General features: G+C 34.6%; 4 protein-coding genes across 13 annotated transcripts; all 4 read left to right on the top strand.

Annotated features, from left to right (window-relative positions):
* Positions 1-19473: 19473 nt before the first annotated feature.
* On the top strand, positions 19474-26251 carry LOC132622183 (protein STRUBBELIG-RECEPTOR FAMILY 1-like). Of its 7 annotated transcripts, none has more exons than XM_060336741.1 (17): positions 19474-19705; positions 20072-20255; positions 20375-20504; positions 20596-20667; positions 20786-20851; positions 20962-21033; positions 21121-21192; positions 21290-21361; positions 21826-21891; positions 21999-22064; positions 23191-23570; positions 23719-24068; positions 24200-24471; positions 24622-24760; positions 25220-25341; positions 25456-25612; positions 25777-26251. In XM_060336741.1, exons 2-17 carry the CDS (start codon positions 20156-20158, stop codon positions 25837-25839), a joined length of 2199 nt encoding a protein of 732 aa, XP_060192724.1. In that variant the 5' UTR covers positions 19474-19705; positions 20072-20155; the 3' UTR covers positions 25840-26251. The 7 variants fall into 7 exon arrangements, with proteins under 7 accessions (XP_060192724.1, XP_060192723.1, XP_060192721.1 ...); XM_060336740.1 differs by having other exon boundaries at positions 20090-20255; XM_060336738.1 differs by having other exon boundaries at positions 20095-20255.
* Positions 26252-27172: 921 nt separating this feature from the next.
* Positions 27173-34784, top strand: LOC132622182 (E3 ubiquitin-protein ligase JMJ24). Of its 3 annotated transcripts, XR_009575835.1 has the most exons (15): positions 27173-27313; positions 28477-29072; positions 29409-29548; positions 29626-29725; positions 29836-29968; positions 30056-30110; positions 30233-30911; positions 31101-31430; positions 31708-32133; positions 32227-32299; positions 32935-33020; positions 33649-33768; positions 33852-33922; positions 34338-34579; positions 34617-34784. XR_009575835.1 is itself a non-coding variant. In XM_060336732.1 (14 exons), exons 2-14 carry the CDS (start codon positions 28539-28541, stop codon positions 34435-34437), a joined length of 2847 nt encoding a protein of 948 aa, XP_060192715.1. In that variant the 5' UTR covers positions 27173-27313; positions 28477-28538; the 3' UTR covers positions 34438-34784. The 3 variants fall into 3 exon arrangements, 2 of the variants coding, with proteins under 2 accessions (XP_060192715.1, XP_060192716.1); XM_060336732.1 differs by having other exon boundaries at positions 34338-34784; XM_060336733.1 differs by lacking the exon at positions 27173-27313 and adding an exon at positions 27341-27498 and having other exon boundaries at positions 34338-34784.
* A 5979-nt stretch (positions 34785-40763) lies between these two features.
* On the top strand, positions 40764-52333 carry LOC132621242 (katanin p80 WD40 repeat-containing subunit B1 homolog KTN80.4-like). 2 transcript variants are annotated; one of them, XM_060335427.1, is made up of 18 exons: positions 40764-41000; positions 41524-41654; positions 42281-42398; positions 42993-43219; positions 43298-43400; positions 44237-44307; positions 45438-45512; positions 45598-45741; positions 45883-46060; positions 46634-47149; positions 47657-47713; positions 47834-48717; positions 49699-49824; positions 50081-50155; positions 50256-50368; positions 51099-51215; positions 51327-51395; positions 51858-52333. In XM_060335427.1, exons 1-18 carry the CDS (start codon positions 40976-40978, stop codon positions 51916-51918), a joined length of 3090 nt encoding a protein of 1029 aa, XP_060191410.1. In that variant the 5' UTR covers positions 40764-40975; the 3' UTR covers positions 51919-52333. The 2 variants fall into 2 exon arrangements, with proteins under 2 accessions (XP_060191410.1, XP_060191411.1); XM_060335428.1 differs by lacking the exon at positions 40764-41000 and having other exon boundaries at positions 42988-43219.
* Positions 52334-54110: 1777 nt separating this feature from the next.
* Positions 54111-59477, top strand: LOC132622176 (uncharacterized). Its single transcript, XM_060336725.1, has 4 exons — positions 54111-54995; positions 57128-57177; positions 57501-57578; positions 58063-59477. The coding sequence occupies exons 1-4, from the start codon at positions 54849-54851 to the stop codon at positions 59279-59281; spliced, it is 1494 nt and encodes a 497-aa protein (XP_060192708.1). The 5' UTR covers positions 54111-54848; the 3' UTR covers positions 59282-59477.
* Positions 59478-71622: the final 12145 nt, after the last annotated feature.

Here is a 71622-nt window from a genome sequence, read left to right on the forward strand (position 1 = left end):
TCCCCTTGCACCGTCGTCGCTCGACATAGATTCAGTCAAATGATTGATTGATAATCTTTTTAGATCAAAGTTATTTTATTTATTTTTCCATTTTTAATATTTTCTGCGCTAAAATTAGTTTAAAATAAATTCGCAGATTTTTTTTCTTTCCCCAACAAACATTTCTATCTTCTGAAAAGGTATGGCTTTTTCCGAACAGACACCACACCTGTTTTGAACAGGTATTTCGTGGCTATAAATACAGAGGCAATGCCTCATTTTTTTGCATTCTGAAAATACTCTCTGCATATTTTTACAAACAAAAACTGAGTCAGTGTCGTGTGTGATTTGTTGCCATCTTTGAGTTCGCGTCAAGTCAAAGGCATTTGAGGTACCGCTACATCTTTGACAGGTTTATCCGTTTTATCCTGGGAGGAAGTAATCCTTAACCTCGGGTACTTGAGGGGATTAAATTCTGTAAGGACACACAGTGAATTCTGTGGACTCGGATATTTAGTTTCTAAATATTTTTATCGTTTGCAGTTTCTGGTTCACTGTTTTCGTCATTTTCTTTTCTCGTTATGGTGAGATATTGTTTCGTTGTTTGAACCTTCTTTTACTAACGTCGTTTGTTGTTTTGAGCACAGTCTGGATAACAAGTACTTGTTCTGCAAATGTTACATAAATTTACAATTACCACTTTACCGGCCATTGGAGGTAGCATTTTTCGTCTTATGCCCTCAATTGACACTAGAAAAAGGAGATCAGAATTAGTTTAAAAATTATACTCCTAGTACTCGCATTTTCTTTTAAATTTATCCAGCCCCAACTCGAAAAAAGAATGTAACCAAAAGAAGAAATGAGCTTGCACATCATGAAGCACGCAATTCAACTTTTTGCTACCTAATAGCTGGTATTTGCAATCTTCCAAAGTATATAATTGAAATTGATAATAATGATAATGTAGACTTGTTTATATCAAGGGTCCCTTTCTGTCTAGAAATAGTTGAGCCTAGATTCCAGTAGCTATGAGCCTATGACAGCCAAGTTTTTAGGAGTTTAAGACTGATAATTATCTAGAATTGAGAGAAATTATTCTTTTCTTTTTGGATTTTCACTCGCATTTAATACCTACTTTGAAATTTAACTAATTTGAATTCGCGCCTAAAAGTTCACTTTGAAGGATGAAGCCTCCAATTCTTACCATAGGTAATTCCATTTTAGCGTTCGAATTTCAGAAATCTGACAAAAGATGGAGGGATATATACTTACCACCTCATTATGACCTTTGAAATTTTTTCTTGTTCTACTTTTGTTCGTTTACTTGCTAGGTTAAACTTTAGGGATTCTATATAAGTACATTATTAGCATGTCATCTTGATTCTTTTGTATAATCACATCTAGTTTACCCCAGTAATTAGTTATAATTTGAAGAGTTGATTAAATGCAAAGTGATAAAAGCGACTAAGCGAGTAACAGGAATTTAAGATGTAATCTAGCAATTTTACTTAATTCCACCTCCCATCGCTTACCTAAAAAAATAATTTATTATCTATTTAATAGGTGTAAGAGTAGTTTGTGACACTCGTATAGGTACAACTCAAAAAACGCAACCTAGAACGGACCAGACTTTTTAGTCATGTGATTGAAAAATTATCGCTATCTTAAAGTTTCAGCTTTTATTAGAACCAGTGAATTTGTCCGCGCTTCGCGCGGTCCTAAAGGCTGACTTCTTAAATTTGTATAGTATAATTTTTCTACTACTAAGTCACAAAGTATTTTTCCAAAACCTAAAGTAAATTAATCGTTAGTTTGTAAAGTATACTACTAAGTATAAGTAATAAGGTGACATGACATGTGTGAACCATTATATAAAATAAATAAATCCATGTTCGTCCCAAAATTTTTGACACTTCTTTTTCCAATATCATTTTCACGGAAAAGCCTAAAATAGAAGTCTTGAGCATGCCATGACAAAAGTTGAAAGACATGTGAGTTACGGAGGTGAGATTTTTAAAATAGAAGGAAGAAATAAAATAATAAGAATAATAATAAGAAGAAGAAAAATAAAGATAAATGTGAATTCTAGGCTAAAGAGATGTGCCAAGCTATCTAGCCTGTGACCAATCATAAAATATATGAACTACATATAGGTAATGACGAATATCTAACATTTCAAAGCCACAACTAAGACACGCGAGAATGATAGCGTACACATCATCTACTTTGTACAGTAAAATGTGTGTTCTTTATGAATTAATTTCATATTTTCTGAAAATAATATAATTTCGCTCCCCATATCTAATGAACTACAACATTTAAACAACTTTATGGTCTCTAATGAACTACACCATAGTCGTCTATTATATATCCTAGTAAGTTACTCAACTTAAGCTTTAATTTGATTTATGCAATTTTCCTAGAAAACTTGGCACAAAAAAAACCCAAATATCTTTTTATACCTTAAAATAGAATTTTTTTTAAAACCGAGTAAAAAAAAAATAGTTTAGTTCTCATGGCTAAAGTAAAAATACCTTTGCGCACTAAGAATTCTTCGACGTATAATTCCAGACATTCGATTCTTAATTCTCGGGTGAACAAAACCCTTACAACAACCCAACAAACATACAATATAATCATATGATTAACAACAAATAATTGAAATAGAATCATACATTCATAAGACAAATGATATTTCTATCGTCATTAACAAACACAATGAAAATTGGTTATACGAGAGAAAGGGAAGCAAAGGTCAGTGCATCTGTTTTCCTATTTCTTTCATTATTTATACTACTACTACACCAGGGAGTCAACATTTCTTTAATATTGACCTTTGGAGAAGTTTTAGATAAAGACTTTGGAATTCTAGCACAATACATATTTTGAGGCTTTTGGGATTTAATAACCGAAAGAAAACGGTTGTTTCAGTTGGGTTCTCTATAATGGAAGAATTGCCACTACCAACGGTTATAAAGGAGGAAATGTGTAATTAAGATGATTAAGAGGTGTAATTAATAGACTAAGAGAGTGATTTTTGAGTATTAATTTTAAATAAGAAAAAATTATAAAAAAAAAAAGAAAGATAAATAGTATTCTAGCTAGGCCATAGAGAGGTGTCACATCACCTAATCTATGCCTAGCTTTATATTATATATAGATATAGATGTTTCTAATTTGATCAAGAACAAAATATATTGTAAAAGCCGTCATTGAATAATTCTGTCTTCTTTGTTATCAAATTATCCATTTAAAATATGATTCAAAACATAACAAAATGAGTTATTTCGAGCAAATTACATAAACATAATGTTTCACGCTTTCTCATTGCGACTAAATCTCAGACTCCTAAATTAGATACAATTAAGGTTAGTTTTTATTCTCAACATATAATTATTATAATTATGTCTTGATCAAATATAATTTTACTGATTTATTTTTCAAAAAAAGAAATTAAACATCCAGTGTGTAAAAATAATGGGAATGAAGAATCAACTAATTACATACGATGAGACAATTCCTTCTCGGCATTCATATTTTTTGAGAACTTATCAAATCACCGTAACCACCCACCAAGACAAAAAAAAAACAATTAACTCCTTACATAAAATAATAAATAAACAAAGAAAGAAATCAAAGCCCGAAAAATAGAAGGAGCAAAAACACTATCAAATTAAATTAAAATCAAGCCATCTAAATATCAAAATGATAAATTAGTAGGACAACTCCCTGTCAGAATGTGGCAAAAGTTGTATTGGAGCCTGATACCAAAGGAAAGATGGGAAAGAAAATCAAACATGTAGGGATATTTTATATCAGATTGCTCCAAAATTCATATTTAAGGTGCCACTTTAAAACCCATGCATGTTGCCCCTTAATAAATACTACATAAGTAATTACACACACGTCTCTTAAGCATGATGGTGAAAGCAAATAGTTAAGAACTATTTTGTAACTGAAGTATTTATAATGAGATGCAATAAATTAATTAGAATAGATAATGATCAATTTCTAATTACTTAAACAAATTGAATAAAAAAAAGGGAGAAAAAAGATAAATAGAATCCTTGCCCATAGAGAGGTGTCACATCATCTTATCTATGCCTATTTTTATATTATATATAGATAGATACATATTTTAAATAGTAACTACTCGTTAATTATAGGGGTTGAAAATACTTTCGTGACATTTCTCATAAGTACATAAATGAAGGAGAGCTCTAGCCAATATGGCCATGGCACAAGCAATAATGATGAGTATCATGGCTTTGCCATTTGCGGTTTAATATATTCATATCATAATTGAATCCGTTTTCAAGCGCTAGCTAATACTTATAAGATCTAGGAATTATATCTTGTTTGGTCAAGCTTCTAAAATCTGAAAGTGCTTTTCAAAAAAATATTTTTGGTGAAAAACAGTTTATGTTTGGCCTAATCAACTAAAAAACACTTTTGTACAATAATTTGTGTTTGATCGAGATTTTCATAAAGTACTTTTAAATGTCAAATTGCGATAAGGACATGAATATATTTACTTAATAATAATAATAATAATAATAATAATAATAATAATAGTGTTATTAAGTTGATAAATACGTTAAAAAATATTTATGAAAGACTATGATTAAACTTTCATTTTAAGTAAGATATGAAAATAAAATTGAAAATTACTTGATTCATTCAACGTAATTAAATATATCAAACGTCAGTCCACAAATATATGGGAAAAAAAAATCACCCCAAAAATCACATATTATAAGTCTACCCTAAAATAAGAAAAAATACTTATACATGAGAAGAGTTGTTAATGATATCATCCTTAATTTTATCACGCAACAACTCCATAGCATTAGTAGACGTGCCAATTAACTATAATCTGAAAAGAAAAGCTTTTGGTTTACCAATTACTAAAATCTGAGGAGATATATAATTAACTAAAATTAGTTAAAGTTTTTCGTTTACCAAAACATAGCAGGAGATAGAGATAAACAAAGAAAACAGCGCAGATAAACAAAAACTCGAAGGAGATAGAAGAACAAAGACGTAGGGGTATTTATAATAACGATAGTACACTATACAATGCGTAACAACGATCCAAGCAAAAAAAAGTTAAGAAATTGGGAAAAACACAAAGCACAAAAAACCTTTATATGCAGAATAAATTAAAAAGAACATATTCAAGAAATCATACCTTGTGAAGAATGAGTTGTTGTTCACGTTCAAGGCTTGGTGGCTATTGTCGTAGAACTGTTGGGTAACGAATAAGATGTACTATCGTATTTATTACTAGGTTTGATTAAGTACGGTTATTGTGGTATATAACTTCATTTACAAAGGGAAATTATTGCCAAGACAGAAATTTAAAACTGCTTCTTCTTTTGGAGAAAAACTATTTTTTAGCTTCTGAAAAACTGTTTCTGTTACTCCCTAAAAATATTTATTTTTCTACAACAGCTTGCCCAAACACCTCATGTTTTTTAAAATAAGCACTTATTGAAAAAAATAAGTAATTTTGGGAGAAAATAAACTTGACCAAAGGCTACTAATCATTTATATTAAATGATGTAGTAGTTCCAAAAGCAACTCATGAATGAGATCTAACGGACAAATAATATAATGTACTTACATTTTAACTATATAGAAGAGTGACTTGCTCACTTTTTCGTCGTCCGTCATTAAAAAAATTAAAAAAATAAGGTGGGCTCCAATCTTCTTTAATAGTAGAAAAATTATAAAAAAAAAAGGCGGGATCCAATCTTCTATAATGGTAGGAATAAAAAAAACAAATTTAAGGTGGGTCCACTCTTCTATAATAGTAGAGATTAAAAAAAATTAAGGTGAGGTCCTCGTGGAGAATTAGGAGATAATTACAAAAAAATAAAAATAAAGGTGGGATCCGCGTGAAGAAGTAGGAGACAATTGCTAGGAAAAAAAATTAAGGTGGGGTCTACGTGAAGAAGTAGAAGACCATTGCAACAGAAAAAAATAGGATATTTAAATAATGATAATAAGTTCAGAAAATGGTAAAGATACGCTTAGAGGAAATATAAAGAAGAGAAGTTCGGAAAAAAAAAATAACGATTTAAATTGAATACAAAAACCGCTAAAGAAGTCATAAAACCAAAAGATTTAAAACTTATACCTTTAGGTATAAGTTTAGACACGTACGTCTCACACAAATAATGAGGAATAACATCAAGAAGACGAAATATAAACGGTCAACAAACGTATACACATATTTTCTTAAAATGATGAAGTTGGTCTATACTTAAAAAATTAAGACTACAGCAAAAATATAAACAGTCAAGAAACGTATACACATATTTTCTTAAAATGATAAAGTTGGTCTATACTTAAAAATTTAAGACTACAGCAGATGCCGACACATGAAAGCGCTTTTCAGTATTGTTGAGTAGAAAGAGATGATGGCATGAAACTCGGTAAGAAAAGGTGAATTTCAAATCTTTCAACAGAGAACCAAACTAGGAAATTCATATATGGGAGAACCGGACTAAGTAAAATAATTTATTGATATTCTCAATTAATTGAATTATAATATTTTTTGTAATAAAAATTTCATAATTATATTACTAAAAGGTACTCTCTCTGTCCTAATTTGTAGTCTAAAACAAGTCATAGATATTTGTATGAATTTAAATAATTTCATTAAAGGTAAAAGGAAAATTTTCAAGTTAAATGATTTCAAAATATAAAAATATATCATTTTTTTTAGATAGTCTAAAAAAAATGTGATACTATTTTTTACCTCCAACTTGTGCTGGAGAAAAAAACATGGACCCATATTTTAAAAAATCAAGCAATATAAAAAAAAACGTGGACCCCGTATTAAAAAATCAAGCAATATCCATGTAATTGTCAAAATATCCTCCATTAAGTCAATAATGATGGATTTGTTCAGTTGGATTTCTATACCACGCGCTGCATTTGCAGCATTTTTGCTAGCCCATTTGAAGGACAATTCGTGCAGTTTCTTCTATTTTTTTAGTTTTTAATTTGTAATAGACAAATTCCTTTTTTTAAACCTAAACTATATAAAAGCATGAGTTGAAGAAGTGAATCGTCGACCAAGGGCAACCAAGGGCAATTTGGTCAAAGCACTTGCCATTGAATAATTCCATTAGTTAAAAGTAGAATTTTACTGCAGCTTAGTATTAAATATATATTCATACTTTTCCTATTTTGCCCCTGCTCATAAAAATTGCATCACAACAGATGATGTCATTTCAAGTGGCAGGTATTAATTATGTTTTTGGCCATGTCACTTTTACACTCTTTTTACTTTTCACTATTTTATCATACTTACATAATTCCACTTAATAGACAAATAACATTTGTGTATATGTATTAATGTTCATCTATATATATGCATCGACAGTGCAAATTTAGTTATGTTTATTAGCAATATAAAATATATATACTATCACTACCCAATACATAAATCTTTACAATTGTGTAGACAACATGACAAGTAAAATGAGCTAAACTGAGAATATTTACCAAAAATTAAAAAATAGCAGTTCTTCGTTTAAATAGAAAATCAAATTTCTACTTTGTTTCATTTTAAACATGTAAAATTAATTTAATAATTTGAATTAGAATTATCCAAATCAAAATTTGATAAAAAGTAATAAGTTTACACCTTTAAATTAATCGAATTAAAATTAAAGTATCAACTGATGCTTAAATATTGCTATTATTTTATTTCAAAGAGAGGGGAATAGTTTCCTGTTAAACATGTCTTCTCTTTTAAAAAAAATTAATAAATTTTTACAGACTTTGTATTCATAGCAAACACTAATATAATAAAGTTTTAGATACGGAGCACAAACTACAATGTTATATTAATCGTGTTTTGAACATATTTTATATATATATAATATCACTATCCAAATACAACTACATACATATAGATACACTATAATTTAAAGTGTTGGACCGCGCACGGATTATAATACTATATTTATCCCACATCAATGTTTGACCTCAAAGACCAATAAAACTTCATAACATGGTTAGCTGATAACATTTCCCTTCCTTTTTCCCTCTTGATCCCCCAACTTTAATCAAGTCAATGGACAATGTCTTTTTAAGAGTTGACCCAAAAGTTGATTTGATCTTAACAGTCTTTTCGTTTTCATCTTAAGTGTCGTTTTAACCGATTTTATATATATATACATATCAGCCATTTTATCCTGGCTATTAAAAGTGTCAAAAGTGATTAAAAATACTCACTTTCCAATAAGAGTTATAAATTTAGAGGAAATAAGAAATAAATATGAGTAATTTATTAGATTATACGTTAGACTTAATTTTTTTTAAATGAACATACTAATAGAATTTTAAATGACACTTACAATTAATTATGGTAATTGGCGTAGGTGCATCCCATCTTCATGACAATATGTCTTTTTGGAGGTCACATAGCTCTGCAAAAATAGAGGTGGAGTACAATGATTCCCTTGTATTTTGAATGGAGGTGGAGTACAATGATTCCCTTGTACAAGAACAAGGGCGACATTCAAAGCTGCAACAACTATAGAGGTATCAAGCTGCTAAGTCACACTATGAAAGTGTGGAAAAGAGTGGTGGAGATGAGGGTGAGGAGAGGTGTGTCTATTTCAGAGAACCAGTTTGGATTCATGCCGGGGCGCTCGACTACAGAAGCCATTCATATTGTAAGGAGATTGGTGGAGCAGTATAGGGAGCGGAAGAGAGACTTGCACATGGTGTTCATTGACCTAGAAAAGGCTTACGACAAAGTGCCAAGAGAGGTCCTATGGAGATGCTTGGAGGCTAAAGGTGTACTTGTGGTGTACATTAGAGCGATAAAGGACATGTATGATGGAGCTAAGACCAGGGTAAGGACTGTAGGAGGAGACTCAGAGCACTTATCTGTTCTGATGGAGTTGCATCTGGGATCAACTCTTAGCCCATTTTTATTCGCCTCGGTGATGGATGAATTGACGCGACAAATACAAGGTGAGGTGCCTTGGTGTATGTTGTTCGCGGATGACATAGTCTTGATTGACTAGACTCGTAGCGGAGTTAACGATAAGCTGGAGGGCTGGAGACAGACGTTGGAGTCTAAAGGATTTAAATTGAGTGGGACCAAGACAGAATACTTGGAGTGCAGGTTCAGTGGCGTACCACATGAGGCTGACGACGAAGTGAGGCTTGGTACCCAGGCCATTCAAAAGAAAGAAAGTTTCAAGTATCTTGGGTCTATTATACATGGAGATGGGGATATCGACGATGATGTTTCACTTCGTATTGGTGCAGGGTGGATGAAATGGAGGCTCGCTTCCGGAGTGCTCTGTGACAAGAAAGTGCCACCAAAACATAAAGGCAAGTTCTACAAAGTGGTGGTTAGACCGACTTTATTGTACGGGTCGAAGTGTTGGCCAACCAAGAACTCTCACGTTCAGAAGATGAAAGTCGCGGAAATGCTAATGCTGCGATGGATGTGTGGGCACACTAGGAGGGATAGAATTAGGAATGAAGATATCCGGGACAAGACGGGAGTGGCATCGGTGGAGAACAAGATGCAGGAAGCGAGGCTGAGATGGTTTGGGCATGTGAAGAGGAGAGACACAGATGCTCCAGTGCGGAGGTGTGAGAGGTTGGCTATGGACGGTTTCAGGAGAGATAAAGGGAGGCCGAAAAAGTATTGGGGAGAGGTGATTAGATAGGACATGGCGCAGTTTCAGCTTACCGAGGACATGACCTTAGATAGGAGGTTGTGGAGAACTCAGATTAGGATAGAAGGCTAGATTGCTTATCCTTTCATCCCAGTAGTTGTAGTTTTGTTCATTCGTTTATTGCCATTTGATTTCTGCTTATATTTGTTGGGCCTTGTACTTTGATTATCTGATTTATCTATGGTAGCTAATGCTCTTTTCTTTTCAGATTGTTCTATCATGACTTTCTCGCTTTTGTTATTCCTCGTTTTCATATTGTTTTTGATATGCTTGTCCCTATCTGACTTTTTGTCTTGTTTTCTCTCTTGAGCCGAGGGTCTTTCGGAAATAGCCGTCCTACCTTTCAAGGTGGGGGTAAGGTCTACGTACACTCTACCCTCCCCAGACCTCACATTATGGGATTCTACCGAGCATGTTGTTGTTGTATAGCTCTGCAAAAATATAACTTCAATTAATAGCCGTGTAAAATCAAGGGCGTGTTTCTTGTTTTGAAGATAAAACCAATTTTATTTATTTTTAAAATTGACTGCTAGATAATTGATTTAAAAATATTTAGTTTTAGAATAATGGAACAATATTGTTTTAAAATTAATTATTTTATACTTTGAGCAAAATGTGCCTCTAATTATCGAACCTGATTTAGTAAAACATTGATTAATAACGCTGTAGTATTTTCAAAGAAGGCTAACCCTACATAATATTCAAAAATGAAGAACAAGTACGCAACTTAAAATTCAAATATCTAATGAGGTACCATGAAACGTTATCTTTAAAAATTACACATTCTACAATGGGTAACAATTTTGCACAAATATGGGCTAAAATGAGTAATATTTTTGCACAAATAGACAAACACTGTTATTTTCCCATATAACAACGCTTTAGTTAAGAAAAAAGGAAAATTATTTGTGAAATATTTAAGATCTATATCCCCGTATTAGCTCATAATTTCTAGATCCATACGAGTTACGACCACTTTATAAGGCCCAGCCCATCAGTTTCTACTTTGAAGAAATTACACGGTGGTTGGCTGGTCTTTAATTTTTGCTCATCAAATGGGCTGGTCTTTAATTTTTGTCCTTCAAAATTGAATTTATGCCTGGCGGGGCATAAGTTATTTAAAATTACCGGCATAATTTGTGGATATTGCGATGAAAAAATATTACCTTGTGCCCCACGAAAAAATTATTTGTCTTGAGGGACAAAAATTAAGGACCAGCACAAAATAGGAACAAAACTGCAAATGATCCTTCTACTTTTGAGTTTTGACCCATTAAATTTCCTTTTGGGTAGTCCATGTTTATGGGCTCAAATGAAGTGGACATACTGCGTGACATTTTTATCTTTTTTTTTTGAGCGGATTGACCTTCATTTGGGGTGGTCTTTAAATTTTGTCCTTCGAATTGGTGGTCTTTAAGTTTTACCCTTCAAATTAGTGGTCTTTAATTTTTGCCCTCTGCCTTTGCCTGCCTTAAGGCAGAATTTGCAAAGGCAAGAGGGCAAAATTAAAGACCACAATTTGAGGGACGAAAATTAAAAGATCACACCAGCTAAGCACAGTCCTGCAAATTGCCCCATTTTTATCATTGGCAGGCCCGAAATCTGGCTAAGCCTTGTGAATTAGCAATTGAAGTCTTATGACTATTTGACTAAAGTGTGTATGTTTGTCTAATATTTGATGAAATTAACAGACAATTGGTCCTAATTTTTAGTTCAGTGACATTAGTGATGTCGATAATTAAAGCAACAATACTACAATCTCTTCAGAATTGGTGCCACCGATTGAAATTCTGAGGCAATTGTGTAATTGTTGTTGTTGGTGTCACCGAGTGAATTCTAAGCCACTAGTATAAAATAAAATTTTCATGATTAAAAATCAACGTATTTCCGAACTCAATAGAAGCAAGAGAGATAAATTGGCCATCAATATTGTAACTGGTTAGCCCTAACGAAAGCTGTGAATTGTACACCGTGTTTGATATCATATAAGATGTTAAAAGAAATTCTTCCATGTTTGATTATTTCATTTTAAATAAACTTATTTAAGGTAATTTTATATTAGTGATATATAGAATGTGTCCTTTGATAAATTGTATGTAGTCTAGCAAATAGAGATACGAAACATATTTGCTATAGTCTAGCAACTGTTACAATGTCGCAGTGTCCTTATAGCATTGATCATATTTGACCCCTTCTCCGATAAATATTAATTTCACAAACAAAACAGAATTGTGCATATTTAAGAAAGTGGGGCTGGGGGGGGGGGGGGGGGGGCAGTGGATAAAGTGGTGGTGGTGCTGACGGCGGCATTGGTGGTGGAGATGGAGGAGGGAGGGAGCGGTAAGTGAGGGGAAGGAGAGGAGAGGAGAGGCCGGATATAGAGAAAAGGAGGGAGAGAGGCGGCAGTGAGAGGGAAGGAGAGGAGAGGATAGAGTTTTTTTTTAGGGTTTGGGGAAGATGAAAAATCTTAAATGTATAGCGATGGAGAATAAAGAGAGGTATATGTATTTTGAAAGTTACCGGACCAGTTATGGAATGTAATTTTGAAAAAATAAAGCTACGAAAATTAAATAAAAAATAAGATAATTATTCTTCATAAATAAGTCTTAGAGATAGCTATGACGAGTAAATTAACATTAAACATTTTTCAATGAGATCTATAGAGTAATTCTTACTCGTAAAATGATTACAATTTCTTGTTAAACAAAGTAGACTTTTCTCTTCTTGGTCCTTCTACTGCACAAGATATTGTGGTTGTTGCAAAGACAAAAGTCACAAAGTGCAACTTTTCGGAATTTCTAGCGATAATTTATTTACCAGCCACCCCAATGTATGTTTACCAAATACCACTAGCTGTAATTATTATAAATGCATATAAAGTTAATAATATTTTGAGGATGACAAGTACTTTAATTGTTATTTTTTCCCTTTAAATATCTGGTATAGATGGAGTGATATAATTATGCGGAATGAGTAGGGGGAGTTGGGAAAAAAACGCATGCCCCATATTTTCAGCAACACTGCTATCATTAGTCTTTCTTCACTCATCACACTCTTCCAAATTAATAAAATTCTTTCTATTTTTTCCCTAGTTGCAGATTCAATGGGGTTTGCTTTTCCAAGTATATTGGCCTTTTCTTTTGCCACGATGTTTACTTGTAATATTCATACAATTTGGTTACGTGAAGGTAAGATGAACAATAATCGGTTGTTATATGAACCGAATAATTGAACAAACAATAGTAATTTAAATTGTGAAATATTGTCTTACACGACTTTTGTCAAAAATTTTGAAAGAGGAGGAACACACATGAAGATGAATGGAAGACTATCAAGCTTTTCTATCGAAAGAGCTGTATATGAACTGTAACATTTTGTTTGAGAATTTAGTTTTGTGGATTTAACTGATAATCATTGATGTGATTAAAAAAAAAAAAGTGTTTACACTGTCAAAGTATTTTAACTTATCACAGCATGTAACTCGCTTTATTTTAAAGTTTTCAATCCTACTTTTACAATTACCTGTAAAATTATTTTTTTAGATAACCTAATATTGTAAAAGTTCTTTTATACCGCCGGTTATTAGAAGGTAAAATGTTACACTCAACCAATAATTATTAGAAGGATTCAGTTATTAGAAGTTAAAGTGTTACACTCCTTAACCAATAATTATTAGAAGGATAGAGGAGATAATGACTACTTAACCGTAGTTATCTTTCTGGGTTATATTTCTAGGAGTATTTCTAGATATTTTACTCTTCTTACTTCCAGTTGGAAGAAAAAGGAAAACTTTACTACATATTTTATTTTCCCTCTTATGGTCCTAATAACCATTTTTCGCTGATGTTATACGTGATTGACGGAAAAGTGGTAGTTGTTATTACTTAACTTTACTTTATTACTTACTACTATTTAGAAGGGTGAGTTGTTACTCACTCTTCGTCGTCCGTAGTCCGTCGTCCGTCGTCCGTCTTCCGTCGTCATCCCAAAAAAAATAAAAAAATATTGGACTCCATATTAAACAGGCCTATAAAAATTAAAAAAAAATTATAAAAAAAAAATTGTGGGCCCCATATTAAACACCAATATTAAAAAAAAAAAAAAAAACTGGTGGAACCCACCACATCCAAACTCACAGAAAAAAAAATTGGATCACATATTAACAAAATCAAGCAATATTAAAAAAAAAAGTGAATCTCATATTAAAAAAAATATTACTACTATTTAGAAGAGTGAGTTGTTACTCACTCTTCTTCGTCCGTCGTCGTCCCATATTAAAAAAAAAAAAAATTGGGCCCCATATTAAACAGGCCCATAACCAAAAAAAAAATTGTAAGACTCATATATATTAAACAACAACTAATATTAAAAAAAAAATGGACCCCATATTAACAAAATCATGCAATATTAAAACAAAAGTGAATCCCATATTTAAAAAAAAAACAATGTTAAAAAAAATTGAACTAGTATTAAAAAAAAAAAAAGAGAAGAAAAAAAAGTGAAACCCACCACATCCAAACTCACGGGAAAAAAAAAACTGAACCCCATATTAACAGAATCAAACAAAAAAAAATGTGGGCCCCATATATATTTTAAACAGGCCCATAATAAAAAAAAATTGTGGGACCCATATATATTAAACAACAACTAATATTAAAAAAAAAAGTGAACCCTATATTAACAAAATCAAGCAATATTAAAAAAAAAAAAAGTGAATCCCATATTAAAAAAAAAACAATGTTAAAAAAATTGAACCAGTATTAAAAAAAAAAGGAGAAGAAAAAAAAGTGAAACCCACCACATCCAAACTCACGGGAAAAAAAAAACTGAACCCTATATTAACAGAATCAAGCAAAAAAAATTGTGGGTCCCATATATATTAAACAACAATTAATATTTAAAAAAAAATTATGGGCCCCATATTAAACACCAACCAGTACTGAAAAAAAAAAGGAAAAAAAAAGTGAAACCCACCACATCTAAACTCACGGGAAAAAAAATGGACCCCATATTAACAAAATCAAGTAATATTAAAAAAAAAGTGAATCTCATATTAAAAAAACAAACAATGTTAAAAAAAAAATTATGGGCCCCATATTACTACTATATTATATAGAAGAGCTGATTTATAGAAGCAAGATCGCCGTCCGTGTTCGGTCCTACTTTTTTATTTAAGAGTAAAAATATCCTTTGTGGTCCCATCCACTTTTTTATTTAAGGGCAAAAAAATATCGTTTTATACTTTATATTACTAACTCTTCTAAAAAGTAAATAGAAATACTTTATTATATTTCTATTTTTCTACTATATAAAAGCATCGGTTTACCCATGCTTCGTCGACAGTCACTCTTAAAAAAAAAAAAAAACTACACCCACCCTCCCCAAACTTATGAAAAAAAAAGATGGACCCAATATTAAAAAAAAAAAAAAACGTGCACCTCATATACTAAAAAATCAAACAATATTCATGTAATTCCCAAAGTATCCCCATCAAGTCATTAATAGTGGATTCATTGCCACATGCATATTAACCCATTAGTGAGAGCAAATGAAATTATTACACAGCAAAAAACATGGACCTCATATTATTACTTTTCTTCAAAATATTTAATTGCTGTATTTGCTATTCCGCCATATCATTTATTTGCTATGTTTACTAAAATAAATATACTTAAAATATATATATTTAAAAAATAAGATACAATTTAATTACTTTTTTATTTTTATTCTTACTCTAATAAATGTGAAAAGAGATTAATATCAAATGAAGATCAAATAATGAATAAGGTAAATTAGTCAAATTCTAATTCACGTTTCCTTAAAAAACCATGCAAAAGACAACATGACAAGTAAAATGAGTTAAACCGAGAATATTTACCAAAAATTAAAAAATAACATTTCTTCGTTTAAATAGAAAATTAATTTCTACTTTGTTTCGTTTCAAACATGTAAAATTAATTTAATAATTTGAATTACAATTATCCAAATCAAAATTTGATAAAAAATAATAAGTATTTTACACTTTTAAATTAATCGAATTAAAATTGAAAGTATCAACTGATGCTTAAATATTGCTATTATTTTATCTCAAAGAGAGGAAAATAGTTTTCTTTTAAACAAGTCTTCTCTTTTAACACGAATAAAATAAAGTTTTAGATGCGGAGCACAAACTACAATGTTATATTAATTGTATTTTGAACATAGTACATATATATATATATTATCACTATCTAAACACAACTACATATACATAGATACACTATAATCCGAAATATTGAGCGCACGGGCATAAACCATCTAGTATTATATAGAAGCATGGGTTTGCACCCCATGCTTTGTCGTAACTTTTTCGTCGTCCGTTTGTGGGCCCAAAAAAAAATTATGGGCCCTCATATTTTAAACAACTACTAATATTTTTAAGAAAAAATAATTTGTGAGCCCCGTATTAAACACCAACCAGTAATAAAAAAAAAAAAAAAAAAAAGTGGAACTCACCACATCCAAACTCACGGGAAAAAAAAGTGGATCCCATATTAACAAAATCAAGCAATATTAAAAAAAAAGTGAATCCTATATTAAAAAAACAAACAATGTTAAAAAAAGTGCTTAGAAAATCAAACAATTAAATCAATAATGATGGATTCTTGCCACATGCGTATCAACTCATTAGAGGGAGCAAATAGAATTATTGTACAGCAACATACTTAAAATACAAAAGTGCTTAGAAAATCAAACAATTAAATTAATAATGATGGATTTATTGCCACATGTGTATCAACCCATTAGTGGGAGCAAATGAAATTATTGTGCAGTAACATACTTAAAATAATTTTTTAAAAAAAGTGTGGTCCCCATATTAAACACCAACCAATATTAAAAAATTCAAAAAAACACCAACCAATTAAGCATTTTTTTTAAAAAAAGTGTGGTCTCCATATTAAACACCAACCAATATTAAAAAATAAAAAAAACACCTACCAATATTAAAAAAAAAAAAAAGTAAATAAAGTGGAACCCATCATCTCCAAACTCACGGAAAACAAAGGCGCACTCCATATTAACAAAATCAAGCAATATAAAAAAAAAAGTGAATCCCATATTAAAAAAATAAACAATGTAAAAAAAAAGAGTGCAAACTTTGTATTCGTAGCAAACACTAATATAATAAAGTTTTAGATACGGAGCACAAACTACAATGTTATATTAATCGTGTTTTGAGCATAGTATCCCATATTGACAAAATCAAGCAATATATATAAAAAAAGTGAATCCCATATTAAAAAAATAAACAATGTAAAAAAAATGCAAACTTTGTATTCATAGCAAACACTAATATAATAAAGTTTTAGATACGGAGCACGAACTATAATGTTATATTAATCGTGTTTTGAACATAGTATATATATATATTAATAATGTCCAAAAGGGTGGACCCCATACTAAACAATACCAAGCAATATAAAAGAAAAAATAAAAAAAAAGAAACTATATAAAGCATGGGTTTAGACCCATGCTTCGTCGTCCGTTGTCCCTTTAAAAAAAAAAAGGGGTGGGCCCCATACTAAATAACACTGAGCAATAAAAAAAAGGAAGAAAAAAAATGGAACTCACCATATCCAAACTCATGGGAAAAAAAAAGTGGACCACATATTATCAAAATCAAGCAATATTAAAAAAAAAAAAAGGTGAACCCCATATTAAAAAAAATATAATGTTAAAAAAAAAGTGCAGACTTTATATTCGTAGCAAACACTAATATAATAAAGTTTTAAATACGGAGCACAAATTACAATGTTATATTAATCGTGTTTTGAACATAGTATATGTATATATATTATATGCATAAAAATACTACAAACTAATAATGTCCAAAAAAAAGTGCACCCCATAAAGGGTGGACCCCATACTAAACGACATCAAGCAATATAAAACAAAAATGGATCCCACCATCTCCAAACTCACGGTAAAAAAAAAAAAAGTGAACCCCATATTAACAAAATCAAGTAATATATAAAAAAAAGTGAACCCCATATTAAAAAAAAATAATGTAAAAAAAATGTAGACTTTGTATTCGTAGTAAATACTAATATAATAAAGTTTTAGATACGGAGTACAAACTACAATGTTATATTAATCGTGTTTTGAACATAGTATATCTATATATTATCACTATTAAAAAATAATAATATACACATAAATGCACTATAATCTAAAGTGTTAGACCCGTGCATAGCACGGGCATAGGCCGTCTAGTATACTTATATGATTACGCTTGAGGTGTTTGGGTTAAAACCGAAAAATTTTAAAAAGTAAAAATCTTCCATGCCTATTGAAAGTGACATGACTTCACGTTACTCGTCACTTTTCACCATTTTTAATTGACCACAATCGACCTTAAAGTTTTCTTTAGCTGAAAATGAGATAAGGCTCTTATTAAAAAATAATCAAGGGGATAGCTCAACGATCAAGAAAGTATAATGCAGTAACTAAAATTTCGGTGCTCTATTAGTCATTGCTGACCAGCTGGACATTTTCCTTTCACTTACCAATTATTATGCGATTAAAATTATCTTTTAAACAAAGTAAAAATTTGACTCTCAAAATTGATAGCATAGATAACTATAGATCATATAGAGTTTTCAATAATTGTCAGAGTTCTAAAATTTTCTTTATCTCTCTGTCCCCCCCCTCCCCGCCGCACACAGACCCTTTTTTTTTTTTTGTTGGTGCTGCTGGCGTATATGAAGCCCTTTAGACTAGAAAGACTAAAAAGGAAAAGAGTAAATTGTATTGAATTTATTTTTTTGATTATGTCCACTAACAATATAGTAATTCTTTTAACATGTTTAATGCAATCTGATTGCAGCATGTTATATATAATCTTTTGCAGCATGTTATATATAATCTTTTATATTTTTATATCAATGTCTCCTACTACTTATATTACTTATAATAAGCTTTTACATAATTTGATAGTGTGACTATTTTTAATTACTGTACAAGAGATTCATTTAATATTGAGTTCTTAACAACAAATTAGTGTAATTGTGTTTCTAAAATAATATTAGATAATTTCTTTTCATTTTTATAATACTTGAGTAAAATTCAGTATTTTATATTTGAGTGAAAACGAGAGGCATCCGATACCAATGGTGGTAAAAAAGTATAGTAATAGTATTCAGTGAATAAATTAAAATATGCAGGCTCGAACACAATTTTTATTTTTTTAAAATACGTACTTTTGTTCTCCTTCTTTCCTTGCACCAAAGCTTCTATTCAAATGATAATGTATCGGAAGCCTTTGTTAAGAGTTCCTTATAATTTTCCGATGTGAATTTAGATTTATAACCTGTTTGATCAATCTTTTAAAATTAGCTTATTAAAAAATATTTTTGGTGAGAATCAATTTGTATTTGATCAATTAATTTAAAAAGTATTTTTGAGTAATAATTAGTGTTTGGCCAAGCTTAACCAAACACCCTCACTTTTTTAAAATAAGCACTTTTAACTTTTCAAAAGTTTGACTAAATAAGCTGTTAATCAGATTTCAAGGTGAATACCGACTATCGAATGGAGAAAAAAAATAATGTTAGGGGAAAAAGACAATTTTTATGCTTACGAAATGTCACTACCTAATAGTTACTCCAAATTATTGAAATTTTTTGTTTCCGATTAAGCATAGATAGTCAGAAGTGGGGCCATGTGCACTAGTATGAGTAGTACCACTGATTATGTTATTTTCTACACAGCGCCAACGGTCACTCGGTATATATTCAAATCAAATTATGGAAATTCTTCTTAAACTTTTAACGTTCTCCTAGGAAAATTTTGTATATATGGTTCCCTAAATTAAAGGGAGTTAATTAAAGTAAGTACTCTACTACATTATTGTACCAAAGGATTTTGTTCATCAATTGAAAAGGTAGAAGAAAGAGAAGATATGCTTAAACCTTGAAGCAAGTGTTTATCTTTTGTGTTTGTCTGGTTTGGAGACACAAAAAGAAAAGGTTAGCACATATCCCAACATTCTTGTATCTAATCAACTGTTTTGCACTACTCTTTCTGTCTTGTGGGTTCTTCACTTATCACTTTACTACAGTTCATTTTTTTTGTCCTTCATAAAGTTTGAATCTTTATGTTGTTTGTGCATTGAAAGATGTGTTCTTTTTATGCTTTTTGAACTTCTCTATGATGGGTCTTCAGTATTAGACCATGTTGCTTTTGTCAGAGTACTCTTTTTGCAGGTTCTTGTTTGATATGTTCTTTTTCCTGTTCTCAGCATTTTTTTTGAAAATCCATAGTTTTGAGGCCTTGGTTGTTGCATATTTGTCTATTGTTTCTTTTGAAGTGAAGATCTTTATGGTGTTTTACAGAGCTTTTTTTTTGTGAAGCAAAGATTTGAAGGAAAAAAGGACAGAGGAAGAAGAAAATTTGAGTTCTTGGAGTTTCTATTACTGATGATTGGTCAAAGGATGAGTGGAATATTTATGAAGATTTTGTTGGTATTTGCAATTATTGCTGTTCAAAATTGCCAGGGGTTTACTGATCCTCGTGATGGTATTAATAATTTCTCAGTGGTTTGAATTTATTACAATAACTTTAGTAACTTTACAGTTGGATTTTTTGTGTAAAAGAAAGGTGAAGTTGATGACTTTGTTTGTTTTCTTGCTCTCCAGTTTTTGCCATAAATAGTTTATATACTAGTCTGGGCTACCCCTTGCTTCCTGGATGGGTGCCATATGGATTAGACCCTTGTGGTGATAAGTGGCATGGTGTACTTTGTGTCAACTCCAATGTTACTGGAATGTAAGGATTTCTCTTTTTTCACTTGTGGCTCTCACATGGTTAGATGACCAGTTTATAATAGATTCCTTTTTTTTTTTTTTTTTTTTTGCAGAGTTCTAAATGATTCAAATTTGGGAGGTGAATTAAGTGAAGGCATAGGAAGCTTTGCTTCAATCATACAATTGTTGGTGCCATCTTTATCTTTACGAATGCATTGATTTAATTTCATGAGTTTCACCTAGTCATTCTATTATTAAATATTATGTGTTGAATGTCTACACTTTGTGTTTTGATGAAATTAGAGATCTCAGCAACAACCATATTGGAGGCAGCATACCATCCAATTTGCCTGTTACCCTCAAAACCTTGTAAGCTGTTAATCTTTTGTCTTTACCGAGCTTCTTCATCAGTTTATAGGTTATTTGCTCAGCCTAGATCCGTATTTTTCTAATCATTTTATGGTTTTGTGTATATACAGGTTTCTCGCCGGTAACCAGCTTACTGGGAGCATTCCAGACACCATATCCTTGTTAGGGCAATTATCAGACTTGTGAGTTCTATTTACTTGACTTATCTTGATATTCCTTTTTTTATGACCAAACTTTCGTTTTCATTACATTTATTTCTTTCCTTGCAGGTCGTTGAGCAACAATCACCTTAATGGAGTCATTCCAGATGCCTTTCTGCAGCTTAAGACTTTGATTAATATGTACCCATACTACTTTAAGCTTTTATTTTTTTTGCTAGCGATGAAGTTTCATTTTTGGTGTTGTTTATATTTATGCCTTCCTGTTCTTATTTTGCAGGGACTTATCTGGGAACAGTTTAAGTGGTCAGCTGCCTCCTTCAATGGGAAGTTTGTCGTCACTTACTACCTTGTATGTATTTCTCCTTGTTGGTATGATAATTAAGGAAATATACTGAGATGAAACTACTTTTCCGGATTTGAGGAATGAGTGCTTTCCTCTCTCGAGACACTGAATAGAAGTTCAATTAAGTCCTTAATTCCTTCAGAAGTTTAACAAAAGTTTTGCTCATACATAATTTTAAATGAAAGTTATATAAAGGTAAATATAGTTTTTGACTTTTTGGTGGTTCTGCTTCATGTTTGTTCGTCAAGACGTGTTTCCTGTGAACAAGCCAGAGGATTGATATTGAAGGATAATACATCACAAAGCTGATTGATTTTGTCTAGTATCTCAATTTGCAACCACTGAAATTAATATACTTGGATGGTATCGGGGTGTTAACATAATTGCTGAACTGAAATTGTGAATATACTAGTATTTATGAATTGTTGTACTCCAGTTTTGAATATATACTTTTGGCTATTTGCTTGCAGACACTTGCAGAATAATAAGCTTTCTGGGATCCTTGACGTTTTGCAAGATCTTGCTCTAACGGATTTGTAATCTTCTGGACTAATAAATTTTCCATCATTATAGATAGTGATTTCAACTATATCATCATCTGCTCAATGTTGTTGTGACAATTTGGTCACTTTTTGTTCTGCAGAAACATAGAGAATAATTTGTTCTCTGGGCCTATTCCAGCAAAATTGTTGAGTATCCCGGCCTTCAGGTAAAACCTAGAAATTTTGGCCTTTTTATTTTGAGTTTTCTTTTAAAGTGATGAAATCCATTTCATTCTGTCTTCAAGTTCCTATGAATCGGAGTATCTTATTTCTCTTTTTTTTTTTTAATTTGGCTTCATCTCTCTGTGTACTCCTATCATTTAACATTGGATAAGCATTGATCACTTATGTAATGGAATGATGTGATTTTATAAAAAAGGGGGAAGTTTCTTGGGCTAGAGATTGCACTATTTAGATCTGAGGAGATTTGATTGCCAGCTCTGCTTGCAATGAATTTTTATGGGAACCCAGCGTACCTATTGTTTCTCATAAACTGACAATTAGACCAAGAGTAGATTAAGTTAGCCAAGAGTAAATGTCCTTTCAAGGATATCTGCAACTCCGTGTACATCTGTTACAATTTGTTGTATTTGTATAGAAGGAGTGAGACACAATCATTCTTGCACGTCTTCGTTTTTATGTGAGGAACTTCACCATCCCATGAGCTGACCATGGAAATGTTGGTTGTAGAAGTTTTAGTTTCTATTACTTCAGGCATCAATCCGATAAATAAATTGGTACGCTGGCTGAAAAATGGGTAAAGTAGCAGCAAACCTGAAGCTATGACATGTAACGGCGATACTAGTAGTATGGTCTTTTTTTGTGAAGACTGCATATGTTCCACCTTATGAATCACTCTTTACTCTATCAATCAACTGTCCTCAATCCCAAATTAATTGTGTACGGCTCTATGAATCCTCTTTACCCATTCTACTTTATGCAGCCTCCTATATATAGCTAAATTCTATTTTTTGCAAGAATGCTCATAGATATTCTATTTTCAGGAAAATTTCTTCATCAATGAAAAAGGGGGTTTATCCCCAAAAGAAGATACAAATGTATATTAAAATTAAATTGTCTGGAACCATTTGATTGGTTAAAATTAAATTACAATGGATAAACAATCAACATGACGCATTCCTTCATAGACTAGCCTTAATCATGGCCTTAATTGTTAGTTGATACACTTTGGGAGAATCCAATTAGGTTAGCCATTTCTTGTTTCATGAAAGGGTCATTTGCATACTTATAAATGTTGCTAATTCACATGGTGAAATCTATATATTTTGTCAGACGTGCAGGGAACCCGTTTAACACTACTATCATCCCTTCACCGCCCGCGATATCGCCTTCTCCAGCACCATTTGCTGTGCTTTCTCCAGATTTAGCCCCATCACTTCCATCTACTGTACCATCAGGAGAAGGATTACAACACTCTGGAAGGCAAGAGAGTAGTAATTCAAGCAAACACGTCAAATTGATTGCTATAGCCGGATTAGTATCCCTTGTCATACTTGGATTGGCTGTTTGCCTTTTGATGTCACTATTCTTCAAAAGAAGAAGAGAGGCCCAAAAAGAAGCCAAGAGACATGACACATATGCATATAGTTTGCCCAAGGGTAACCCTAAACATGATCAATCTGTGCAGAAACCTTATTATGATGCAGAAAAAGGTAAATAGTTCATTTGTATACTTTCTTCTTATGAATTTCTGTTTAGAATCAGTTAGAGATTGTTCTTAAAGGCAGTACCACTTTCTCAAAAGAAAGAAAGATATTGTTCTTAATGGCACTCTGATGACAAAATGGATATGTCCAAAAGAAGCAGGTTTGAGGCCAGTGGCTGGAAATGGGAAAGCTCAGGGTAGGAACATCTCAATGAATACTTCAGAGGCTATGCAACAGAAAGATATGAATAGCACAATATCAAATACAGACGATGATCTGGATTCAGAGATGGAGTCAATGATATCGGATATTCTTCCACCACCGCCACCACCTTTTCTTCAAGCTCTTTCTGCTACCTCAGTCACACATGCTAAGAAGAATGTAAACTCTGCAGAGTTATTCACCATTGCCTCCCTTCAGCAGTATACACATAGCTTTTCTCAAGATAATCTTATCGGAGGGGGCATACTTGGAACAGTCTACAGAGCTGAGTCTCCCAAAAGCGTAAGCATCTTTATGTTTCACCAGCTTCATATCCCATTTAGCCTACTTGTATTTGTCATGTTTGGATAACCTATTGAGTTGCCGTACAAGTGTAGAAGGTGCTGAGACTTGGCTATTTCTTGTTTTGTTAGTTATTGGCAGTCAAGAAACTCGATACTGCTACAACCAGGCGTCAAAGTGATCACCAATTTGTTGAAATGGTGTCCAATATCTCTAGACTTCAGCATGAAAACATTGTCAAACTTGTGGGTTACTGTTCCGAGCATGGGCAACGGGTACTAGTCTACGAGTATTGTAGAAATGGTACTCTCCACGAAGCATTGCACTTAGATGATGAGATCCACAGAAAACTTTCCTGGAGTACTCGTGTACACATTGTACTTCAAGCAGCAAGAGCACTAGAGTAAGTATGAAATAGTAACTCCCAATTGTGAAGGTTAAATGGCTGTAAAGTCCACTCTGCTTGTTTCCAGGGCTTAAATCTTTGTTATTTCTGTAGCACAATCTTTTGCTTGTAATTATTTAGAGATTGAGTTGCTTCTTTCACTGATAGGTACTTGCACGAAGTTTGTGACCCACCTATTGTCCACCTGAACTTCAAGTCTGCTAATGTTCTCCTCGATGATGAACTTGCTGTGCGTATGTCAGATTGTGGTTTGGCACCTCTGATGTCAGCTGATTCCATAAGACAGGCAATCCCTAAGCTAATGTTTTTGATGATTAGTTGATTATTTGAAGAAAGAATCTGGAATCCAATTTCCCTTCTTCCCTCAAAATAGAAACAAGAATAATAGGAGATTTGTCTTGCATACTTGGTGCTTGTTCTGAATTCTTAAAGGGCATTTTAGCCTTTTGGACTGTGATCTTCTTTTAACTTGTAAGCACTTCTTTTTTAACTTTTAGAAACTTCATTCTTCACTTGTTTTGCATCATTAATATAAAAAGTAGGTGCCATTATGCCAAAGCATGAATTAGCTGCTAAAAGATGGTGCAATCTGTTAAGAAATGGTTCTTTGTTGCTATTTCGAGGGGATAAAAAGAAAGGACAAGTGCTGGTGTTTCTGCTAATTTGTGTTTGCAACAAAAGCTATCCATCTTATATTGCATTTATTGGATGAATAAAGTGTTGATGACTTTAGTGTAACTTTCAGTTGCAAGGATGCGGCTATGGTGCTCCTGAACTTGAATTGGGAAGCTATACTTGTCATAGTGATGTTTATAGCTTTGGAGTTGTTATGCTGGAACTTCTTACGGGAAGAAAATCTTACGACAGGTTAATTCATTCTGACAGATATATTTTGACTCCTTGTTAGTTATTGTTGCAACTGCATACGTTTGTATTATAATACTTCTATTGACTTTGAGCCCATTAAAATATGATTTCCAGGTCGCGCCCTAGAGGGGAGCAGATGCTGGTTCGATGGGCTATTCCACGGCTACATGATATAGATGCATTATCGAGAATGGTTGATCCATCCCTAAATGGTTGTTATCCATCCAAGTCTTTGTCTCGGTTTGCTGACATAATTTCCTTGTGTATTCAGGTTAGTATCTTCTTTTACAGGTTTCTATTGGTTCTTTAATGAAGTATAAAGTTCCACTTACAGTTTTGAGTTTTTACGTGTGAGAATCTTTACTGGTTATCGAAGCTTTTCAAGCTGTCAGCTTTTATTCTTCTTCTCATATCCTACTTCTCTTTGTTGGGCAGTCGGAACCTGAATTCAGGCCACCAATGTCCGAAATCGTGCAGAATCTCCTGCATATGATCTAAAAATATCAACTTGCACCAAAAAAAAAAAAGGATATCATCAACTGCTCTAGTAGAGAAAACTTGCAAAATGCTGTATTGGGCTAGTATCTTTTAGCATAGAGGGACCTCAAGTAATTTCCCAGAGGAGAAGAAATCGTTACACAGCATTTCATTGCCCAAATATTGTGTGCTAACATCAGTTAAGTAATGTAAATATAACATTATTGTGTAGTTGTTAAGTTTGCTTGATGTGTGATTCTTTTTGACACATCGATGAGAAAGAAGATAATTTTGGTCATTCTTTTAAACTCGCCTTGGTATAATCTTGGAGTTTGTAATCAAAAATATTGGTTTGTAGTTCTTAGATGGTGATATGTTATATATTTCCTGCCAATTCTTTCCTTAATATATGCAAATTTTGTAACCATTCTAAGCACTTGTATGTTTATTACATATTCCATCTTTTGCTTAATTTTCTGCTTTATGCATTTATCATTATTCTTTTATACTTTTCTGGAAAAGATATAATGTATACGCTACTACGAGTGTAAAATTTATCCAATCCTGAAGAAAAATATTGTAGATATATAAGGTCGCTTAAAATGTCAATTGCAAGTAATCGTCTCCAGTAAAGCTTAGAGTTCGTAACTTGGAGAACCAGTTGGAATAGTTAGCACTTGAGTCATTTACTTTTAAGGGATTAACTAAGGGAAAAAACATAAATAGACAGTTTTTGAAAAATCATTACATATATATGACATTATTAACTGATTATTAGCTATGGCATATAAAATTGTAAATGGTAAACTATCATGCATTTTACATTAGATTATTTCGAATAATGATTTCTAATTCGTTAACAAAATAATACTTGTGTACATTACGCGATGAAACATAACAACCATCCAAAAAAGCTTGTAGTGATTAATACATCTTGTGCCCATTTTCTACTTAGGAGTTTTAAAAGATACACATTTAAGAATAACATCAATTCTCCTCTAATAAGCTCTTTTAAATCGGTGACGAATATTTTATAAATTTGATAAATCGACATGTTTCTTTATAGTTTCAATTTTTTTTTTTTTAAAACATTTCACTCAACTCAATTAACCAAAATAGTTACTGTACATGTTTTCTAATATCAAATAACACACTTAATGCTCTTAAACCGTGACAATTTACACAAATAAAAAAATGTGTAGTCTTGTCATAACATAAGATTGTGATTTTGAATTATAATACTATAAATTTTGAGAATACGTTCTCTTATGACGTATCACCATCAATAGAAAAATTGAAATCATATTTTAAATAGATATTTTAGTGAAGCTACGAATTTGTTTCCTTAAACATTATTTCTTTTTTGAAAAAAGGAGAGAAGATGGGATGTGAGGTGCAGTGCAGGAATAGTTGCAGCACTCATACGACGTCGTTTTGTTCTTCTCCTCAAGTGCATCTTACAGGCCTGAAAATTACAGCGTCACCAATATTCCAGGTTCTCTCTCTTTCTCTTTCTATCTCTACTTTTTTCTTCATTCACTATTTACTTTCATATAGAAACATAGCAACAGATAATTACTGTGATCTTCCTTTTACAGTTAAAGGACTTATTTTCTTTTTTTCACCCTAAATTGTTGGACCTTGACCTTGCATAATTCGCTGCTAATATAAGACTATATTGTATGTGTGTCTCGTTTCTCTTAGTGTTTTTTTTTTTCTGATGATGCCTGAAAATTTCGCCTGAATTTGTATAGTTTTTGGAATTAGAACAATCTCTATCGAAGAATTTTCATTTTTCCGACGTGGGTTTTTGTTTGTTTCTGTTTAATATGAAATGGGGTTTTTGCTGTTGTTTAAATTGAAATTGGCCTGGATAGAACTGGAATGATTAAAAGGACTAATAAACTGTGCCCAGCTAGTTCGGGATTTAGGTATAGTTGTTTGATTGATTGATTTGATGCAAGAAAGTGAAAAGAAAAGCTCTTTTTTATTGATGAAATTTCGTATCCGATTTGATAAGAGGGAGAGAATCCACATACTATATATCTTTCCCAAGAGTACTAAGTTACGTTTTTGGATCGCTGGAAGTTTCTCCTCCATCTAGATAATCTTATGAAATCCGGCCATAAAGATCAACCTAGGTAGGAATTGAAGGGCTAGGAGAGATTGATCACTTAAGTTTTATTCTTAATTATAGAATACAAATTGTGGATTGGGTTGCAATTTTGATTTATTGTAGTTCCTTGTGATTCTCTTGTGGTTAGTTTGCAGTCTTATTAGCTTCCTGTGTGACAAAAATATATTGTCTTAGATGTTACACTAATGTATCCCTCAGTATTACTAATCAACATTCTAAAGGCGAACGGGAATAGATTAGAAAAACACTGAATAAGTTTCTATACGAATTTCGCTAAGCACATAACACAACAGAAGCAAAGGACTCATATAAGCAATACCAACTAGTAGCGATTAAGGCTTTAGCTGTTGTTACACTTACTAACCCTTGTGGGGCATATATGTGGGTTGCACTTGCTGCTTTCTTGTAAATCTTGCTGTAGATTTAATTGTAATAAGCTTTTAGTAATTTTAAAGTTTTTGTGGTTTTCAAGTAATTTATTCCTCTTCCTGTTTTCCTGGCACCTGTCTGTGAATGTTCAGGTTATTTCGTCATATGGTTTTGGATGATAATTTAGCTCTTACATTTCATACTGCATCTCTTGATGGATCACGCACGATCATCCTTTGGGCCTGGTGAAGATAATATTGGGATCCCTGATGATTTGCGGTGTAAGAGGTCCGATGGGAAACAGTGGAGATGCACTGCATTGTCTATGCCCGATAAGACTGTGTGTGAAAAACACTACATACAGGCTAAGAAGAGGGCTGCAAATTCTGCAATGAGAGCCAACATGAAAAAGGGAAAGAGAAAATCAATGGATGAAAATGATGTATATTCGGAGAGTAGAAGTGATGATATGGATTTACCTGCTGAGAACCAGAATATTGGGGATTATTCTGGTTCAATCTCTGGGAAGAAGCACAAGGAAAAGGTATCAAAGAATCAGATGAATTATTTTTCGGAAACACCTCAAAGCAAGATGTTTTTAGCTCGCGGCATGAAGTCTACTGATGATCTAGACGTGGAAGGTGTACAGTATGATGAAAGCCGAAGAGGTTACAGGACGCCACCCCCTTCTGGTATGGAGTCATCCAGAAGCAGATCTCAGAAGATGTTTGATTCCAGTCCTACAGAGGTGAGTTTGAACTCATAGTTGAGTACCATTGGGAATGAAGTTACTTTAGGAAGTGGACAATTGTATCTTGGTAAACAGGAGATTTCTCTGGGACAATGTGATGCAGGGTATAGTTCATTTAGTAAAGAAATAATTCTAAGTAAGATAACAAGTTGTGGTGATCGTAATGTAATCTGCACTTTAAGTTTGATGAAGGCATATTGTCTAAGGTTCAATTAGAGTTCTTAGACCTTAAATTTCATTTGCTCTCAAAGTATCAGAAGTCAACAGTCCGTCATTGTTATTGCTGGTTGTGTTTTGATATTCTCACTTGGGCTCCTTTGATTTTCCCCCCAGGGAACTTCTGAAGGGAGCTCCAATTCTTCAGATAATACAGGGGGGCAACCTTGTCATCAGTGTAGGCGGAATGATCACCGAGTAATTTGGTGCCTTAGATGTGATAGAAGGGGATACTGTGAAAGCTGCATTTCAACGTGGTAAGACTCAATTATGAGAGTAACATGTTTCTAGTTTTCTCCATTTCCTATGCAATGACTGCAGTGTTTAATGTCAGGTACCCTGACATGCCAGTTGAAGAGATACAGAGGATTTGTCCTGCATGCCGTGGTAGTTGCAATTGTAAAGTGTGTATGCGGGGAGACAACTTAATAAAGGTATTTATCTATATGGCTAAAAGAGCTTTACATGATGCATTCTGTGGTTTTGTTTAACATGTATAAATTATTCCTTTCTTTTCTGTGATTCATTGTTGCTGTGAGCATAGGTTAGAATAAGGGAGATACCGGCAGAAAACAAATTGCAGTATCTCTATTCCCTTTTATCAGCAGTTCTTCCAGTTGTTAAGCACATTCACAATCAGCAGTGCTTTGAGGTAGAACTAGAAAAAAAACTTCGAGGTACAATTATGATCTTTTTGCATATATGGGGAGTCCAAAGTTTGATATTGGTTGAAGTATGAACTGAATATCCCTTATATTCTCCAGGAAATGGGATGGATCTTGGCCGGACAAAATTGAATGCAGATGAGCAAATGTGCTGGTAATGTTTCAAATTTAAAAATGTTGAACTATTGCCAAAATTCCTGCCTTCTTTCTCTTTCTGCTATTAGAAACTATGCACTCTCAACTTCTGTGCTTGATAAGATACGTTTGTGCTTGCAGTAATTTCTGCAGGATACCAATTATTGATTACCATAGACACTGCCCAAATTGTTCATATGACCTCTGCCTCAGTTGCTGCAAAGACCTCAGAGATGCAACCAAGCTTGTTCAGGAAGACAGGGGTAAGCAGTTCCTTGGAAGAACTGATTGCAGAGAAACCACGTCAAAGGAAGGGAAGTTGTCAAGCGTTCATCTAAATATACTCGGCACGTTTCCTGATTGGAAAGCAGATAGTAATGGCTACATACCTTGTCCACCAAAGCAATATGGGGGCTGCAGTTCCTCGGTCTTATCATTGAAACGGATCTTCAAGATGAATTGGGTAGCGAAACTGGTGAAAAATGTCGAAGAAATGGTTAGTGGATGTAAAGTATGTGATTCTGGTGATCTAGAGAATATCTCTGAAGGGAAGTTGTTCCAGGCTGCTCATAGAGAGAATGGTGATGATAACTTTTTGTACCATCCATCTTCTGAAGATGTTAGAAGTGCAGGGATTGAGAACTTCAGAAAGCAATGGAGCAAAGGTAAACCTGTTATCATCAAGGATATATATGATGTATCATCGATGTCAAACTGGGATCCAATTGAGATATGGAGAGGGGTAAGGGAGACAACAGAGGAGAAAACAAAAGATGATAACAGAACTGTGAAGGCCATTGACTGTTTTGATTGGAGTGAGGTTGGTACCCATTGTCTCTTGCTTGACTACTAGATCTAGTTTCAGCTTGCTTTAGATTGGCATATGAGGTTCATCTCCACTATTATATGTATGTAACAATTGTGTCCATTTTCCACAAAAGTGGGCTGTTGATTTCCTTTTATCTTCAGCTGAACATACCGCCGTCTCCTTGTACTTAATGTCTTGCAGATTGATATCCAGATTGGTCAATTTATCAGAGGATATTCAGAGGGAAGAATTCATGAGAATGGTAGGCCAGAAATGCTCAAATTGAAAGATTGGCCTTCTCCTAGTGCTTCCGAAGAGTTCTTGTTATACCAGAGACCTGAGTTTATTAGTAAACTTCCTTTACTTGAATTCATCCACTCCAAGTGGGGTCTTCTAAATGTAGCTGCAAAATTGCCTCATTATTCCCTGCAGAATGATGTTGGTCCTAAGATTTTTATTTCTTATGGGATGTATGAAGAACTTGGTAGAGGTGACTCAGTGAACAATCTGCATATCAACATGCGTGACCTAGTGAGTGCCATAATTTCCTTCTCGTGCCATCTGTGTCTTCCTATTGTCCTCATACATACTTCAATTAGAGTGTTTCTTGTGTTTATCTGAAGTCGAGGCCAGTTGATATGCAAAGTGACTTGGATTTCACTATGAGGATGGCGTGCACTTTTACTTGGAAATATATCTGCAACTATAATTCTTCCAGATCATTTGTTTTTCTTTACATGGTCATACAATACAAATCCTGCTTTCAGCTGATAAATGATTTAGCTTGCTGTTTCTTCTCTGTAATTAGGCATTCCTTTTGGTCCATATCAGTGAAGTCAAACTGAAAGGTTGGCCGAAGACAAAGATAGGAAAGATGCAGAAAACTGTTGCTGAATCTGATCACAAAGGATTTCCTGGTGATGCACTAGATGTTTCAAGCGAAGGGGATTTCTCCAAATTGTCTCCTGGTGGAGAGAGAGGGGATAGTCAGCATGCTGGTATGGATTCAAATGCCAATGAAATGTTGGTCGACCAAGAGAGCAGAGTTACTTCTCAGACTGGTGTAGATAACTTTAGTCATCAAGATTTGAACGGTTCCAGTTTAAACAGCTCCGACAGTAGTCACTCCGGAGCTCTTTGGGATGTCTTTCGGAGGCAGGATGTGCCGATGCTTATCGAGTATCTAAGATTTCATTGGAAGAAACATGATTCAGACCATCTAACGGATGATTCTGTAGGTTTACTTCTCAAATGCAATAATGTGTCCAAGTATTTCTGTCTCTATATATTCAGTCATAATATTTGCTTTCAACGTTATTGGTCTCAGGTGCCCAGTCCTCTCTATGATGGAATAGTATATCTGAATGAGCATCATAAGGGAAAGTTGAAAGAGTTATTTGGTAAGACTAATAGTTTGTCATTACTAAAGTTGTCAATGTGAGGATAAGATCTGTAATACAATATGTGCCCAAGCAGATGTTTTCAAGTGCCTTCACCATGTGATGACATTTTGGCCTTACAGCATCTTTCCCTTTAACTTTAAATTCTTAACCAATGTATGCTTATTACAAAAATAAGTTCTTAACCACTACAATATCTTGTGACAGTTTTTCATTTTTATTTCTTTCAGTTGTTCCTCACTCTCCAAAACCTCCTCCCCCCCTCCCTCCCCCTGGAAGAAAAAGGTAAAAAAATAATGTTGTTCTGATGTCTAAGTGTCAGATGAATGGACATTCTTGCTATTTGCATGATATGCTTGCCTCAGAATTGGTATGGCTGTCTGGATGAAGCTTTCCTTGAGTTCTTATTTTTGGGAGCAGATTTGTTCTGCTTTTAGTTCTCAACTTCAGGATATCTAATTGGCTCATTAGGCTCGAATACTGGCCTCTGATATGCAAATATTCTTTGAAAAATTGAAGTGCCTGTCACAGTCCCTAACATTTTTCTCCATCTGTCCTCTATTGTTTTTCTGTTGCTCTCTTCTATTTATACTGTCACAAATTGATTCCTTGATTGGAACTCTGATAATTTTCAGGAATAGAGCCTTGGTCATTTGAACAGCATTTAGGCGAAGTGATTTTCATTCCTGCTGGATGCCCTTTCCAAATGAGGAATCTGCAGGTTAGCGGACAAGATGAATTTTATGAGTGGCTTGTAAATAAAATAGGTTCTCATCCTCCTAGCGTACTCATAAAAGGAACACAATTTCTCCTGAAAATTGTATTGGACACATAGCAGTCAACTATAGGATAGAAATTAAGCTTTGCTAAACCATCCACCTAATCTTGCAGGTTAAAAACCTTAAACGAAAGTACCTAACTCATATAACTGGAAAAGAAGTACTCTTTTTTTATCCTTTTCGTTAGATGGAGGATATGTCCTCCCAGTTAGAGATTTGGTATTCCTTCTAATCACAAGAGGGCTGCAAAATGTTTGTATTTGTTCACTAGATATCTGAAAGGTTCCAAAGAAATCCCCAAATTTTCCCCTCTTTCAGAACCATTTCTCCAAGTGCTGGTCAAGGTGTATCTACACCACTCTTAAGTGGCCCGAGGTGTTTGTAAAGGAAAGCTCCGAGCAATTTGCAGTCGAAGCTTTATTTAGATAATAGATATGTTAAGTGAGGAACTTGGCCTTTTGAAGAAAACTCTCTACTAGAGCCATTGAAAAAAATGCAAAAAGAACCTTTGTTAGTGTGCAATTTGCGATTTAGAAACGTTCTCTGATTGCTCTTCCCGTTTTATTGCAGTCCACTGTCCAATTGGGCTTTGATTTTCTTTCTCCAGAAAGTTTAGGTGAGGCTGTTAGAATGGCTGAAGAAATCCGTGAGCTTCCTAATACTCATGATGCAAAGCTGCAAATGTTGGAGGTCTGAGTAATGATTCTTATTCCTTGCCATGCCTCAGCTTCCTTGGATTGTCATTCCTAACTTTATTCTATCATTTAATACAGGTGGGAAAGATATCACTCTATGCAGCAAGCTCGGCCATCAAAGAAGTTCAGAAGTTGGTTCTGGATCCTAAGTATGCCCGTTTTACGTGTTATTCTTTCTTTGTGGCTTTTCTCTCTACTTCCTCGTAAAATATGGATGTCTATGACATTTCTTATTTAGAGGGTCTAGGTTGTGGTGGGAAAACGATATTGACTTATATAATAAATTCTGTCAAAGTTGGGGCTGATCTCGACAACTTATACCATTTAGAGGCTTCTAAAGGCCTCTTTGGTTAATTTCAACTGGAATGGACAAAAAAACTCCAATCGTTCGAGTCCTTTTCTGAGTTGTTTCTCCGGTTATTATAGTGATGGATCCTTTTGCTTTCTGTTTCACTAGAAATGAAGTTATAAAACTTAAAGCTGAATTTGGAAAGACTAGGATTGTTACACTCTTCCTGATGAGTTTGTTTACTATAGCGTTTCCTTGTGTAATTGTATGTGCAGAGTTGGCCCTGAACTTGGATTTGAGGATCCCAATTTGACTGCATTGGTGTCGGAGAATTTGGAGAAGATGATAAAGAGACGTCAGGTAGCTTGCGCATAAACTGCACAGTGGTTTGTATCTCTGAATTCTTATGTACAGGAGAGACAGCAAACCTAGGGAGTGTCTATTGGAGTAGTTGGTTTTGTTCTGCTCTCAGGGGTTGTGCATTGTTACTGCTTACTTTTGTTCTCCCATATCATAGGTTGCTCATTGCTTACTTTTGTTCTCCCATATCATAGGTTGCTCATATGTTGTAACTTCTGATATCTATTGTATTGCGAAAAAGTCAACAGCTGTGTACTTTCATAGTCTTGTAGTGAAAGATATCAATAGGTCTATTGTAATTTGTAATGTCATAGGAATAAGCACCTTACAGCAACATCAATTCAAAATATCATTTTTTGATAGTATCTGCTCAATTTACAACTCCATGTAGCCTTCATATATATACTTATATAAAGCTTCTTTTACTTTATTTTATCTTCTTTTTCATTTTTTGGGTGGGAAAAAAGGGGTGGTGTGGTGTGTGATGCTATCCATGTGCATCATGTGGCTGTTTCACTGTTCATATGCTTTTGTGGTCAATTTATTGTTTCAATTCCCAAGTTTTTTGTTCACTTTCTATTGGGAGAACAAAACTATATAAAAATATGGCTTAATGCATATGCGGCTCCCTAAATTTATCCCTTTTTTTCATTTTGGCACTTAAGTGTTATTCCTATTGAACCCCTGAACTTGACCTCAAGTGTGTCTATCAAACACAACCCGACTTACATAGCATATATGGTGAGTTTCATTTTTTTAGCCTTGCGTGTGAATGTCAATCGCACCCTACGTGGAAAATTCAATCAATTAAAACACTCCACTCAGTTTAATTATACACATCAGATAGAAAGAAGTGTGCTACTGTGTTAGACAAGTGAAGAATCACGACATAAACCAATCAAATAGCAAAACTGAAAAATAAGAAATCAAAATTGGAAACTCAAACTGAAAATGAAAACAGAAAACTAAAACTGAAAAATAAGAAACAAAACTGGATAATAAAAACCCAAAACTGGAAAATAAAAATTGGAAACTAAAACTGGAAAAATTAAAAACTAAAAAATAAGGAACCAAAACTGGAAACTAAAGAACCAAAATCAAAAACTTAACATCTGATGTTTATAATTAAAATGGTTGAGGTGTTTTAATGGGTTGAATTTTCCCCATAGGATGTAATTAACATTCACGGGAAAGGCTAAAAAATTGAAACTCACTATATATACTATGTAAGTTGGATTGTGTTTGATAGACACACTTGAGATCAAGTTCAGTAGGAACAACACTTAGTTGAGGTGTCAAAATGAAAAGAAAAAGACAAGTTTAGAGAGCCACATATACATTAAGCCTAAAAATATACTCCAATAGTATACATGGTTGACGATAGTTTAGAAAGGCATGGATAGACGTCGGCTTGATAATGAAATGGAAAAAAAAAGATGTTGAGAGAAAACCTTTAGTTTTTTTTTTTTCTTGGAATTTTTGGAGATTTACATGAAAAACATTGTCCAATTGAGAAACATTATTGGTAGGAAATGGAAGTAAGACTGTTATTAGGAACATGTGAAGTTTTATTTCTGGGGAATTCTTTTTGTGATATCAACTGCACACATGTCTTCCACATCATCAGTAGCAGAAAAACCAAAAGGCAATCAATTCCTTAGAGTAATTTCGATTGGAATGTGTTTCCATGAGAAGTTGACATCTGCATTTTTCAACCTTTCATTTTTTTGGGTGCGTGTCATGTGCTTGAAGAATTTGGAGTGGGATTTTCTGATAGATTGCAAACGTCTGGTTAACAATGAGACCTAAAATAATGAAACATTTTATCCAAAAAAAAAAAAAAAAAGAAGCCCAATTTAATGAAATTGTGACGTTTTTAACAAATAAAACAACTGACAAGTCAATCTAACTAACCAATTATTAGTAACGTTGTTTTGCTTCTCGTTTAATCAAATAATATATAATAAGCAAACTCCCGAGTCTTGTCCAATGCTATAGTTTAGTGATCGAAAACACGCAACGGTCGCTCAATGTAGGACTTTCATAAAGGAAGTTTCAAGTTTGAAACCCTTATCTATGACAGAAAGGCATTTGCCTTCTGGATCGAGTTCGTCGCGTAAGACTTGCCTAGTACAAGTTAGAGCGGGGTTGCCGTGTGCGCAGCTAAAGAATAGAGACTGCGGGTTCTCTTGTGATAAAAAAAAAAATACTCCATAGGTTTTAGTGATAAAAAAATTACAATTTAAATTGCAATGACACGAACTATATTTGGTGGTCTATTTACCTACCGATTGCTTCCATATTCTATTTTACCACTCTGCAAGAGGATCCCCTTCCCCTACCCCACATAATTTTTTTTTTTTTAATAACACTCTGCAAGAGGGGTGGGGGTAAAAATGAAAAGGGTTCTTTTTCCTTGGTAATCAGAAAAACAAAGAAAAAGAAAATAGTCACGTGGTCCGCTATGGTACGAGAGTGGTATGTCGGTTGGTTTTTTTGACAGTCAACTGTAGATTTATCTCTCAGTCTCTTTTTTGAAATTTACTCATTAATCATCCTAATATTATTTACTGCTATCTAGTTTTGTAATTTATTGTTGAACGTTTTCTTAATCAGTAAATGACAAAAGAAAAAGTTTTTGGGTGGCGGTGGACGCAAAAGGACAAGAACACAATCTCTTTGCTGCACATGAATTACTCTTTGATTATGTAATATAAGTACAACAAGAAACATTCATTTTCTCATACAAATATTGAAATCAATTCATTAATGATCAATTTAACTATATTAGTAAAGGATTAGAAGAACCTTGTTAGGTAACAAGTGCACTGAGGAGTTGTATGAATTGACAGAGGCATCAAATCAATAAACAGTGCCCAACTTATAAGCACATGAAAAATGTTCCCAGAGGTATGAATTCATGCTTTCATGAAAGATGTTTTTATGCTTTTTCAAGAGTGAAAAAAGGAATGACACCTAGCATTGGGTGGAACTCATATAGTTAACTGTACTCTCTTAGTAGGCATTTGGCCATCAAAATTGAAACCATGGTTTCAAATCAACGTTTGGCCATCAATTTTAAGTCATGGTTTGAAACTATGGTTTGCACCCAAATCATCCAAAAAAGCTTGGTTTGGGTTTGAAACCATGGTTTGAAACTTTTTTAAATACAAAATTTAACCCATAAGTTAATATTTTGTAAAAAAAAACTCATAAGTTGGTAAATGTTTTTAACAATTACCCCCATCAATCATTTAACAATCTCATTAACTTTCACTAACGTTTATTTATGTCTACCAATCTTTAATTTATGTGGGAAGATTAAGATTATATTAAATAGTAGTTACATTACTATTCATGTTAAATTTTTGATTTTATTGAAGTAAAATTTGATTAATTGATGTTGCATTTTTTAGAAAAGCCTTCTAGTAGTGTACTAATTTTGTTATAAACTATGATTTGCTCATTTGGTAAGATTGTATAAGAATTGAGAATGTTTTGCTAGTTTTCACAATTTGTGGGGTTTTTATGTCTATAAGAGAAAATAAAACTTAAAATATTCAAATTGTATGTCCAAATATGGTTTGAAACCAGATTTCAAACCATGTCCAAACGGGACCTTAGGTATACCATAATCTTTTGTTTATTTCTAAGCATCACAAAAAAATTGGTTATGAATCAGTGTGGCCTAGTTGGCAATCAATTAGTGTAAGTGAAAATAAATAAATTTCAGCTGAGATAAAATATTATTATTAACTTTTTCGCATATGCTCAAATCTTGATGGTTAAAAGTTATTCCATGCATGCGTTGATAAAAAGTAACAAATACGTTGTGAAATATCTGTGATACACATAAACTGACTCAAACATCAGTATTATGGAAAAATAAAAAATACATCATGGTAAGGGAACATGGCACATTGTTCACAGTGAAAAGCAATTCATTAAAAAGGTGAGTGTTCACAATCTTAATGATAAACTATCATGAAATCTCCACACAAGCAGGCAAGAGCACATTAGCTCACCTCAGACTTTTTTACTACTAATAATTGCTTGACCTCTACAAAGGTTTTTGCAATCCCGTCAAACTTAAAATTATTATACTCTTTCTTTGTCGTATTACAATCTAAAGTTAAACCTACACTTTATCCCATCTACTATGAGCCCGTTTGGATTGACTTATAAGTTGTCCATAAGCTGTTTTTAATTTTTTTGAGTGTTTGACTGACCAGTTTAAAGTCATTTTGTACTTAAAATAAGCCCAAAAAATTAATTGGGCTTGTTTGACTTAGCTTATCTAAAGCAGCTTGTAAGCTGAAAACAGCTTATAAGCAAAAATAAATAAATTGGACTACCTCAACTTATTTTTTTTGAACTTATAAGCTGTTTTTTTTAAGCCCATCCAAACAGGCTCTATAACTATTTTTGATGTAATTTGTGTCGTAGTCTCGTAGAGGACAACTAATTGTTAATTATTGTGTTTTAGAAATGCAGTCAGTCATAAGTTAGTTTTGTTCCTTTAACTTCACGTCAAAGAGGCCTCAATGCCCCCTACCTATTCTTACTTCTTAGCAAGTTATAATAATTGCACTCAAGAATATGTAGTTCACCTTCTTCATTGGCTAACATTATGCATGGTAATCCAATAATTGTTGTCCTAATGATGACGATTATAGTGGTGGTAAAAGTCTATTTCCTTAACCATAGAACAAGTTAGACCTACATTTTATTTTCTCTGACTATTAGAAATCTCGATCATGTACTATTGAAATAACATACTACTACAAAAGTCGGGGTAGGGATGGGTAGGATTTTTTTACCCTTAATTAGAGGTCTTGAGTTCGAGCTTTGTGAATGAAAAAAATCTATGAAATACTTTATTTTTAATAGATCTTGCGCAACACGAATCTAAAGGCCCCAAAGCGAGTATTGGGCACCGGATGAAAAACCTAAAAATATATTTGAAAAGTTGGTAGACTACCTTGATTTGGGATATTTGCAGATTATTTAACGCATACACATTAATCTCCAGGCATCAATTTGTCAAAAAGAAATCCACGCATCAATGGATCATTTTGACTGTGTTAGTAATCTATATAATGGTATTTGACAATGACACTTCACCACTTAATCCTATTCCTGTGAAAGATGGAATTACCTAACTTAATAACTAATTTTATTTCAATTGATAATCAATAATTAATGTTTAAGTCGAACAAATAGTTTACCTTATATTCTACAAATATATAACTCCGACTCTCGTCTAATTATTTCTTTCTATTTATCTTTTTACGAATCTTTCGTCTTGTTAATATTATTTAACTTTTCCTTTACATTTTTGATCTTATCTTGAAATTCCTAATCTCATTTAAAACACCTAAAAAAATGAAAAAAAACATAATTGATTATGAGTTTGTTGAATTGCCTCTATCTAGATTAAACGATTGCTATTTTTATTGATTATTTATTATTAAAGTTGACTTGAAAGATTAAAATCATTTTTTTCTGATAAAGACAAAACTTAACTGAACATCCAATAGACATTAGGTTTGTTTTCTTAATAAGACGAGGTCTTAAAGTGCTTCTTTATCTTTATTTAAACTCTCAAATATAAAAAAAAAATCTCCGTTCCCTCCATCATCTTTAGAGGCATAAACATATATTTCTTATTTGAATTATTGCCTATTTATTTAATTTCTGTTATGATATGGTAGGTAAAGGATGAAATTGAAAGTCTTAGTGCTCTAACTTAAATATTTATTCTCTTCCATAATATCTTATAGATCTTTAAAATATATATTCCATGTGTTCTTATTTTTTTTGTTCGTCAGTAATATATATTTAGTGCATTCCTATCTTCTTAGAAGTGTAAATACTTATTACACTGAAATAAAATTCCAACAACCATTTCCGTGTTTTTGACATTTTTCAAAACAATATCTTTAGTATTAAAAACCAGAAGAAAAAGGGAAGTGAAAATATAAAAGCAACCAAAATGGTCCTTGACCACAAGAGCTAGTCTATTTGTTAGTGGCTAGAATGTTTTGGACAAGTCAATACAACAACAAATTTTAAATTCAAAATGAAACACAAAGATTCTAGCAATAATTGATTATACAGAGAAAATCACATGTATTCCGGTTAAAATAGAAGAATAAACAAATCTGAGTCTGAAAATTTATCCAAACCCAGATCTGTAAGACAGTAACAACACGGTTTTAATTATTCTATTCTGTAAATTAGTAAAAAAGTAAAATATAAACAGTTCTTTGAATCTTTCCATTACGCTTTCGAGAAAAAAAAAAGATAAAAAAGAAAAAAGTGGCACCACATAAGTTATAGTATTATATTTAGGCAATTCTTTTCTTCTCTCTTAAAATCCTCTGAATTTTGCAATTACCATTTGGGCTTTTTTGTTGAGACAAATCGATTCCTAACTTTGTGTGTGTATTTTCCACTCAACTCTGCCTTCCTTTCTTCATCTCTGTAATCCACAAATCCAAGTAACGGCGTCGTTTATTTAACGCCCAGTTTTCCGATTTGCAGTACGATAATGGCTAAACGTGGTTACAAATTGCGTATCCTTTTGCCAATTTTGCTCTTCATTCTTCATTTACTGAAATGCGCTTCAACTTTGAATCTTACTGTGATGTAGTAGTTTCTATTTGATCTGAGGGTATTTTATAAAATCCTAGAGTAAGTTGCTGGAAATTGAAGGAAAAGTTTAGTAAATTTTCATCAGAATTTTGATTTTATTTAGGCATTAGAGAAATTTGGTTGGAGTGAGCTGAATGAAATTTATTTTAATATGATTTCTGCAATCTAAGTCTTGAGATTTAGCTAAGAATTAGTGTTGTATGTGCATTTCAACTTCAATGTGTAATTTTTTAAATTTCAAGTATGTGGAGAAGTATTAATTTTTTTATCGGTATGATTTATTTTAAGATGAATTCTGCACTTCCCTTTTGGTTTCCTAAGTATTTAGGTTTAGCTAAGAGTTGGTGTTGGAGGTGCATATTGTCAACTTCAATCTGTAATTTTATTTTAGTTTCAAGTATTAGTTGATGGGTTGTTGTGATTCTTGACTAATATGAAATATAGAGGAATTTGTGGCGCATTCGGGGAATGTAAACTGTTTAAGATTTGGGAAGAAGACGCGTAGACAGTTTCTCACTGGTGGAGATGATCAAAATGTGAATTTTTGGTCCATTGGTAAACCAACATCCACTGCGGTGAGTTTCAAAATTCAATCTTTTTCCAGTTCAGTTGCCCGAGTAATGTCGTTTCGCGTAATTGAGATATTTGATTTTATTTCCCAACAATGAGATCTTTCCTTTTGTATGAATGTATAGTTCAAATGCAAAATGCGTTAAAATGAGTGATTTATTATGATTATACCTTCTATGCTGGAAGAGCTGCTGCTGCTTTTGTTGTTGGATCCTTCTCTAGATAATTAGAGCGCGTGATGGTCGAGGAATGAGATGTGATGTGCAATTTAAATGGGGTAGAGAACTTCTAAAATTGTTAATGCTGCCACTTAAAAATCTTTACCCGTGGAATTGGATCTGCCACTTGAAAATGCCAGAGTATCCGAAACCAGTAACATGTGGATCATGCATTTCCAAATTTTGTCATTTATTCATCAAACTGATGTGTTGATTTGCAGCCTCTGGTATGATAAAGAATACAAATATATGGAAAATTGTAAACCTTTTGAGTATGAAGTGATGGGTCATTCATCTAACTTTGAATGCATGGATTGACTCACTGTTTTGTGAAGCTACATGTTTAAATTTTAATTTATGTTATATCACTAGTCATCTGGGACTGAATACTCTGGTTTTGTGCAATTGTGCAGAGCCTGAGTGGTCACACAAGTCCAATAGAATCTGTAGCTTTTGACTCTGCAGAGGTTCTAGTGCTTGCTGGCGCTTCATCAGGTGTAATAAAGCTATGGGATCTGGAAGAAACAAAAAGTAAGTTGATTTATCTTTTTAGCTCTATATTCTATAGAATCTATACTAGCTTTACTCATAAAGCATTGCAGTGAATCTGCTCGAAAAAAATTCTCAAAAAAAGAATGTGCTCGCAATTTGTATTTCATGGCGTTTCTGTGTCATCCTCTAAGCACTTTTCCTACTTGTTAAATGTTGGTCTTACCTGCTAGACCTCTAGTAACGAGAAAACATCGCCTGAAGTTGCCCTGGCCTGTTGGCCCGATGATTTGGTGTAAATGAGTCAAGCATATGTCTTAATAGGAGTAAATGTCTTTTTACATAAAAATGGCTTGTTGATTTGATTGCTTGGGCAAGTTAGTTGCAATTAACGCTTACTGCATGATCATGTATTCATTAACCAACTCGGTATGTAACTGAAAGGGCACCTTTGGATCTTCAGTTACACAAGAAACTTGCTTTACGATTTCAAGATTGACATTAGTCATATTTACTGAACATCCTTCAAGTGTTCGAATTATCTGCCTATTAAATAAAATATGCGATCCTTTTTTGCTCAGATGAGCAAGTATATCCAGCCTGACTCCTAATCTGGTAATTGTTCTTGAAGTGTAGTGGTTCGCACTCTTACTGGACACAGATCGTATTGCACTGCCTGTGAATTCCACCCTTTTGGTGAATTTTTTGCATCTGGATCTATGGACACTAATCTTAAGATATGGGATATAAGAAAGAAAGGATGCATCCACACATACAAAGGTCATACTCGAGGAATAAGTACCATAAGATTCTCTCCTGATGGCCGCTGGGTGGTTTCTGGTGGATTTGACAATGTTGTGAAGGTAATTCCTAAATTGGATAAAAAAATGTGACATTATAGACTCTTGTTGCTAGAGTATTTAACCTTTATTGTTAGTCAGGTATGGGACCTAACAGCTGGAAAGCTCTTGCATGACTTTAAGTTCCATGAAGGGCACATTCGATCCATAGATTTCCATCCACTTGAGTTTCTTTTGGCAACAGGTACTCCTTTTATTCTGAACCCAATCGTAGAATTGGTGCTCTGAATTTTTTTTTGTCTGGTTTTCTTCTTTCCCTTACCCTTTCCTTTTGATGTAAATGATTCTCCTACCTCTGTCCTTGACCTGGTCTTCTTTTGTTTTATTTCATATTTCAGTTGTGACTTACTTTGAGCTTTTAAGTAGAACCGGAAAAAAGTAGCTTCTTCCAATTTTTTTGGGACAAGATTGCCCTATCAAAAATATTTACCAAATTAGTTAGTTGTGACTTCCTTTTTCGTAATTTAACGTGTAAAATTACTTTTTGAGATATTTGCCAAACACAAACTACTAACAAATCACTTCTCAAATAATTTAATCAAGCAGAAACTGCGATCGAAAAGGACTTTTCATACTTTTGATAAGAAGTACTTCTAGCTGATTTTGGCAGCTTGGCCAAACATGCCTTTTTAATAGACTTGCTAAAAGGTTTCTGGGTTCTTGCCTACCCTTGTCATAAATAGTGCTACTTGCTTAACTTTTCGATTAGAAAAGAGAACATATCAATTTTAAATGAATAAAGGAATCACAGGAAAAGATGTGTGTTTCTAAGCAAAAGGATTTATTCCACTGATTCATTGTTCAGATTATGAAAATTTCAAACATTTCAGGAGGTGGTGGTGTACTTGAGTCGAAAATGGTTAAAGCCAGATCCATCATAAGATGGCATTTTTAAGTAGGATCAAGTAATTAATTCTCAAATCTCAATGAGGTCTTGTACCTTGTCTCTCTCCAAATAAAGATGATCGTTTTTCCTGCTGTTACTATGTAATCTTGTTTTAACACTTGAGTTGTTCTCAGGTTCTGCAGACCGTACCGTAAACTTTTGGGATTTGGAAACATTTGAATTGATTGGATCTACCAGACGAGAGGTATCTATGCCATCTTCTTTCAACTTTTCATTCTTGAAAAAGGAAAAACGTACACCATGTGCAAGCATTGGAAGGCGTTCTTAGTTGTCTGCTTGTTGGTTGTTAGGATCATATCCAGATATTTGTATACATTTCATGCTTTGTGTAATAACTCTGACTACTTGTACCGTTAGTTATTTCCCCCTTGATGTTGCCTTCATGTTAGCTTTTCTGCTATATGCTTATACCAAAGTGCTTCTATAACTAAATAAGATTCTCCCATTTTCCTGTTAAAACATGTCTTAGAAGTTGCAATTTAGAAAGTTGGATATACTACAGGAAATGATTGAAGCAGTTATTTTGTCAAAACAATTATGAGGTTCTTTCTTGGATAAGCAATTTAAGATCGAAATGGTTATCTCATGTGAGTTTCTCTTCCTATCTTTCTGAGGATGATAGGAAGAGACTCTGTAGGGAACAAAAGACTTGGGATATCTGCTAAGACTGTTTGCTGTCGTCTTTGTGCCCCTTATGTTTCAGTTTACTCTTGGATGCATTAGGAAGGATAGGTGGGCTAAAACCATTAGACTCGCTCCTCAAAATATTTGCTGTCGTCTTTGTGCCACTAATGTTTCAGTTTACTCTTGGATGCATTAGGAGGATAGGTGGACTAAAACCATTAGACTTGCTCCTCGAAATATTTGCTGCCATCTTTGTGCGGTGTGCCCCTGTTTCAGTTTACTCTTGGATGCTTTAGGATGATAGGTGGGCTAAAACCGTTAGACTACCTCCTCAATATATTTGCTGCCGTCTTCGTGCCTCTTATGTTTCAGTTTACTCTTCGATGCATGAGAAGGGTAGGTGGGCGGGCTAAACATTAGACTTGCTTCTCACTCCAAATGCTTTACTGGTCAAACGAATGTGGTGTTCTTTTCGGGCATAGAACCAAGAAACTGGCAATGTAAATAAATTTCTCGTGTTTGGATAATTTTCTTTTCTGGGAAATATTGATACTGGTGCATATTCTCCTGCGATAGGAAAACAGGACGTGATGTTGAATCCAGTATATTTGTTTTGATTAGATTTTTATGTTAAAATTTAACCTACTCGGATACGATTAGTTTTTTGAAAGTTTTGACGTGCTCTTATAGGTTGCAGGAGTACGATCAATGACCTTTCACCCGGATGGAAGGACTCTGTTTTGTGGACTGGATGATAGCTTGAAGGTTAAGCTCTTGGCATTCTGCATTTTTGTAATTCTATTGTTGAAATAAGCAATTCTCATGTTTGTTGACCACCTTTGACCTAAAGGTTTATTCATGGGAGCCTGCGATGTGTCACGACTCTGTTGAAATGGGATGGTCGACTTTAAGTGATCTCTGCATACATGATGGGAAGCTTGTAGGTGGTGCCTATTACCAAAACTATGTTGGAGTTTGGGTTGCAGATATTTCGGTACTTACCTTGATCACCAAAGCTTAAGTCAACTTGTCCATGGTTTTAGTTTTAGGTTTATGTTTACATTTGACCTTTATGTTTCATAATTAGTTATTTTCATTTGCTTTATTCTGTGATTTTTATGCTCTTTCCTGCCAGCTTATTGAGCCCTATGGAGCTGGTTTAAATCCAGAGAGACAAAGTAACTTGGAGCAGAAACAGGAACACGTGGAGTGTCGTTTAGAAAGAGTCGGAAGCAACAGAAGTTCTAACTCAAGTCTGCGCTGCACATCACCTGACATTGATTCCAAGGAAATAAAGAATATATATGTGGATTGTAAGTTGTTTTTACATTTTCCTCTCAAAAACAAAAACAGATCATGGAAACTGCAAAGAAAATTAACAACCTGACATTAAGGAACTCTAATATTGTCATCTTGTTCAAAAAATAGAATGGTCTGGGTAACTTCTTACTCGATATAGTGATACTACATTACTACATATAACTGGTTATCTGGGTGAACCAACTTGTTCCGTCATTTTAGGTTTAGTAGTTCTAACCTATGTCGCTCGGACTCTCCAAAATTGTTGCCGCACCCCTGTCGGATTCTCTAAAAACACACACTAATTTTTGGAAAATCCGACGCACCCGTTGATATTTTTGAAGAGTTCGAGCAACATCGGTTCTAACATGCCAATGTTGGGTAATTAGAAGACTTGACCTTGCCACCGACGTATTCTTCCATAAAAGGATTTGGTGAATTTCATCATAGTTCTTCATTACTAGTTGAAATGCAACTTTTTATTGGATAAACTCTTTCTACTTCATCTAGTATCACAATTTTCAATTTACATGTCCATATCTAATGGCAGATCTAATTCCTATGCACTTCAAAATTCCATTTTGCAGGTGAAAATCCTGTAACCATTAAGAAAGTTACTTCTCAATCACCAAAAGTGGTTCCGCCTTCAGATTCTAAGGAAAGCAAGAAACAGTCGAGTCAGAAGCTTAATTCTGTCGTTGGTTTACCTGCAAAAACTAATGGATTGCCAGTAGGTAAATCATTTGTCGTCCCCAGTGTGGTACCTCGTGATATTCCAGAGGAGAAAAATTTGGATACTTGTAGAAGGGAATCTATTTCTGCAACCAGTTTAAGTGGTGGTATACCACAAAAGCCGTCTCACATAAAGCGCCAATCCAGAAACAACTTCGATATGGAGAAGATTTCTTTGGCTCTTGAGTCTGAATCTGCAGACAGTTTGCCGTGTACAGTAGATTGTAAGAAGGAATCAAATGTTGATAGCCGGCTTATGGCAGATAATAATTCCAGGGAATGTTCTGAGGCAAAAGATTCAGCTGTCAAGCATGGTGGAGAAAAGCTAGAGAAAACTTCATTGCAACCACTGCTGAAGAATCAGGAGAACCGTTAGTTCTAAAATGCTCTTTATTTGAATTGGCTTTTGAGCTCCCTATGATTTGTTTCCATGTTGCACAGTTTTCTGCATTCTTCCTCGGTTAATCTCTTCGAGGTTTTCTGCTAATTTTGGGCTGGTGATCTTTACTTTAGTTACAGGTTTCTTCATCTGGAGGAATTTGCTCGTTTAAACTTACCTTAAAACAAAAAAAATGAACTCTAAGAAATTCTTAGTTTGTGTTTGACTAGTGTTCAGAGACTTATGGCACATTATCATAAGATTGTTTTAACTTTATGTTATTTTATACCTGATCAGTGCTATGTCATGCTGTCTGAAATTATCATTGTCTGCTTTTGCTTGATACTTTGTAAGTCGCTGGTATCACTTCCTGATTTGGTGACATTTTAGTTTTTCAGTAATGGTTTAAAGTTTTTTACTTGACCTTTTCTTTGCACATACAGATGCATAAGTTAGAAGCATGAAAACAAATGTTAATTTTATTTCTATTATGTTTCAGGTAACGTGGCTTCAGAAGGCAGGAAAGAGTCACATCCAGTTCGATTTGTGAATGGAGGTTGGTGTCTGATAAAACTATGCTGTAACAAAAGGAAAAAAAAAAAAGTTAAGCATTTCTTTTTTTTATGTAAGTAAAAAATCAGATACATTCTAATAGATGCTTTGCTTAAAATGGCAGTGGTGGTAGTACGAGGAAGGACGCGCAGTTTGGTTGAGAGGTTTGAGAAAAGAGAAGGGTTGAACATGGATGATGTCCATAAGCTGGATGCACAGTCTCATTCTAAAACTGAGGAAACAGTAGTATCCCCTTTGCCACCTTCCTGTTGTAAAGATGAGGAACCCGAAACCTTTACCAAAAAAACTGATGATGAACCAGAAACATCCCCTTTTACAGCTTCTCGTTTTAAAGCAGAGGAGGCAACCCGCCCCTTGCCTTCAGCTCTTTCGGAAGCTGAGGAAGCAAATATATATGCTTTGCCAGCGTCTCAATGTAAACCTGAGGAATTAGACACATCCCATAAGCCAGCTTCTCAGTTTAAATCTGAAGAAGGAAGAACAACCCATTTACCAGCTTCTCATTTTGAAGCTGAGAAAGTTGAAGCATCCCGTATGCCAGCTTCTCAGTTTAAATCTGACGAAGTTAGAGAATCCGATTTACCAGCTTCTTGTTTTAAAGCTGAGGAATTAGAAGCATCCCCTAAGCCACCTTCACAGGTTAAATCCGAGTATGTAAGAAAATCCCGTTTGCCAGCTTCTCGTTCTAAAGCTGGGGAATTAGAAGCATCCCCTGTGCCAGCTTCACAGCTTAGACCCGAGAATGTAAGAAGATCCCGTTTACTAGCTTCTCGTTCTAAAGCTGAGGAACTGGAAGCATCCCCTGTGCCTGTTTCTAAGTATAAAACTGGAGCAAGAACATCCCGTCTGTCGACTTTCCGTTCAAAAGCTGAGGAAGCTAAAACATCACGCTTATTGGCTTCTCGTTCTAAAGCTGAGGAAGCACAACCAGTCCGCTTGTTGTCTTCTGGTTCTAATGCTGAGCGACCACAATCAGCTTCTTTGCCGGTATTGATCTTGTGCCATCTATACTTGATTGTTTCTTCTTCTTTTTTTTTTCCCTTTTTTTTTTTGTTGATATGTTTAGATTGCCTGGTTGTATCTGGTATACCTGTACTTTCTATCTAAGCAATGCTGCCAATGTTGAAATACATGTCCTCCACTGTGCTATGTAAATTATGTGAACCTAAAAAAATCTCACATAGCTAAGTGCTCCTGCTAGGAACGAGATGTTCTGTATCTAATATATCTACGAGGAATGTGGTTTAAACTCTTAAAACAGGTGATGAGAGGATACATAAGAAACCCCAGTTAGTGCAAGTAGAGAACTTAACAGATAGCAATATTCTTGGACAGTGTCATAAAGAGTTACATTACAATTTACAAGGAGTTATTTTATTATCATTTTTAAAACTATTTCTTTATGGTTTAAAAAAAAAAAAAAGGGCAGCCCGGTGCACTAAGCTCCCGCTATGCGCGGGGTCCGGGGAAGGGCTGGACCACGAGGGTCTATTGTACGCTTTGAATTGGGTAGAACTCCACAAATATTCTTTGATTACGCTTTGAATTGGGTTATTCTAAAGCCCAAACTATATATTAGTATTAGATCTTTTTCTCGTTCTCTCCAAGAACTTGTGAGAAATTGAGAAATCTTCAGCTCCTTTGGTCTCAAGCTCTCACCCTCTCCTGGAAAAACTTCCTTTATTTGTGAAATGGGAGAATTTCGGGGAAAAAAAAATAACCACATAAATAAATTTAAAAAAGAAAAGAAAAAGAGAGAAGGTAACTTTCTATTCTCTGCTTCCAGGCTTTATTTTTTCTCGCGTCTCATAAGTTGACATGGGAAGACGCGGTGGAGTTAGGATCGCAACTGTTTTCATTTGTAACATTGATTTTTTTGCAGCTTTCTCTTTCAATATATCAATGCTATTTGGTAAATACTTTCTCAACATTGGCACAACTCACTGTATGTTATTTGCATACGTGCAGAATACTGATCAGCAGACTATTGCACAGTGTGAGTCAGCTCAGAATGATGATATTGTTATTGAAGATCTTATGCAAAGCCATGATGTGCTGCTAAGTGCGTTTAGATCTCGTTTGACAAAGCTGCAGGTAACCTTTAGCTGGTGATATATTATAATGCGAGCATCTATTTACATGTGTTACACATATATTACTTTCTGCATTCCTAACTTCATCTTAGAAATAACTTTTTAGGAGAAATGCCAGTCTAATGCTGACAGCAGGACATGCAATCTTTGTAGGAATTTCGAATTATTTTCTTGTTTGATACTTTGATATAGGAAAATCTGTTTGTCATCCTGTAATGCTTGAAGCCTCTAACAAGTATAATCTTTTAACCTCTCAGGTAGTTCGTCACTTCTGGGAACGGAATGACATCAGGGGTGCTATAAATGCTTTGAGGAAGTTGCCAGATCATTCTGTGAGCATTTATTGAAACTTCTCTGTCATAGCGGTCTCTTCCCAAATATTATATTTGACAAATTCTCCTATGTATTTCTTAAATTTATTTCCTCTTGCAGGTACAAGCTGATGTTGTGAGTGCCCTCATAGATAAAATGGAGATTATCAATTTGGATTTGTTTTCCTGCTTGCTGCCTGTACTGTTAGCCTTACTTGATAGTAAGGTAGAAAGGTACATAGTGACACAACTCGCAGATTCAGTTATTTATGATGTCTTAACTTGCTTACCTCCTTGAAGTCATAACAGGGAAAACATTACTTTCATACTTCCACTGTCTTAACCGTCCCAAATTGTGACATGTCTACCTCTGTTTCCAGTTTGACATTCCTTCAAATATGGCTGCTTTAATGATTACTGCAATATAAATGGTGATTATTTATTCTTTGATTATATACCAGTAAAGGAGATCATCGTTTCTTCATACAATTTTCTAGGGGTGACCAATCAAGCTGGGGTGACTGGTTTTGAGTTTCTGCAAAATAATGTATTGGTTTTCCCCCTCCGCCCTGTCAAATTAGAAGTTTTAGCATGGTAATATATTAATTCGAAAGGTTAGAACAGAAAAGAATGAACAATGACATACATATCTTGGCATACCTTGACATTTTGTATGTTCTTTTTTAATCAGTTTTCACCATGGTGGTGAATTTTACTTGGTTCAATTGAAGCTAAGGAAATAAAAGTGTGATTACCTCAGATGATTTAGTAGCTTTAAACAATTTTATGGTTTTATCTGTATTGATGTGGTCGGGTTGCGTTGCACACTTATTTTATTTCATGGAATTCTACTGTTAATTTTTTTTTTTTTTTCTGATTTCCACTGGTAAATTCCGTAGTTTTTTTTTTTCTTTCATTTTCTTCTTCACATGTTTAATGCTTCCGTCTGTTTCCTCTTCTACAGGCATGCAAATGTTTCTCTGGAGCTGTTGTTGAAACTTGTTGCGGTCTTTGGCCCCGTAGTTCGCTCAGCCGTTTCAGCACGTCCATCTGTAGGGGTTGATCTTCATGCAGAAGAAAGGTATTGTTGCTTATGTGGTTAGGTAGCTCACTTTTCGTTTATCTTTATCTGCTTGGATGATGGTAAATACAAAACACTTACATTTCTCTGATTTTCCACAATGTAAAACAGAATTCAGTGCTGCAGGCAGTGCTTTGCCCATCTCCAAGATATACAGAAAACACTTCCTGCACTTATAAGGTAATAAAGAATCCACTTCTTACTTCTCATTATTATGATTTTCTTGTCTGAGGTTGCAGGTTTGAACCTTAACCTAAGCCATATTTTTGGCAAATATGACCTTTGTGGCTAAAAATTGTGGTTATGTAGTATCGAACCCACGTCCTCTTATAGCTTAAAACATAAGTTAACCAGTGGGTCAAGGCTATCTCTTACCTGCCAATGTGATATTAATAGCTTTGTTGTATCTTCTATAAATATCAACACCGCTTACGAAAAATCCTGCCTACGCAACCGATCAATATGTCTGTATTGGACTTTTTGAAATTTTCAAAGTAGGTTGATGCAACTTCTTGTCAAGTAGACTTCCCTTTATTTTCTTTAATAACATCCTTTGGTGTTATATCCAGTGCAGCTAAATCCCAAACTCCTTATATCTTGATTTTGTTGACTATCTCAATTTCCGTTTGCATTCTATTGTAGGAGAGGTGGTCTGTTGGCAAAAGGTGCATTACAATTGAATCTCCTACTTCAAGAATCATAGTCCAGTTTATCATATATGATTTTCCTAATAGCAAAGCGAGACAACAGAATGGAAGTTAGCGAATGTACAATATTCTCGAACTGATGGGCTCTTTTTCGACTCCCACAATTTTGCTCCTCGGGTTTCCACGCTACCATTTTCAAGAACCTTGTAATAGCGGAAAACAAGCAAGATGGAAATACAATGTCTGTCCTCTGCCACCGCTGCAACTGGTTTGGGAGGCAAAGGTAAAAAAAATCAACATAAAATTACCTTTTGGTGGAGAGTGGCACAGCTGTCTTCATCCAGACACGGGTTGAACATATTTTAAGTTCCTGCCTGTATGTATCCATATGTAAGTTGTGTACATGTATCTGTAATAGTAAAAAATGGATGAGATGTGTACATCATTTGATCAATGAAACATATGTTCTTACGCCCTACTTGTTATTGGAACTCTAAATATTGTATTTTCTTCTCAAGTTACTATAAGCTGTTCAGTGGTTAACTGGTGCAATATTGAACTAAGCGTACAATGGTAAGCTTAATTTTAAATGATGACTAAGGTGAATGTCATTATACAATAAGACTCCTATTATGGAGTATATGGCCGTTCTCAAACGCGTATAATATAACACATTCATACATTATTCTTCTTCCTTTTTGATGTTTCCAAACGGTCAATAAATCAACACATATTTAGGTTAGGAGCGAGACTTATGGAAATTTAATTAGGAAGCAGAACTTAAAAGTTGCCGGCTGATATTCGAAATGGCAACATCAAGTGAAATGGACGTTCAGCAAAACGACTTGCATTTATAGAAAGAAAATGAATCTTACCACCAAGTTTTTCAAAATACCTAATAAGAATGTTCTATATAAGGTTATAAGTAAAGCAGAAATGACGTTCATAAACGTTAGTCATAATAGCGCAACAGATTCAGAGGTTAACTACTTCTATAATCTATACAGGATAAATGACGTTCACAAACTTTTGACCATATAATTGTTGTTTGTTTTAAATTATTTTTATAACATTAAAAAGACAACTACAAATATGGCGATTTAAATACTATTATGGTTCAAAATTCAAATTGTAGCCTCTCGGCCACTGCAATGTTTTCTTTCAAATATATATAGATATTTTTTCAGTTCATCAAGTTGAATTTAAAATAGAAAATACGTGTAACTTATTTTCTTTATGCAGTGCGTATGACACATACTTTTATGTGTTTCCTTCGTCTGTTTTTTATTTTTGTTGGTTTGGAGTTTGGGGGGTATATATTTTCCTACGGATAATTGATATGTTGTTGTTGAATTCATTGGTTAAACAAATACTTGTCTTACGAGATCAAATCACGCAATCCACTTCCCCTTTCCTCTTTTTTCAGGACTTACTTGAAGTTAGAATGTAGAAACGAATAAAAATAATCAGTTAAGATATTAAAGTAACTGCATAAAATTGCACAAAGGCACAAACATACGTCTCAATCTGTTAAAGGTCTAAAATAGAAGGCACTAGAAGCATCGAATGACACACCATATCTGAAAGGCATTTTTACATTGACCCCAAAAACGCCTAGTCCAAGTATCACTCTCATAGATTCTACTAGTTTGCTTATTTATTATTTTGCTTTTTTCTCCATGAAAGTTGGCAGCTATCTCTCTCTTTAGGCATATAGAAAGTTTTTAAGTTCACTATATGGACTGTATATATTATTTATTTAGGTTATCTAATTAAATTAACCAACAATATGAAGTAACTTTCCTTAATAAAAATGATATTGTAATCTAATGGTGCAATACATCAATATCCCCATAAATTTGTCATAAATTATATAGGTAACTTATCTATGTAATTAGCGCATGAGAACACAATCATAAGCTTTTCCTGAACGTAATTAGTGCTTGAGAACACATGTTTTTTCTTAATTGAAAGTGTCTAATAAGAATATTTTATCATGTGTTCAGGCTCTCAACTTAGAACATGTTATAATTCGAGTGTGTAAATAAATTTACCGATAAATTTTAAAGGATTATCATGTATTCCGCCTTATCTAAAATACATACGACTGCATTAATATGTTATAATCAGTTTAATTGAATTGTTAGAACTCAAGTCCCAGCCAACACATATGTGTATGTACAAGTCAATCTAATTGGGACATGGTCATTCAAAGTCAGTCAAATCATACAACGTGTAAGAATCGAAATGATATGAATGTCATATTCTAAACTTCAAGGGTCATTTTATATTATTAAAATAACACTTTTTGACCCCCAAAAATAAGAAAATGCCATTCACCGTTCGTCCCTCAGAGTCTCAGAGAGGAATAGAGATATTTTCAGGTAAACCAAAATTCTCGAGAAACAAACAGAAATCTCCAAAATTACAGAAAGAATACAGTTTTCTCCATGTTTTTCTCTTACATTAACCATTCTTCATCAATCATTATCCTGCTTGTTTCTTTCTTTTTCACCTCAATTTCCCATATCTTCACAAATCCGTCAACCCCTTTTCTCTCGCTTTTTCTTCCCTAACAAAACAAAAATTAACACCAACCCAGATAATTCTTGACACACACACAAAAAAAAAAGAAAACAATCTTTAAAATAAAAATAAAAAACAGAACTTTTCAAAAATTACCCACCAAAATCAACCTTCCAACTTTGCATTTTACGTTTAGAAAACCATGATTTCCCATTATCTTTCAAACCCAAAAAAAACAAACAGTTTTTCCCCCTTTTTCTCGTAATTCCCGATGATGTTTTGCCGTCGCGGCGGTAGCTGCTAACGTGCGCCGTCTGTTGTTGCTAACGTGCCCCGATTAGATAACGTCGTGTGGGGTCAGATTCAAAACGGAATTTTTTTTTAGGGGGTGTGACATTATTTTTTGTCAAGAAATTATCTGAGCCGTACACGTGGAGGTTGTGGATTTTGAGCGGTTAGGATGGAGGAGGGGGTGGGGCCCAAGTGGGGTACGTGGGAAGAGCTAATACTCGGTAGTGCTGTTCGTCGGTATGGGATTAGAGATTGGAACGTCGTCGCTTCGGAGCTACGTGCAAGGACTATAAATCCTTACTGCTTTACCCCTGAGGTTTGCACTTTTTTACAATTACGTCCCCCTATTTTTATGATAGCGACAATACTCCTTATAGAAGAATTATTGTTCTTTGTCGGATACTAGTATTTATTTATTTATGTATTGCCTCGGTCTCCTTATCGGTTTGATTTTGTGGGGCCCATCTAGTATGATAATTAAATAGGCCCTTATTTCTTTCTCTATTTAAACAAGACAACCACCTTATTTTTCTAATTATGAATGGTGTAGTGGCAGATTTAGAAATTTAAGTTTGTCCCTCTTGAGTATTAGAAAATACTACATACTTTGTACTTTCAGTCTTTCACTGCTGCACTAAAGCAATATGTGAATAACATACTTTGTTTATAATATAAAGTTTTATCACTTAATCATAGTTTATTGCTAGTGTGTTCCTACCTTAGTTTAGCACATGGCTTTATTATGCATCCAGTGTGAGTAATTTGTTTTCCAGTATCACTTATAGCAGCAGTGGGAATTTCATTGTTATAAAACCAAATCATTTCTTTGGATAAAGTGAATTGTTTGGTAATCAGTGGTGGAGCCAGGTGTTCGATAAGGGGTTTAAAATATGGGAAGTAAACACACAAAGAAGCCCAAAGGGGCTCAACATCTACTATCTATACATAAAAAAAATAATTTTAACCATGTATAAACAAGGTAATTTTCCGCCGAAGGGGGCCATATGTGGCTTCGCCCCTGGTTTGGTTGTGTCGCCAAAGGCAAAGCCACGATTTGAAATTTATGAGTTCAGAATTCTAGCACTTTTTAAGTTATTGAGTTCTAAATTGATAATTTTTAATTTATACATATTAAATAGATTTTCTTAGATAAATACAAAGAGTTCGAACCAAAATTAATGGGTTTGGCCAAACCGGTACCTTGTTCTCTGGCTCTCCCTCCGCTTGTGTCCTGTCTGTCCTAGTAAAATTGAATAGATAGAATTACAAAATTATTGTTGAGGTGGAGGGGTCCCCACTTAATTATGTGGCAAGAGGAGTTTGGTTGGTACACTTTCAAGGTGAACCAGAATCTGAAGCTTTTGGTGGGTCATAATGGTTTTGGGGCAGCCTAAACTTTTGTCCCTATTAATGATCCTGTGGCTGCCAAGTTCCAAATAGTGAGGTGACCCCCAATGGAAAATGGAATCTTTCATGTAGTGGTGTAGCGCATTTCATATGTCAGTGTTTCTTGGTTGCTTTATGTTTTAGTTTCCTACTACCAAGATTTATCTGGTCTTTGCCTTTGACTACTTGGTGATCTAGTGGTGGCTGAAAAACTGATAGGACAACTCAGGATGATCTAGTATTTATGTACTATGTTCTCTGAAAAAAGCTGCTAGCTTTACGGCTATGTTGTTCGGACTCTCCACAAATATTACTGCACCCATATCGGATCTTCAAAAATGAATAGTTTTTGAAGGATTTGGGACACACCCTGCATTATTTTTTGAAGAATCTGAGCAACATAGCTTTATAGAAGCTTGGTATATAGATATGTAAGTTCATGACTAGTAAAGTTAATTGGCTTTTCTTCCCTCACTGTCTGCAAAATTACTGCCTTTATTTTCCCTTTCCTCTTGATCTTAGTGTGGGATTCTTCTGCAAGAGACGTGAATTAGGGCAGCATTGTAGTCTCTGCTGTAAGCCTGCAACAGAGTTGATTCTAGCATTTACGTACTTAAATTATTTGATATTGAGGACCATAGACATCATAAGATCATTGGTTCTCAGCCATAATTTTCTCACGTGTTGTTGTTGGTTTTTAGTTGCAACTAGTTGTAAAATGAGATATGTGGTGTCTTGGCAGTTTTGAGCAGCTTCCTTCATATCCTGTAAGCAAGAGTTCAAGATGATAAATATCTTGCTAACTATGTAAATGCACTAACCAGAGACAAGGAAACAATGAGGCATACTAATTTCTTTCATAATAATTGTAGTCCTTTGATGACCTATGACTAGCCAATAAATAACACTGTAACAGATTAAATAGCCAATAAATAACACGGTAACAGATTAACTTCAATGTCTTTTCTTGACTTTGTTTTCTCCATGCCTAAGTTTGTCATACCTTTACCCATACTTTATGATATGCTGATTTGAGTCATCGACAAAAAACTTTAATTGCAGGCCTGCAAAACCAGGTATGAGGAGTTACGTAAGCGCTACTCTGGATGCACGTGAGTCAATTTCTTTGATATCATGAGCTTATTTAGTTTATTCATGAGTTAGTTACCCTGGCAGTTATGGCTTCTGACACATATAAGGAGTTTTATATCCATCTTATAGAGTGCACATCACTGGGCTATTTTATCTTGTATAGCTACTAGCTTAGTCTACCGCCTGTCACGCTACATGAGTTCGCTGTTAAATTTTTTTTTATGCCAAAGCCTCAGCTTTGGAATGAATACATGTTTTCCGTTTAGTTACATTGAATTGAGTATAATAGGATGTCATCCTTGCCCTAACCAGTGTCTTACTTCTTTAAACTTCTTTTGGCCAGTGCTTGGTTTGAAGAGTTACGAAAGCGACGAGTTGAAGAACTGAAGCGGGAATTGGTGAGATCTGAGAGCTCCATTGGGTTAGTAAATATGCTGCTTCCTGTTTTAAGTTGATATAAGCACTAGCTAATAAATCCTGCCATTTTGAAGTTCTTGGAAATACTGAACACATTTCTATGGAGAAATCTAAAAAAAGCATTTCTGGTCTCGGATAATTATATATATATTTTCTTGCTCTCTCACACCTCCTACACCCCCACCCCCCCCCCCCCCCCCCCCACACACACACGCGCAAACAAAAAATCGCACCTTTTCCTGTGCCTCAAATAGGGAAAGTAAAGTTGGAAAAGGAGGGAAAGGAGAGAAAAAAGTATTAGGAAACGCAGAGTCATGTTATCTTATGATGTTTGGCATAAACTTAGGTGTCATTAATGAATATGATGTCACTTTCCCCTGCATCTGAATGACATAAAAATCTTGTTCCACATGCCAAGTGGTCATTACATGTTCCACTAATTATCTGTTTCCTGAAGTAACTCCATGTTTCTCAATGTTCATTTTCAGGTCTCTTGAGTCAAAGATTAAAAGCCTAAAGGCTGAGAGAGAACGGTCTGGTCAGATAGACTACGGTTTGAGTCACACCGAATCTCCTGCTCCTCTGACAAAATCCGAAGATATTGAGTCTTCTGTGAAAGAAGAAGCAAAGGATGGATTGTCTGCTGGCAGTTTCACACTAGATATTAGAACAAACCAGTCCCCTGAGTCTCAGGTTCCCGCCATACCCTCAGCTACAGAGACGGTTGTAAAGCTAGAACGTTCCGAATCTTGGGAACGGGACAAAGTTCCAAGTACAAGCAAGGTTACAGAAGCTTTCAATGGAAATGGAGGGGCTGTGAGGAAGAGAAGAGGTAAGAGGAGAAGAAAAGATACCGTTTGGGATGCCAAAGAAGGGAGCATCGAGGAGAGCGATAACGTATGTTCAACGAGTCTCGCCTCCACTTCTCACTGTAAAGAAGCATTAACCAGTTGTGATCAGAGTATTAGGCATTCTGCTGTAAGCGATCATAGGGGAGCTTTATCTAGGTTTAGGAACGATGACTTGATGAGGATTTTCAATTCTATCACACAGCACGAAGCTGCTATGGTCTTTAGGCATCGTCTTGATAGTCAGAAGAGAGCAAGATACAAGAAAATGATAAGGCGACATATGGATATCGAGACAGTTAGATCAAGACTAGCCAACTGGTCCATCAAAACACCAGGTGAACTCTTCAGAGATTTCCTTCTACTAGCCAACAATGCCATGGTATTTTACTCGAAGAGAACGAGAGAATACAAAGCAGCAACGGCCCTAAGAGATATTGTCACTAAAGCATATCGGGAACATTACAAGGGATCTTACCACAAAGCTACATCGTCCCTCCTTCCATTTCCAACAATTGGTAATCCACCTGGGAAACCACGAAGTGTTCGCCCTCGCCCTTCAAAAGACAAACTTCAAGCCAAGTATGGCAACTATGTGAAAGACATTATTGCTGGAACACTAGGAAAACAGAATCATAAACCAGGTGATGCTGATTCTAAGGTACCATTGCAATCTTTAATATCAGCTAAGAAGGGCTTCAAGAAGCCTGGAAAAATCAAGTGTGGATCGACTATTGAGACTGTTAATCCACAAACTAAAGTACCAGCTAAGGAATCCACACAACACAATATTAAGGTTAAGAAGGACCATCGAATTAAGCCTGTAACCAAAGAGAGGAAAAGGGCTCGGCAAAAGTGATTTGGTTAGTGTCCTAGGTTAATTTATATTTCCTTCTTCTTCTTCTTTTTGGTATAGAAGTTTTCTCTGTATAATCTTTCTATTTTCTGTGGCCATTTTGCCACTAGGCTTCATCTTGAAAGAGGAGAAATGCAGGTGTAATATAATATTCTAATGAAGTTGTGGATAATCAGCTGCAAATTTTGTTTCCCCTTCAGTTATTATCCATAAAGTGTTAGCTCGCACAGAGTGAACATCTTTAGTTCAGCCGATTAAAAATTAAAATGGATGTGAACTAAAAGTCGACCAATGAAGAAGGCTGTTTTAGCGTGTGCTGCATCAGTAACCTTATGTCTTAGCAAGTGTTTGTATATAAAAAAGAAGATGAACAAATTCCTTTTGCAGTCAAGATAATTTTACTTCATCGTACAATAAGTATACTTGCGCTATTGAGTTTCAATCTTCTACTTTGAGCCGAGGGTCTATCGGAAGTAGCCCCTCTACTTCGCAAAGATAGAGGTAAGGTCTGTGTACATTTTACCCTCTCTAGACCTCACTTGTGAGAATACACTGGGTATCTTATTGTTGTTATATTTCAATCTTAAACTAATCCACGATTTCCTCTTACAAAACTAGACTTCTCTTCAACCATTTTATGACTCATTTCCTCATCAGAAATTAGGTTCAGAGAAAGGGGTGACTTACAAGAATAGCCTAGGAAATGAGTGGTCTTGAATTTTTGACGCCGTTTGTCCTATGGACAAAATATCATTTAACAAGTTTTGTCCCATTAGCAACACTTTTGACGCTGAAGGTTTTCCCATCGGTTAAGCGGAGGTCAAAAGTTCAAGATAACTCATTTTCAAAGTCATTTGGTACAATTTCGAGAAAGGCTTACTTTTCTAAGGGAACTGTTCCGGGCAATTTGCAGGATTGTCCTTCGTTGGGGGTGGTCTTTAATGGTTGTCCCTCAAAATGGTGGTCTTTAACTTTTGCCCTTCAAGCAGAATTTCAGCTTTGCCCATGCAAGGCAGAATTTCAGCTTTGCCCATGCAAGGCAGAATTTGCACATGGTTAGAATTTGCAAATTTCTGTCTTAAGACCCAAAATTTGCATGGTTAGATTTGCAAAAAATGCTGCCTTGAGAACTTCTGTCTTGCGATTTTTTTTTTTTTTACTGAGCTAGAGTTTGAACCCACAACATCGGGATATTAGACGAAGGGCAAAACTTAAAGACGACCAATTTAAAGGACAAACATTAAAGACCACCCCAAATGAAGGCCAATCCGCGCAAAAAACAAAAACAAAAAAAAAAACAAAAAAAACTGTTCCTGGACTACCTCTTCATCTGGCCTACTAATATCTGAGATTAGGTCTAAGTGTCCCTTTTGTGTAAATCACCCATTTCTACAAATAAAACGTCTTGTAAATCAAAGTCCCAATAATTGGATCGAATAATTAAGTCGTTATGGCTATGAAGGGAACAAGTTACTGGACTCTTTGTGAAGCAAAGTGTCGACTTTGGAGTGTTGTGAACGGAAGCCCAGCTAACTTGGGCGTAAATTTGAAGGCTTTACCCATGTGTCCATCATGGACAGTCCATGTGTGGCTTACTTGTGTTGGGTAGTGTGTTTTGGACTCCTTGTGGGCTTATTTATGTTTTGCAGCCTCTTTTGCACAACATAAAAAACAGCTGAATTCACATCAGGTGGCCACTGTTATGGGTTGTATACTTGTGTTTAGAAATTCTCCACTTTTTCAAAATTAAAGATTTGTTGTTTGAATACTATTAGTTTTTGAATTGTAACGTCATTTCCGAACTTTAGAGCACTGATCTAATATTGATTAAGTGGCCAACTTCTAATGACAATGCCACAAAAGTTCTGGATGTTCGTGCAAATCAGCACAAGTAATTATGGGTTAAGGCAATTATGTTTTTAGTTACTCTTTTCTTTTTCTTTTGCACAAACTATAATTGAGGCGTAATAGAAATAGTTATTGTCACATTTTTTTACATAAGAAATGAAGGGCTTCAGCCAATTGACTACTTTTATAAGAAGAGAAAATTACACCCATGATAATTAGGGTAGCAATGTATCAAAATTGACCTATTTTTTAAAGTCTTACAAAAAGATGACCCACTCCCTCCTCCTCCTCCTCCTCTCTCTGCACTCACTCTCAGCTCCATCGCCGTCACTGCTCCACCGATCTAACTCCGGCGAAGCAAGCCATCTCCAGCCAAACAACGCCCAAAGTGGATTCGCTTTTTAACGCCGTCACCGGTCTAACTCCGGCGAAGCAAGCCATCTCCGGTCAGATCTATATTGTTACAGATCTGACCGGATTCTCTTTTTAACGCCGTCAGTGAATTTTTGCTTTACCAGATTCGCGTTTTTCCGATGACCTCCATGCAAAGGCGGAGCCAGGATTTGAGGTCTGTGGGTTCGAAATTTTTAATAAAGTACAACGGCCTCAAGCTATTATATAATAAGCGCTACACTAACAAACGAGTATTTATACTCAATATATATTTAAAAAAGCAACGAACCACTTAAAAATTGTATAAATCTGTATATATTGCGGGATTGGATCTCCTCCAATCCAGCACCATTCAGTCCAATAACGTTCAATACATGATTTGCCATGTACAAGAAAATAATCTGCGGCTTGGATTTATCTTAGCATGCATGGTTCCTTAATCCTCTCTTTTAATATTAAAAAGGTGTGAAATTATTCCTATGAATTTCAAAATATTGAATTTGTTTTTTTTATTAAATAAATATTGAGTGCACGTAGTAGTTTAATAGTTGTTTATAATTGTGAGAAACTTATTCTACTCTAATTTCTCATAATTCTCCCCCCCCCCCCAACCTCCCCCCCCCCCCCAACCTCCCCCCCCCCCCAGCAATTTCCAATAATTTGCCTTTTAACTTTCCTTAAATAATTTCATAAACCACTAAAAATGTTATCTTTGTTCAAATATATAATGAAATAATGAAATTCATTACTCAATAAATTTGAATAGTACTAAAGATTTTTACAAAAAGAAAAGAAAGCCAACATCAAATCAGTACGTGAAGAGCTAACATTTTATGTTAAAGAACATTCAGTTTGATACAATTAAACAATAATTAAGAAATACAAAATAATGCTCTAAAAAGAATTAAAATCAAATTAGCACTCCTACTATTTCAAAGAAATCTGTTAAAGAGATAAAAAGAAATCTCTTTTCTTAGCAAAAGAGAAAAAAGCTACTGAAGGTTGGGTTCGAACCTAGAATTAGGTGACACGGAGACCTTCCCGTTGCTCTTACTACCACTGAACCATCTGCTTGTTAACTCACACAATAATAGTTATATAAAGTTACTGCAATTTCTAATGCAAATACAAGGTCCACGCAAAAGCTACTGGGTTCATCCGAACCCCCACTTTGCACTGTAGCTCCGCCCCTGCCTCCATGAACGCCGGCCTGAAGAAATTGAGAGAAAATAAGAGCAAAAGAGACAAATTTAGGAATTCCTCCTGTGAAATATATTTCTCTGTCTAAACTGTGTACAAGCTATGTTATTTTATAATTGCTAAACTAGGGACTAATGTTGTAAATTATCAATATTACAAGGAATGTAAAAAATAGTGTGTAACAAACTTTTGTCCTATACAAGTGCAATTTGTAGGGTGTGATATAGTGTATGTGAACTGTGGTGTATATTTGAACTGTGGGCTGCTGAAAAGGCCTTTAAGATAAAATGGGCCTTTAAGATAAAAACAGCCCATATGTTGTTTTTGGCCCAAACGTGAATGAGAAATGCCCAGACTTAGTTTGTATATCTGAAATCCATTTGTTGTGTTGTCTTCTTCTTGTCTACTTCGTTCAATTCAATAGCAGCCATCTTCTTTTTGTCTTCTTCGTTCAGTTCAACAGCAGCCATTTTATCATCCCCCCTCAAGTTGGTGTCCGTTGATCGGATACCCAACTTGCTCAAGAAATGTTTATGAAGAGGACCAGCCAAAGCCTTGGTGAAAAGATCAGCGATTTGTGAGGAGGATGGTATGAAAGAAAGGGAAATAAGTCCACCAAGTAGCTTTTCACGAACGAAATGGCAGTCAAGCTCGATATGCTTGGTTCGTTCATGAAAAACGGGATTTTTTGCTATGTGTATGGCGGATCTGTTATCACAATGAAGGGAAACTGGAAGGGAAGGAGAAACTGCAAGATCTGAAAGAAGGCGAACCAACCAAGAGATTTCTCCGACGAGTCGTCGCATAGATCGATACTCAGATTCAGCGGAAGAAAGAGAGACCACCGGTTGTTTCTTAGATTTCCAAGACACCGGAGAATTACCAAGGCTGATGTAATACCCACTGACGGAACGGCGAGAATCGGGACACGAGGCCCAATCGGCGTCACAAAAACCCAGAACTTGAAGCGATGGGTCAGTGTTCATAAAAAGACCCAAACTTGGATCTTTTCGCAAGTATCGAAGGGTGTGAAAAGCTGCTTGAAGGTGTCCAGAACAAGGTCGTTGCATGTATTGGCTGAGAGATTGAACGGCGAAGGCAAGGTCAGGACGAGTATGTGTAAGGAAATTGAGCTGACCCAGTAGACGCCGATATACAGTTGGATCTGGTAAAGGTTCACCGGAATCAATGGAGATTTTGACAGTGGGATCCATAGGAGTAGAAGCAAGGCGGGAAGGAAAATCTGGGTATTCCTTAAGCAAGTCCATGGAAAATTTTCTTTGTGTCACGATCAGTCCATCTGGAAGAGGTACAATTTCCATACCCAAAAAATAACTTGCCATACCCAAATCTTTTATGTGAAACTCATCATCAAGAAAACACTTTAAATCACTAATTTCCTGTTGATTGTTTCCAGTGAGAAGAATGTCGTCAACGTATACCGCAAGGATAGTGACAAAATCTGGAGATGATTTGTGGAAAAGGGAGTAGTCATTCAAAGAGGGACTGAAGCCTCGTGTACCCAGTGTTGATGACAACTTCGAATACCATTGGCGTGAAGCCTGTTTGAGCCCATAAAGGGATTTGCGCAATCGACAAACATGTGATGGAGAAGGCGGGGAAAGTCCCGGCGGAAATCGCATATAGACTTCCTCGTCCAAGTCGCCATGTAAAAAGGCGTTATTCACATCGAGCTGGTAGAGAGGCCAAGATTTCTTTACAGCAATAGCAAGAATGCATCGTATGGTGGTCATCTTTACAACAGGTGAGTACGTCTCTGTGTAATCAATACCTTCACGTTATATGTCACCTCGCACAACTAGACGAGCCTTTAGCCTTTCCAAATCACCATTTGACTTAAGCTTTACCTTATAAACCCATTTGCAGGGTAAAGGTTTTTTCTCTGGTGGAAGAATCACTTCTTCCCAAGTAGAGTTGGAAATCAAAGCACTTAGCTCATTGGCCATTGCAAGAGACCAACCAGGATCAGAAGCTGCCTCTTGGTAAGTGCGGGGTTCTCTGATTTGTTCAATGGAATGCAAAAGTTGTTGATTTTGTGTGCTTAAGCAAGCAAAAGAAAAAGAGTGTAGAGGAGGAATAGAAAAAGTAGGAGAAATAACTGAAAGAGCAGTATCACATATAAAATCAGATAAGTGAGAGGGAAAAACAGACCTTCTGGTTGTTCTGCGCAGGCCTGCTTCTGCTGGCAACACATGCACATTAGGAATAGGTGCAGACATGATATTAGAAGAAGAATTATATGGGCTAGGTAAAGACTGTGGTGATACACTTGGTTGAGGGGAAGTACTGTGAGGTGTGTGAGAGGGAGGAGAAGATGGAAGATCAGAGTGTGGTGCAGATGAAAGACTTGTAGTAGGTGGAGGAATAGGAGAAAGACCAGACTCATGTATGCTACTAGGTTCAGCACCTACATCCATTTTGAAGGATCCGGGAAAAAGCTGAGACATGGGAACATCGTGTGCAAATGGGAAAATTGACTCATGAAATCTTACATCTCTACTCACTATGACCTGTTTGTTAATGAGATTAAGGACTTTGTATCCCTTTTTGCCAAAAGGATAACCCAAAAACACTCCAGGAATGGCCCTAGGACTCATCTTGTCTCTATTCACAGATAGAGTTGATACAAAACAAAGACAACCAAATGTTTTCAAATGGGAATAGGAAGGTGCTTTTTGAAAGAGTTTTTCATAGGGTGTCATGTTGTGTAGCACTTTGGTAGGGAGTAAGTTTATAATGTGGGTAGCTGTGAGTAAAGCCTCCCCCCAATACCTCGGTTTCAAATTAGACTGGTACATAAGTGCCCTACATACTTCAAGAAGGTGTCTGTGCTTCCTCTCAGCCACCCCATTTTGTTGAGGGGTGGCCACGCATGTGGTTTGATGGATAATACCTTGTGTAGAGAAAAAATCACTAGGCAAATGTCCTGAACCTAGTTCATATGCATTATCAGATCTTACCACCTTAACTTTCTTCCCAAACTGCCTTTCTACATATGCCAAGTAGGACTTAAGAACTGGAAAGGCATTGGACTTGCTAGACAGTAAATAGGTCCAAGTTGTTCTAGAAAAATCATCAACAATGGTCAGGAAGTACTTTTCTCCCTTATAGGTTTGAGTCTTATAGGGTCCCCATGTGTCTATGTGTATCATGTCAAAACATGCTTGTGATGAAATTCTACTGTTTGGGAAAGGCAACTTGGTTTGCTTTGCCATGGGGCAAATGTCACAAGGAAAATCAAATATTTTAGGTTGTTGCATAGAATCACCAAGTATCTTTTGCATAGAAATGTAAGGCAGATGTCCAAGTCGAAAGTGCCAAAGTTTGCTAGAAACAAAATTCTGTGATTGCAATTCATTTCATTCATGAAAGAAGGATTACAAAAGTTTGAACAAGAACTGGGTATGGTAGGAACAGATTGAACCTTAGAACCTACAGGAGAAACAAAACTAAAAGAACTAGAATTAATAACTTTGTTCTCTAAAGGGTGAATGAGGCTGGATGTAGACATGGTTGCAGATGTGTGACCTTTCAGTAGGAACAGGCCTCCAACAGCTTCACCAAAAATCTGCTTCCTCTGAATTGTATGGCCCTCTATGAAACACCCTTTTTTAGAAAAAATGATTTCAAGCTCAGTTTCTTCAATAAATTGGCTGACAGAAAATAAATTGTGTTTAAAAGAAGGGACATAAAACACATTAGTTAGAGCAATGTGTTCTGATAAAACAATGTCACCTGTATAATGAACATTTACCTTATAAGAGTTAGGCAAAGTTATAGAAACAGGATGAGGGAGTAATTTAAAAGAATGAAATAGGGATTTATCAAAAGTCATGTGGTGTGAAGCCCCAGTATCAATTATCCAGGGGCTTGTCTGAAACCTTTTGATAGAAGAAGTATAGGCTGCAAAAAAGTTAGATATACCAGCCATGTTTGCAGTGTGTTGTTCCTGGGAACCAGTTCCATTTTGTACTGAAGTGAACATGTCAATTAGTTGTTGGCACTGCTCTTTTGAGAAATTGTTGATGTTGAATGCAGAATGTTTGTTCATTCCTTTCACTTTAGAGGCTTGTCCTTCAGGAATTTCAATGTTATTTCTCTGGAAACTGAGAACATTAGCTCCACTAATTTCCTCTGCTGCATTGACTGCATTGACCCTAGCATTTCCCATAGGCTTCTTTGGCTTGTTTGTAAATTTGTAGCCTTCTGGATAACCTATTAACTTGTAGCAATTACCGATGGTGTGGTTTGTTTTCTTGCAGTAAGTGCAAAATAAGTTGTTTCCTTGGTTAGTGTTTTGGGAATTCCTAGGATGGGAAGAATCTGGATAGGAGATTTGTGTAGATTCTTTCTTTGTGTTGAAGCTTCTCCTATCATTCCACTTGTTCACACTAAAAGCAGTGGAATCTGTTCCCACTAGATTCCCAGAATGTACCTCTCTTTGTGATTCTTGGTTTAGTAAAATGGAATAGGCCTGACCAACAGATGGAAGTGGTTTCATCATCAAAATATTTGCTCTCACAGCTGAGTATGCCTCATTCAAACCCATTAAGAATTGAATGAGCTTAATATCCTCGTTCATTTTGTGATTATGCTCTTTTGCACCACACTTACAATCACAACTACACACCATAAAAATATTAAGAACTCTCAATTGGTCCCATAATTTTTTTAGTTTATTAAAATAACTTGCAATATCACTTGTGCCTTGTGTGATATTGTTTAAATCCCTTTGAAGTTGAAATAGTTTGGATCCATCTGGCTGACCATACCTTTCCTCCAACTCATTCCACAAATCTGAGGCTGTCAAGGAGTAAATCAAGCTTTCAGCAATATCCTTGCTAAGGGAATTGAGCAACCATGCAATGACCATGTCATTGCATCTTCTCCACTGATCAAACAGAGGTGAGTCCTCTTTGGGAATTTCTGATTTATCATTTATAAAGCATAGTTTGTTTTTGGCAGAGAGTGAAATGAGTATTCCTCTCTTCCAATTTCCATAACTAGTCCCATCAAAGCTAACATTCAAAAGATTCATTCCAGGTGAATCCGAAGCATTTAAATAATAAGGATGATTGATTGGAACAACATCAGAAGGTGTTTTTTCAATCCCTATACTGGACTGTTCAGTAGTTCCAATGTTTCCTGTCATACTGCTGATTTGGAAGAGAAGATAAAAAAAAACAGATGATAAAAGAAAGAAAAGAAACAGATCCGGATAAGATCTGCTCTGATACCATGAAGAAATTGAGAGAAAATAAGAGCAAAAGAGACAAATTTAGGAATTCCTCATGTGAAATATACTTCTCTGTCTAAACTGTGTACAAGCTATGTTATTTTATAATTGCTAAACTAGGGACTAATGTTGTAAATTATCAATATTACAAGGAATGTAAAAAATAATGTGTAACAAACTTTTGTCCTATACAAGTGAAATTTGTAGGGTGTGATATAGTGTATGTGAACTGTGGTGTATATTTGAACTGTGGGCTGCTGAGAGGGCCTTTAAGATAAAAACAGCCCAGATGTTGTTTTTGGCCCAAACGTGAATGAGAAATGCCAGACTTAGTTTGTATATCTGAAATCCATTTGTTGTGTTGTCTTCTTCTTGTCTACTTCGTTCAATTCAATAGCAGCCATCTTCTTCTTGTCTTCTTCGTTCAGTTCAACAGCAGCCATTTTATCACGGCCAGTGCCCTTTTGGTGTATATGGGTGTATATGGTGGTATATGGGTGTATATGGTGTTTATGTATATAGGTGTATAAATATGGTGGTTGGTGTTGCTGCGGCGTGATCTCCGGCAATGACTGGTCGCAGATGTATATAAGTGTATATGGATTATAATATTGTATATAAATGTATATGGTATATGGGTTATAATATTATATATGAGTTAAAGCTTTACAATGTAAGTTTTAAACTATTTTTTTTATAATATAAATGACCAAATTGTATATTTATGAAATTTCCTCTTATACGAATCCCATAGTCCCGTTGTTGTATGAGAGTCTCGAGTCTTCTTAAAAAGGTCATTAAAAATGATTCTTTTGCACATCCGGAATTAGAATTATCTGACCCCCACTGATCCCATTACCACAGAATATTTCTTCCACTTGACCCGATCTTGTGGTTAGCCTAATCAACAAACGTGTATGTACAAAACCATTAAAGTCATCATATTTTATTTTATTTTATTTTATTTTATTTTTGTATACCAATAATACACTATTAATATTTCTTGCTTAAAGCCCCGAACTCGTGGATTGCAATTCAAATTGTGACTTAGCTATTAGGTCTTTAGTAGCAATTATTATTGACGTGCTACCAACTCTATGAACAGAACATCACCAAATCACATTTCCTCGTCAATATAAAATAGATAAATAAAGAACTGCGCCAACTAAGCCAATATGCAATAGACAAAAACCTTACGCACAATGGATTAACTAATGGGTGAGAGAGAATATGGAATAAGATAAGACATTTTGATAAGGTTCCGTATTTAATTAGTTTATGGAATCCACATGTCAAGATCCTTAAACTTTAGATGTTTAATTATTTCCCAATGCAAGATTGTGACTTTAGAAGGGTTAGTATATATTAGGTAAAAGTTATTCGCATCTAATTATCATATCAAATTAATAGATATATAACATGTATTGGCATATAAATAACAAATTCATGTAATTTGATAGTCGTTTGGCCATGAAAATTATTCATTATTTCCAAAATAATTTTTCATTTTATTTCAAAATGATTATAAAATTTCGAAATTCCAAATATGAAAAAACAAAATGCTCCAAATCTATTTCAACTTCGTCTTCATAAATTTTCATCTTCAATTGTAACTTCAAAAATTTCAAATAAAGTGAAAAATATTTTGAATATATAACCAAACACCTGCTAAATATTAGATGCGGCTGAATTCAATCTTTTGTTGAGACCAACTTAGATTAAATGGGGACCAGTTGAACCAAGCAGAAAAGAACCACCAACTATAGACACCTGCCCTGCAAGACCATTGTTTAATTTCCTCTTCAGCAATTGTTTTTTACGCTAGCACAAAATTAATTATTCTACATGGGGCTAGTACAGTAGTACAATCTTTCCCTAACCCTAGGAGACTGCTGACAACACCCTTTGCCTCTTTTTTCCCACTCCCCTTGACCATAATTACTTCCCTTTGTTTTGACCGTGTGACATGGTTTAACAAAAAGTTGGAAACAGTCAATTACACAATATTGACTACGTACATTTTTGGGATTCTTTTCTCTTTCGATTTACTACTCAAAATTTTGATGAAACATACCATTTTTGTTATTAGAATGGTACATCTTCGCAATTTAACTATTCGTTTGAACGCGCAAGACGTCCCTCTGGTGATCCAACAATTTATTAGCAATTGTTATAGGATGTCACTAAATTCATGAATAAAAAACATCCTCTAAGTCACATTAACAAATAAAAGAATAATTTTGAAATGTGTGGTTTAAAACAAACCTTAGATATTTGTGTGAATATAAATCATTTGATAAATGATAAAAAAGAGAATTTTAAAGTTAAGTTGTTTTTAGTCATAGTAAGACGACATTCTTTTTGAAACAGAGTAAAAAAAAAAAGTGTCACATAAATTAGAACGGAGAGAGAGTATCAATATACAAAATTGTACAACTACTAGCTAACAGCCTAACAATACTGTTTTTGAACGAAACTATTGTAGTGTCAATTCGGATATTAATGCATTTTGGCATTTTAATGAGATGCTTAAAGGCGAAAGAAAAGTGATTAAATTTACCATCAATACGCCTAGCTCCCCCTTCCCCTCCAAACAAAGAAAAAACAAAATGAAGCATTACAGATAGATGGTTCAAATCAAATAAAAAAGAACACAATGTGGTAGGTCTAATAATTGCAAAGGAAAAAAAAAAACCAATGGCTCTTGGTTCCGACCAAAATGTCTTTCACAGGGCTCCAAAGAACCAAGATCTCCTCACTTTTCTCATGTGCCTATATATTCCCCTTTTATGCCCCGGCCCCCAAAACAATGAAAAAATCAAGAAAGAAATAATAGAGCCTATATTTTGTAGTTGTTACAAGGTCAAATTAAAAAATATTCCCCTTTTGTCCCAGTACTATCCAGTTGAAGGGTTATGGTTTTAGAGTCAATATGTTTGGTCTCGTTTATGTAGTCAAAATAATGAGAGAGAAAAAAAAAGATTAGTTTACAGATATTATTGATCTCATATTAAATCTCAAGTTAAATTACCATAAGCACTTGGATAGTTTGATATGATGGAAAATGTATTTTCTAAAATGTTTTCTTTAAACGAAATTTTATTTAAATGTTTGGTTGCGTCGATTTGTTAAAAGAAGAAAAGGAGCATGTCTTTTGACATATATCACTTATTAAGGAAATTCATTATTATCACCTTTCAATCAACACTTAAACATTATTGTTAACCTTAATTTAGTAAGTACAACAAAACATCATCAAAATATCTTGGAACTCTATTCTAGACCTTACACGGTTGCGGATCACCATAGGTCTCGCTCTCCCTCGCACACACTCAATCAAACACTAAAGTTAGTTATATATAATGCTTTTTCATAAGAAAACATCTCTCTTCATACTAACCATAACTTTAATCTTGAAATAATCGTGTAAAGCACATGCAGCATGAAGAACAAGAGAAGAAAGTCCAAAATTGCACAATCAAAAGTCACAAGTAATGGCCCCTAGTACAAACGGAAACATGCACCCACGCACACGCTCTTGAATTTCAATTTCAATTCACATGATTTATGTGAACATATATGTAATCTTTCAACCTTTTTATTTTGACAGAAGCAAGCCATCAGCCATGAGAGTGTATAGCTAGAT

The sequence above is a fragment of the Lycium barbarum genome, chromosome 12, assembly GCF_019175385.1.
Source record: "Lycium barbarum isolate Lr01 chromosome 12, ASM1917538v2, whole genome shotgun sequence".
Lineage (NCBI taxonomy): Eukaryota > Viridiplantae > Streptophyta > Magnoliopsida > Solanales > Solanaceae > Lycium > Lycium barbarum.

Coding starts and splice junctions, on each gene's coding strand:
- LOC132622183 (XM_060336734.1), top strand. CDS start 19,868: ATGCTTTTTGAACTTCTCTATGATGGGTCTTCAGTATTAGACCATGTT. Junction 20,256..20,374: donor GTTTACTGATCCTCGTGATG/GTATTAATAATT, acceptor CTTGCTCTCCAG/TTTTTGCCATAAATAGTTTA. Junction 21,362..21,825: donor TTGTCGTCACTTACTACCTT/GTATGTATTTCT, acceptor ATTTGCTTGCAG/ACACTTGCAGAATAATAAGC.
- LOC132622182 (XM_060336732.1), top strand. CDS start 28,539: ATGGATCACGCACGATCATCCTTTGGGCCTGGTGAAGATAATATTGGG. Junction 30,912..31,100: donor ACTGTTTTGATTGGAGTGAG/GTTGGTACCCAT, acceptor AATGTCTTGCAG/ATTGATATCCAGATTGGTCA. Junction 31,431..31,707: donor ATATCAACATGCGTGACCTA/GTGAGTGCCATA, acceptor CTCTGTAATTAG/GCATTCCTTTTGGTCCATAT.
- LOC132621242 (XM_060335427.1), top strand. CDS start 40,976: ATGGCTAAACGTGGTTACAAATTGC. Junction 41,001..41,523: donor TAAACGTGGTTACAAATTGC/GTATCCTTTTGC, acceptor TATGAAATATAG/AGGAATTTGTGGCGCATTCG. Junction 49,825..50,080: donor CTCGTTTGACAAAGCTGCAG/GTAACCTTTAGC, acceptor TTAACCTCTCAG/GTAGTTCGTCACTTCTGGGA.
- LOC132622176 (XM_060336725.1), top strand. CDS start 54,849: ATGGAGGAGGGGGTGGGGCCCAAGTGGGGTACGTGGGAAGAGCTAATA. Junction 57,178..57,500: donor AAGCGCTACTCTGGATGCAC/GTGAGTCAATTT, acceptor TCTTTTGGCCAG/TGCTTGGTTTGAAGAGTTAC. Junction 57,579..58,062: donor AGATCTGAGAGCTCCATTGG/GTTAGTAAATAT, acceptor GTTCATTTTCAG/GTCTCTTGAGTCAAAGATTA.